The sequence below is a fragment of the Hibiscus syriacus genome, unplaced genomic scaffold (assembly GCF_006381635.1).
Source record: "Hibiscus syriacus cultivar Baekdansim isolate YM2019G1 unplaced genomic scaffold, ASM638163v2 tig00110152_pilon, whole genome shotgun sequence".
In the NCBI taxonomy this organism is placed as follows: domain Eukaryota; kingdom Viridiplantae; phylum Streptophyta; class Magnoliopsida; order Malvales; family Malvaceae; genus Hibiscus; species Hibiscus syriacus.
In genome coordinates, this window is record NW_024062604.1 from 364,879 (window position 1) to 436,967 (window position 72,089).

General features: G+C 34.8%; 2 protein-coding genes, 1 long non-coding RNA gene and 1 pseudogene across 8 annotated transcripts in view; 3 read left to right on the forward strand and 1 right to left on the reverse strand.

The window, feature by feature from the left end:
* LOC120215694 (SWR1-complex protein 4-like) overlaps positions 1–14,598 on the forward strand; it is a 16,093-nt gene extending 1,495 nt beyond the window's left edge. The window contains exons 7-17 of one of the 2 annotated variants that reach the window (XM_039213300.1): positions 129–196; positions 366–458; positions 586–633; positions 898–1,074; positions 1,384–1,494; positions 2,022–2,117; positions 13,731–13,802; positions 13,907–13,967; positions 14,056–14,090; positions 14,190–14,275; positions 14,350–14,597. In XM_039213300.1, coding sequence (XP_039069231.1) covers positions 129–196; positions 366–458; positions 586–633; positions 898–1,074; positions 1,384–1,494; positions 2,022–2,117; positions 13,731–13,802; positions 13,907–13,967; positions 14,056–14,090; positions 14,190–14,273 — 845 coding nt within the window. In that variant the 3' untranslated portion in view covers positions 14,274–14,275; positions 14,350–14,597. Of the gene's footprint in view, positions 1–128; positions 197–365; positions 459–585; positions 634–897; positions 1,075–1,383; positions 1,495–2,021; positions 2,118–13,730; positions 13,803–13,906; positions 13,968–14,046; positions 14,091–14,189 lie in introns of both variants that reach the window. The other variant, XM_039213299.1, reaches the window with a different exon arrangement.
* A 1,585-nt stretch (positions 14,599–16,183) lies between these two features.
* LOC120215693 (DUF724 domain-containing protein 7-like) lies at positions 16,184–21,706 on the forward strand. Of its 5 annotated transcripts, XM_039213298.1 has the most exons (10): positions 16,184–16,714; positions 17,256–17,672; positions 17,778–18,233; positions 18,684–18,764; positions 18,879–18,978; positions 19,064–19,272; positions 19,652–19,748; positions 20,540–20,689; positions 20,826–21,085; positions 21,157–21,316. In XM_039213298.1, exons 1-10 carry the CDS (start codon positions 16,244–16,246, stop codon positions 21,172–21,174), a joined length of 2,259 nt encoding a protein of 752 aa, XP_039069229.1. In that variant the 5' UTR covers positions 16,184–16,243; the 3' UTR covers positions 21,175–21,316. The 5 variants fall into 5 exon arrangements, with proteins under 5 accessions (XP_039069229.1, XP_039069224.1, XP_039069225.1 ...); XM_039213293.1 differs by having other exon boundaries at positions 16,189–16,714; positions 20,826–21,706; XM_039213294.1 differs by having other exon boundaries at positions 16,189–16,714; positions 20,540–20,674; positions 20,826–21,706.
* Positions 21,707–25,968: 4,262 nt separating this feature from the next.
* On the forward strand, positions 25,969–26,372 carry LOC120215690. The gene is made up of 2 exons (XR_005524990.1): positions 25,969–26,077; positions 26,154–26,372. It is a non-coding gene; the product is annotated as an uncharacterized LOC120215690 (long non-coding RNA).
* A 1,977-nt stretch (positions 26,373–28,349) lies between these two features.
* On the reverse strand, positions 28,350–46,002 carry LOC120215696 (annotated as a pseudogene).
* Between the last annotated feature and the right edge of the window lie 26,087 nt (positions 46,003–72,089).

Genomic DNA, 72,089 nt, shown 5'->3' on the forward strand with positions numbered 1-72,089 from the left:
TATTGGCAATCATCCATATACTTCCTTGATGTTCTATTTACTGTTTGGATTTGCATATAATTTTGTTTTAATCAATCTTTGAGATGTTATATGGTTCTCATGGTGATTATGGTTCTATCTTTATGTAGTGTCTCTAGCCATTCTGGTTGCTAGGGCTCCATCACTTGGCGAAGTTCCAGGGCATCCTCTTGTTAAGGTCTGATATCAATATAAGTGTAACCTTTTAAACTATTTACCTTTTTGTTTTTGTTGCAGTTTTTAGGAAGTAGGAACAAAAATAAGTTGTTATTGTATATAATGTTGCACTAGGAAATTATTTATTTTCAATTGTTATACAGTATCTCTGATATTATTCTCTGGTATAGGAACCCTACAATGTTACTCAAGAGATTGAACGCAAGCGTGCTTTATCGATGGTCCTCTCTCAAACAAAGCACCAAGAGCGGAAAGATACTGAGGTGCACATTTTTTTTTCTATGGAACCTTTTCTGCCGTTTATTATGTGATTTTCCCTTCATTTATTTGTGTGTAGGCTTGTTGGTTGAATATCTAGAGTTCTTCACTACTCTATGGTTTTATCTGCAGGTTCTTGCTGAAGCAAAAAGAATAGCCGAGTCACGTCTGGCTGCACAGGTATGTATCAGCCGAACAAGTTGCTATTGTGGTGGTTGCAATTGCCATTGTTGGACTTTAAATATGATGTCTATTAGTGCCACTTGAGTTTTCAATTGAAGTCAAAAGGCATAAGATTTTCAACTTGATTTGATAGTCACATATGTTGTACGTTAGAGAGTTGGAAACAGTTATGAATCTTATGGGGTGTGTTGTTTTTTGTGTATTTGGACCTGGATTTCTACAGTCTAGAATAATATAGCTTTCTATGTATATGCTATTCAGGCTGCCGAAGAACCTGATATTCCTGCCACTTTAGATATTGGTCCTGAAAGTGCTGAGAGGGCTGTTGGTTCTGGAGATACTATATCTCCCTCCAATGTTCAAGTTCATGCTGCAGCTGCTGCACCATCTACCTCAGTAATTGCTGATAATTCCTCAACTCTTGCTTCCTTGCGTATGGTATGTGTAGCGTTTGGTCTTCTGTTTTCTCTTCTCTCTTTCTCTCTCCATCAAAGAATAAATAAATTCAGAATGGGAAATGGCTCCTTTTATCAGTAAAAACATATTTAATTTGACTTGTACTAAATGTTCTCCCTTTTAATAATTCATTTCATTTTGCGTCCAATATTTTTATGGTCTGATTAGTACCTATGGCAATTACTTCTTGGAAGCTTGTATGGAAGAAAGGTTGTGTTTGTTTTCTAAAGTTTGTTACATGATACTTTTTGGTATTCTAGAGTTCTCTAACTGCTTTTATATTATTTTCAGCTTAGAGTATACTTGAGAACTTATGCACTGGAGCAAATGGTCCAAGCTGCCAGCTCATCTGCTGGACTTCGGACTATCAAGCGAGTTGAGCAAACCTTACAAGATCTTGGGGTTTGTCTCTGCTCCCTGAAATTTTAATTATGTGCAGATATGTTCTTTTATCAGTTATACTAAATGTATCATGACCAGACATGAAAACTCTTTCTAATGCGTTCTTGTTCTACTTGCAATTTCTATACATGAAGATTCCTGTGTCTATATGTGTGTGTGTGAGAGAGAGAGAGAAAGAGAGAGAGAGAGAGAGGGTGTTTCTCACAGGATTTCATATTATGCACCTATTAAATCTTGCTTTCTCAAATTGTAAGGTCTCTTTATGTTTTATTGGAGATGGTGTAGAGATTCAGTAAAATAGATACTTCTTTTTAACTCAAGTGTGCTAATCTGTTATTGTTGTCATTGTAAAATGACCCTGCTTTATTACTTTTAATAGTTATTGTCCATTTAGTCTAGAAATATATCCTTTGCTCCTTATTTCTAGCCATTTTCTTGTCATTCAATTCTAAATCTTACAAGCATTCTTCATTATTTTAATTTAAGATCTTCCTGAGTTGGGTTTAAATTATATTAACCTTTTACAGGTTAACTTAAAGCCAAAGGTTCCAACAAAGGCTGTTTGTGCTGAACATCTTGAATTAAGAAAAGAAATTCTAACGCTGCTAAATCTCCAGAAACAGGTATTTTGTTTTCATATCTTAAAATTATGGGTAAACTATGTCAGTAGTCCCATTCGTTTTCGGTCTGACCGACTTTGGTCACCGGTTTTTTAATTAAGTGTCCTTGGTCCCTTACGTTATCGGTCCGTCCGGTTTAAGTCCCTCGGTCGTTAATGTCCGTTAACCCATTAACGAAAGTATCACGTGGCAATTAAAAATTAAAAGAATAAAAAAAATCACCTGTAAAACAATCTACAGTCACTTCTTCTTCTTCTTCTTCGACAAATCCAGCCTTTCTGTAAATCGATAAAACCACTTTAAAAGTGAAATAATTCAGAGTGAAACCATCAGATGTTATTAGATGAAAAAGACGAATTGCGTCTTCATGAAGATCATTATATCCACGAGCCTCTATATTGGCAGTCCATGTCATAGGACCCTTAACACGGATGGCATCAAATACTAACTTTGCACTGCTGATTAATCCACAACCACTGTACATCTTAACCATATCAGCCGAAACGAAAGGAATCGACTCAGTTTTTCTTCAAGACTTCCCCCATGAATCTCCTTCCCAAGCTTTACAGCTTTAAGCTCACTGCAAATGTTGAACATCCTAGCCATTAACACCGAGTCTGACCTGTGTTTTGACAACTGCATTGACGTAAACACACCTATTGCTTCTTGAAAACACCCACTCTATGCATATGGCTTGATCATGGCTGTCCATTTTTGATAAGAATAGGGCCTCATTAAAAACCCCTTCATAACCATCAAGCTCCGAAAAACTCCATGGCCATTGGAAGGAGGAAAAGAGTGCCCAAAAATTTTATTGCTAAACATAAGGAGTACATCTAAGAACAGATCAGATAAAGTACAAAAGTTCCCTATTAAACACCCAAAACATACACTCACCTCACACTAGACTATGCCCGGTTATTTGCTTCCCCATTAATACATCTCTTAACAAGCCTAGTTATTACATTGAACTGTATCACTGTCTTAGCAATTACTCTAACCAAATTAACATAGAGAATCGGGCATGTCTCCGGATTGTTCCACTTCAACGCAATTGAGGAATCACTTTCTAAAATAAGACTCCCCTTATCCCTCCACACCAAATTCAAAAACAAATCTAAACCAACTTGAATTGCTTTAATCTTGGCAAGGATCAGGGGGCCTGGTCCGGATGCTCTTGAGAAAAACCCTAACCTCTTATTTTCAGCATCCCTGAGCACATCGCTAATACCACTGCACCTCCAGTCAAAATTAACAGCCCCATCCACATTCACTTTAAAGAATCCCAGAGGGGGGGACACCACTATGGCTTAGTCGAACCAATCTTCGAAGGAGAAGAGTGCAAATCAGCCATGTTTAAGTCTCCCGCGAGGCAATCAAGAGGGATATGGAAATTTGAGTTCTTAGCCAAGAACCATGAAGCCACCCTATACTAACCAGAAAGAAAGATTAGTCTGATCCAGCCTACCATTCTCGAACACCATATGATTTCTACAATTCCATACAGTCCACAAAACAACACCCGACACAAATTTCCAAATATTCAAATCCGAAGTAAATCCAACCAGGAGAACATAAAACCTTTGGGATTATTGGGAAAAACCGAGTATAAATTGCACAATCGTAGAAACCACACCCAAATCCCCCAAACAACTTTGCATGAAAAGAACAAGTGGATAATTTTATACAGTTTGTATAGTTGCAAGAAAATTAGTTAAAAATATGAGTGAGAGAGTCAAAAATTTAGAGAGAGGAGCGAATGGTCAGTTTGCTGTGGGGGAGAAATGGACGATTTTTGTTGATAATCTTAGCAAGAGGGTTACAAGAGGTGAATTAAGGGAAATATTTCAGCATTACGATCAAGTTGTGAGGATTTTCATTCCAAATTTTACTCAGAACCCGAAATACAAGAACTACACTTTCGCGTTTGTTCAGTTTGCAAGTGAGGAAGGGAGGAGGGCTATTCAGTGTGTTAACGGAACTTGGATCGACTGGGAAAAAAGCTTCAGTCGGGTTAGAAAAATATCAGAACAACAGAAATAGAGAAGTTACTGAAGGCAGGTCTACGAGGGATGGGCCAATCCCAATAAGGGTGGAGAAAACAAATGGTGAGAAGCACGCTGGATCTTCGAGAAACCTGAGGGATAGTAGATCATACAAGGAGGTGGTGGAAACGACCAATAGAGAGGATTGCGGAAATGTCAATAAAGAGGATGGTTAAAGGTTAAGGAAGGCTGCTAATGGGATAAGGAATGTTTGGGAGATGCATATCTCCTCGGAGGATTCGACTTGGGTGAAAAGGTCTTTAATAGGGGTAATCAAGCATTCCTTCGAGCAAGAATTTGTTCAAAAAGCTTTGGCAAGTGAAGGAATTCAGGTAAAAATAGCGAGATGGGGCTACGCATGGAATGCATGTGTTGTAACCTTTAAATCGATTGAAGACTACTCTGATATATGGGTAAGAAAATAGGAGGAGATCTGTTTTTGGTTTGATTGGCTGGAGCCATTGCTAAACGAGGAGGGAGTTCCATTGGCGTTCTGTCTCGTGGAATTAATGGGATTACCGTTATTATGCTGGAATGTAGAGTTCTTGGAGAAACTTGTTCAGAAATGGGGAAAGTTCATTGGCATCTTGGATTTTTCAAAGAATAGGTCAGATTTATCGTCGGCAAGAGTTTTGATCAGGGTCGCCAGTCCGTTTGATGTTCCCTGAAATGGTCACAATAGGGTCTTACGGCAGATCATACAAGGTCAAAGTCATACTGGGATCGGTATTTTTAAAACCGGAGGAGTTTTCCGGGGGGATTGATGGTGAAAATTCAAATTACGGGTACAGTGAAAATCATTTTCCCGAGGAAGAGTGCGGCCGCCGTCTGACTTTGGAACAAGTTGAAAATTTTAAGTCTTCTGAAGACTCTATGCTGAAGAAAGACAACTGGCATGATCAGGAACAGAGGAGTAGGTTGCAAAAGGGGGATAGGGAGCAGCTTTTACCAAAAAAGTCAAATATGGATATTTTAGATGTCGGGTTGTCAGATTTGCGGGGAAAAGGAAAATATCCTGCTGGGGAGCATGCGAGACTTGGTTTCAGGGAAGAATTGGGCCTAGACTCTCAAGCCCAAGATTGTAACAATTTGATTTCTGAATCAAGCATGAAGATTCTGTGTCCTCCAGGGCCTGCGTATAATCTGAAATGGATCGCCGAAGGGTCCAAAGGCAGATTTATTCCCCAATTAAACAGGGAATGGATCAAGTCCAATGATGAACCGATAAAGGACGTAGTGGTCTTGGACAACGAGGTTAGGAATGCAAAAGGAGTGGACGAGGAAAAGGATGATGTTTCAGCTAAAACTGTTGGAACTCAACCAATGGAATTACGTAAGGGAACGTTTTCTAATGGTCAGAGGAGCTGGGTCCGTTAGTTCATTTGTCCAGAAGTTTGGCTTTGACGAGTGTTTCGGTGGGAAGATGGAATAGAGGAACTGGTAATAGAGTATATAGAAGATCAAAAGATAGAAAATTTTGGTATGATCCGAAGATAGAAGAAGAGTTGTTGCGACCAGCTGAGGTACTGACCAAAATAGAAAAGCTTCCAATCCTTTATTGACCACCCAACCGATCCCAATTTTAGAGGAAGATGGAATAATTAGCGACGATGAGGAAGGAGGTCCCTCTAAAATTGTAGTAGGAGACTTGGACCATCATTCAGGGAGTATAGAAGTGCCTCGATCAGATTGTCAGTCTCGAGCAGTTATAGGGAAAGAGAGTAGGCGACAAAGAAGGATTTTGACTAGGGAAGCTTTGGATGTGGCTAGTTTACACAGTTTCTTCTCCCTCCTTTTCGATGTTTTTGGAAGAAGCAGTGGCTACGTGGGAGGTTAGTACGATGCTGGGGATCTCATTTAAAGAAGGCATTTTTAGATAAAATTATTGATCTTGAGGAAGGATTGGGGGTTAGTAGGAATTGTTGAAATAAGGGGATTTGTTATTGTGCTTTTTTGATTTGAGGTTTTTGGGATATTTGTTATATTTATGAGTAACATTAATATTATTTCGTGGAACATAAGGGGGTTGGGGAAGAAGGAAAAAACAAGAGCTGTAGCTAAGTTGATCAGGAAGAATAAGCCGAGCATTCTACTTATTCAAGAAACAAAGCTAGAAAACTGTTCTATGGCTCTAAGGAGAAGGATAAGGGGTTGTCTTCTCGAGGGATGTATTTTTTCACCAGCTGTTGGGTTTGCAGGGGGTTTGCTGGTAATGTGGAATGATAATGAATTTAAAGTGTCCAGTAGTTACTTAAGTAGCAGGATTATTGCAATATTTGGGAAGTTTAAGAATGTTGTTGAAGAGTGTGTGATTATGAATATTTATGGTCCCTCCATTGAATCTGAAAAGGATGAATTCTACAGGGAATTATTGGAGTTTGTTTCAGCCCAATCGAATCTACTTTGTATTGGGGGGGGGGACTTTAATACGTATCTTGATCCGGTTGAGAAGATGGGAAGGTCTCAAAACTGGCATTCTGTTGATATCTTTAGGAATTTTCTGCAGCAAACAAATTTAATTGATCTTCCGTTGGTGGGAGGAACTTTTACTTGGTGTAACAACAGGGAAGAATCAACCTGGGTTAGGCTCGACAGGTTCTTAATTTTTGGTAATTTTTTGACCTGCTTTCCGAACGTAGTTCAAAGGCTACTGCCTAGGTCCATATCAGATCATAATCCGGTGTCATTGGAGGATTCGTATGTAGACTGGGGTCCTAAACCATTCAGATTTTACAATTATTTATTAGAGGAAGAAGGCTTCGAGGAATTGGTTAAATCTTCAATGGTTGACTTGATGGAAAGGAATAATAGAAGGGGTATCTTCAGTATTTTACAGGGAACTAAAAAGTCGATTAGAAACTGGTCAAGTAGGAAATTTAATGGGATTTCAGACTCTATTGAAACTTTAGAAGGGCGAATTAATGAGTTAGAATTGAAGGCACAAGGTAGTAATCTTTCTCCGCAGGAGTGGGACCAGGTGAAGCAGTTTAGATCGAATCTCTGGAGGTTGTATAGAAATACTAGATTTTTCCACTTGTGTGCTCTAAACAGAAACAGGAGAAATGCAATTACTAGTCTGAAGATTAATGGGACTGTAATTTTAGACCCGTCTCTGATCAAGACCCACATTTCTGATTTTTTTAAGACAACTTTTAATTCCATTTCTACAATGGAAGTGGAGAATTTATTTCTGGATTTCTCTAAACTGTCAAGAGAACAGTCTACAAAAATAGAGAAGTTTTCAGAACATAAAGTTTGGCAAGCTATAGCATCCTTGGATAGTTCTAAATCTCCTGGTCCGGATGGTTTCACAATGGTTTCTTCAAGAAATGCAGGCCAGATTTAAAGGAGCAAGTACTGGAATTTTTTAACTATTTTTATTTCGGAAGGATGTGGGAGCATGGAGTAAATCACGCCTTTATTACCCTAATTCCGAAAATTTTAAATCCGGAAAGTGTTGAAGACTATCGACCAATTAGCCTTGTAGGAAGTTTGTATAAGATCATATCAAAAGTTCTATCCAAGAGACTTAGCAGCTGTGTTGGTGACATTATCAGCCCTTTCCAGTTTGCGTTTATACCAGGGAGACAATTGTTGGACTGTGCATTTGTTGCAAATGAAGAGATCGATTATTGGAGAAAACAAGGTCTACAAGGGGTTGTTTTCAAAGTTGACTTTCGCAGAGCATACGATTCTGTTGAATGGCCGATTTTGAACAGAGCAATGAAGGAGATGGGCTTTGGTATTAGATGGTGCTCGTGGATCTCACAGTGTCTCTTCTGCTTCAATTTCGGTTCTGGTGAATGGTTCCCCATCGGAAGAGTTTACTATGGCTAAAGGACTAAGACAAGGTTGTAGTCTCTCGCTGCTCCTATTTAATATTGTAGGTGAGTTGCTGCATTTGATGCTAGATAAAGCAGTTGACAAAGGACTTTTCCAAGGTTTTGTGATTGGGAATTCTGCAGATTCACTTCGGTTATCTCATCTTCAATTTGTCGACGATCTCATCATTTTTTGCCAAGCTTCACTTACTCAGATTAAAAATGTCAAAAGGGTGTTGAGGATTTTCAGTATAATGGCGGGGTTGAATCTAAACTTAAAGAAGAGTAAACTTTTTGGTGTAAATGTTGATGAGGATATTTTATCAGACTGGGCATTGGAAGTGGGTTGTTCTGTTGATCGTTTTCCCACAGATTATTTGGGTCTTCCAATCGGTGCTAAGAAGAATTTTGAAGCTTTATTGGATCCTGTCCTTAAAAATTTTAATTCAAAACTAGCTGGGTGGAAAGCTTCTTCTCTGTCCTTGGCTGGCAGGACAGTTCTATTAAAGTCAGTATTGACTTCCCTGCCAATATTTTTCCTATCTTTCTTTAAAATGCCTTGCAAAGTTGGGAATAAATTAAACTCCTTAATGGCCAGATTTTTATGGGGTGACAGTGGGATAAAAGGAAGATCCAGTTGGGGTACAGTATGCAAACCAATGAACAGTGGTGGCCTTGGGGTTCTTGACTTGAATCTTTCTAATCGGGCATTATTGAGGAAATGGGTGTGGAAGTTCGCAAATGAAAAGTAATCCATATGGAAAAGAGTGTTATGTAGTAAGCAAAATATTAGTAATACTATGTCTATTAGTAAGGTCATTTCTCCAAAATCTTCTTGGAATTTGAGAAGTATTGCTAATTATTTTTTGAAGAATGATTCGGCGGGTGAGTGTCTTAGATCATTTTCGAAGTTGCAAGTAGGCAATGGTAAGTCCATATCTTTTTGGACTGATCCATGGGTGGATGAGGTTCCTTTAAAAATTATTTTCCCTAGAATTTTTGCACACTCTACTAACAAATGGGGTAAGGTTGCTGATTTTGGAAGCTTTGAGTTGAATGGTTGACAGTGGAACATTATTACTAGGAGTAATTTGTCTGATTGGGAATTGAACAATGGTTGGATTTGATGATGAAATTAAAGGAAATAAAACTCACTGATTCGGTTGAAGATTTTCTCTCTTGGTCTGCAAGTGGTGATGGGTTATTCTCAGTAAAATCGTGCAGGAAAGCTCTTGGTAAGGAAGTTGGGGGTATTGATTTGTGGTCAAAAGGGGTGTGGTTGGGGTTGGGTTTGTCTCCGCCTCGTGTAGAAGCTTTCCTATGGCAGTTAGCTCACCAGAAAGTTACAGTTAAAATGGAGTTAGTGAAAAGAGGAATGTCCTTAGAAGAAGATATTCTCTGTCCTTTCTGCAAGGAACATGAGGAATCTGTGCAACACTTGTTCATTTCGTGTTTTGTAGTTTGGGAACTATGGAATAAATTGGCAAGCTTCTGGGACTTGTCTATTGTGCTACCATAGGACCCTCCTTCCTTACTTAATTCGTGGGGGAGTTTGAGGTTGAATTCATTGATTTGGAAGTTTATCCCGGGAGTCATTTTTTGGTCTATTTGGAAAGCAAGGAATGCGATTGTGTTTGAAGGTTTAAACCTTGATAGGCTGTCTCTCTTTTTCCTTGTGAGATTTAGGTTATCTAAATGGTTCCTAGCCAAGTATCCTAAATTCCCTATTCAGGAAGATCTGCTAATTAGGGATCCATCACTTGCTGATGGTATTTCTGTTCCTAAACCTAAGGATCATTCTGTTATTGGTTGGCTTCCTCCACCTGTTGATTTCTTAAAGATGAATGTTGATGGAGCTGTGAGGTTAAATGACTCGATTGGAGGTATTGGAGGCATTTTAAGGGACTGGAATTGCTGCACTCTTTTGACTTTTTCAGAGAATATTGGTCAAGGTCCCCCACCAGTTGCAGAGTTAAAGGCTATTAAAAGAGGCATCGAAAATTTTCTAGCTTCAAGTTGGTCTGCTGCCAGTAGATTGGTTGTTGAGAGTGATTGTAAGTCGGCAGTGGAGTGGATTCACACCCCGTCTTTGGCACCAGTTTTCATGTTGCCTCATGTTAAAGAAATTGATCCTTTCTGAAAAGGTGGTTTTAATTAGGTTAATTCTAAGGTCTTGTAATGGGGAGGCAATAGTTTAGCAAAGCAGGGGATCGGTTGATTGTATGTTTTAGTTATAGTTTATTTTTCTATGGCTGTAGGTTTTTGAAGTAGCTGAAGTTGTTAAGTCTAATGTAAAATCATCTGTTGTATTGTTAAGTCTTATGTAATTCCGGTTTGGTAATAAAATGAGGCACTCTTTTCCTCCCTCCACTACTTGATCCTTTCTGTTAGGAAAGGGTCAACTATGAGGGAGGTTTTTAACGAGGCTTCCTATTCCTATCAAAAAAAAAAAAAACAAGTGGCACACCAACTCTGGCTTCGGCTCCAAACCACAGACCGTGCAGAGAGAATCCTCGATTCCTCGAACACCCTGACTCAGTAAGACAATCTTAACAACCAACTTCTGGTGGAGCACCTGCCAAAGAAAAACCTCCACTTTTGGAGGAGCTAACCCAACCCAAACAAGCTTTGACCAGGACAAATCCGGATCGGACATGCTAGATACTAAGTTAATGCAAGATTTAACCGAATAAACACCCTCCCCGTTTCCCTTCCAAGCGTAGCAATCATCCACCTCCAATCCAAGACGGACACTATCCAACAAAAACAGCAGTTCAATCCATTGATCATATTCACTATCCAGCAAATTCCGTCTCATTTGAATGTCCCAAACCCACCTCCCATTGCTTACACATTCAAAGAATAATCTAAAATGCCACACTTTGAGTACATAATCATCAAGGAAGTGACAACAAATACATTGGGAAAGAAACAATTCTTTGCAGCAAAAGCATGAATCTCCATCCCATGATTGAGAGCCCTCAGCCTTGAGCAAACAGGAAGAATTGTTGAAACCGTAACATCAGGCTTAAACCCTTCCTGTTGCATCCGTACAACTGATCGCAAAGCATGCTTAAGCCTCCCATTTGATATGTATCCCGACATCAAAGCAGTCCAAGAAATTGCATTCCTTTCTTCAGAACAATCCAAGGCTTCCCCCTGCATCCTATTATGAGCAAAACCCACAATCCTCGAACACGCGGTGAGCGAACTTAATCTTCCTGCATTTAAAGTACAAGTCGATCAATCCCATCCTAAACATTGAACTATTAATGAAACCATATTTAAACAAAAGGGCATGAGCCTTTAAGCCTTGTCTAAGCGTTGATGCACACATGAAGCTCTTAAGAAGAGTAGAGAAGTGTACTCATTCAATTCGATCTCCAACGACCTCATTTCACAAAACATAGAAAGCACATCCAAATATCATTTTCCACCCAACACAATACTCCCTCTAAGCAAAGCATTCCAAGAATAAGAATTGTTGGTAGTACATCCATCAAACACTCTTTGGGCTTCCTCGATGGAGCCACAATTTGTGTACATGTGAGCCAGTTTGGCACGTAAAAACTCGTTGCTTTCGAGCCCATTGGTGTGAATGTGAGTGTGGATTTGTCTTGTTTTCGAGCCCATTGGTGCGAATGTGAGCGTGGATTTGTCTTCCGTCGGCTATGGAGTTCAGCACAAAGGGGCGTAGTGGTAACAACTCTGGTGAAGGAGCAAAAATTAAGAGATTCAAATTTAATAATTGGAAGGAAGGCCATACAAATGCTAGTAATGGGTACAGAAGTGGATGCTTCACGTTATTCATTGAAAACCTACCAGAGAAGATCCATTAGAAGAGACTTGGATCTTTATTTTGCACTTACAGTCATGTTATTGATGCCTTCATTCCTAACAAAAGAAATTCGAAAGGTGTTCGTTTTGGGTTCATTCGCTTTGCAACAATCGAAGAAGCAAGGAAAGCGATATCAAAGATGAATGGTGCTCATATTTACGGCAGCAAAATCAGAGTCTTTTTGGCTAAATATAAACCTCGACAGTCTTATTGGAGAAAGTCCTCGACAGTCAACGTAAGTCTGGGATGGAAGATGTTTCGAGGAATAAACACTGTGAAGTTGAGGGTTTTGTGGACGAAGATAAACTTCACGTGTTGAGTAACTGTCTTGTGGGGTGGTGCAAGAACTTTATCAAAATCGGTGATCTTGCTAACCAAATACAAGCCAAAGGACTAGCTGGTTTCACGCTAATGAGAGCTGCTGGAAATGTAGTTCTAATGGTTTTTGAAGACTCTGATTCGTTGAGAAGCGTAAAGGATGATAAATTAGAGACTCTTGCAAAATGGTTTTTCAAAGTTGAAACTTGGTCACATTGCAGTTAAGTGGGGCAAATTATTAGCAATTGACAAAAGCTGTGAGTTTCCATCGTCTTTTGATCATGCTAAAATTCAAATACTCACAAAGGATCAAGTGAGAATTGATAGAGTTGAAGGTCAGTGCTAATTTATTCAAAATCATGGTTCATGAATTTGATCTTTCATTCAAACCAAATTCTTGGGTCCCTGAAGATTGCAATATTTCATTAGAACTTGTTCCTTCATTTGGATCGTAACTGTTCTGCAGCTGTATTCAGAGGCGCTTCTTTTAGATTTTTTTGGTTGCAAGTGTTGGTTTTTATTTTGTTATGTTCTTTTGCAACTTGAGGTGTATTTTAGAAATTGGGTTACTGTCTTTGGGGCTTTTTGTTTGATGATGGGAGATTTTTAGGTGATATGGTTTTTGTAATGGTGTATATTCCCGTATGAGGTTATTCCGTGTTTTCACATGTACTTCGTGTTCTAATTAATAAATTATGAGGCACTCTTTTCTTCCTTCCAATGTTCTTCAACATACTTCTAAGTATATGGAAGAATACGAAGGGAGTTTTTAATAAGATCTCTAACTTTTATATAAAAAAAAAGGATTTGGTGCTAACACAAGCGGCAAGGAGGGAAGAGAAGGTGGTGGGATTGAAAGGGATGCCTTGTCCGTCAACATAGTCCAAAATGAAATAGTGATCGTTGACTGTTTTACACGTGGGTTTTTTATTTTTATTTTTTATTTTATTTTTTAATTGCCACGTAATACTTCCTTTAATGGGTTAACGGACATTAACGGCGGAGAGACTTAAATCGGACAGGCCGATAACATTAGGGATCAAGCGCACTTAGTTAAAAAACCGGTGACCAAAGTCGATCAGACCGGAAACAAATGGGACTATTGGCATAGTTTTCCCTAAAATTATTTGTAGAATGGTAGTCTTGTTTAAGCTCATTTTTTTTTTATAATATATAATCCTTTAATGCAGTTGGGTTGTACCATGTTGAGATCTATAGTTCAACAATTCCTGCAAAATTATTGTATAACCCCGTTAAAATAGTTCACATCTCCATTTCCACTTACTGAATTTATTATTTAAGAAAAAAATAATGAATGTAGTCATGTTATTTCTCATTTTCGTGAGTCCTGAATATTATATTTTTCCTTTCAAGTAGGCAATTCTGAAAAACTATATCATTCATTGTACTTTAACTAATTCTAGTGGGGTTTTAGATTTGGAATTAGACCTCAGTTTGGAATTATGATATCAGTTGTATACTGAAGTTAAGCCGAGGCTTTAAAAGTGCACAAATCATGATTGATTAGAATAGTGTACGGTATTGTAAGTGCTGTGCTGCTTTCACAATTTCATGAGTTTTGTCTTTATAACAGTTGCAATACAAGGAGGCAGAGGGTTCATCTTTCCGTGATGGTTCCTATGGTGATATGCCAGGTTCTTCGAAGGTTGAAAATCTGTTTCTCTGATCCCTTTTATTCTCATATAGAATTGTATGTGTGTGATTATCAATGGTTCAAATATTGAAAATTTGGGGGTCTGTCATGAGCAGCGATCACAACGTGCTGTAGATCAGGATCGTACATTTGTCCCCGACTCTATTAGTTTTGGAGGTAGTATATATCTGATCTTAATTTATTTTTATCTGAGATAGGCGAGTTTAGTGGTTTTGATTACTTTCATATTTGATAGTAATTCCAGGTGATAGAGGTGTAAAAAGAGAGCAAAAACGAAAGGTATGTCCTAATTATATTTTTAAGTGTGTAGTATTTTCTTTCCTTTGTGGATTCCTTATGTCCTAAGTGTGGAATATATGTGGTGTTATGATGTGGTAGGGACCTGGGAGAGCATCTGAGACCCCATCTTCACCAGCAGGAGCTCATAAAAGGCCAAGAAAGATGAAGGCTTCTGATCTATAATATAGGGCAAGCGACCAAATTGTTTGTTGCCTCGTACAGGCAAATGATGATGATATTGCTTTGTTCGAATCGGCGAAATTCTCACCAGCCTGGTTATGATTCCTGGCAAAGATTTCAGGGTCATTGGCAGCCCCTTTGTTAAATCTAACTAAGGTCGTTAGAAGCAGTTGCAGAAGCTCCATCTTTTATCTCCACCCACCCCTCTTTTGACTAGGCTTCGTTAGTTGGAACAAAGTCGATATATTTGTGAACGATATGCATAAAGCCTCCGAATCCAGAAAACTCATTTGCTTAGTCACTGTTAGTATTACCGCTCGTGGATATTCCATAATTTCGAGGAAAAAAGCATGTGCTTAATTACTTGATTTTGTAAATGATTAGGCTAACCTGTAGGAGGCAGGAGATGCCCTCATTGTTTTCCTCATGGTCATCTTTTTCTCCAATAAGTTCTATCATTTTTAAAGTATCTAGGTGGCTTAGGGTTTATTTTTGATCTTTTAAATCATATAACGGGTTAACCGAGTATGAAATCAATTGAGAAATGATCTTTTTAAAAGATGATAAATATTATTTTTTCCATGCCTTTTGTCATTCAATATTTTATAGTTTTTAAAAATAGGGTAAACATAAATGATCCCGACTATAGGTGGTGTTTTATTGAATCTCATGAACTATCAAAAGTTATAAAATGATTCATTGGCTAAAAGATTTTACATTGTTTAATTCTATCTACTATTAAAAGTTATAAAATAATTATTCGATTGTCTATTATGTTTTAAATTCGTCTTTTTCATTAAAAATTTGACGGTAGTTTGAGTTAGATATTTTTTTTGAAAGATTGAGTTGGATACTAAAAATTATAAAATGATCATCCGATTATCTATCAATTGACTTTAGTGATAAAAAGAATGTTGTTCTTTTTAAACATTTCGAGTTTGAATAATTGTGTATGTAGAGTATTTATATGTTGTTAATAGGTTAAGAAAATTTTGAAATTATATTATTTTATAATCACCTAAATTATTGAAAATTGATTTATATTAAATAATTAAATTATTTAAGGAAAAGGATTTGAGGTTTTTTTAAGTATTTAAGTTTACCTGAATTAACAAAATATAAAAATAAAAAGTGATGATGGTAATCGGTAAATAGTAATTGAGTTTTCGGGTAAAATCAAAGAGTTGAATTATTCATTAAAATTTGAATATAGGCGGACCAAACCACAATCCATCTCTCTTAATGCAAAAAAACAAATTATTGATCGTGCATTGTGAAGGGCCGTAAACAATTTAAGAATATTGTTGAGTTTCACTCAACTTGAAAATTTTTGAAATGGAGTTTAATTTGATTCGAAATTTTATTGGTTTAAAATTTTTAAGTTTGAGTCGAACTTGAAATCATGAATTAAAGCTCATAAAAGTAAAAAAAATTCAAAGTAAAAAAAAAATTAACTCGATTAGAACTCAAACTCGAACTTAAACATTAAATATATGAAAATTTTATATTGTATATATTTAAAAAAAACAACACACATATTAATGTTATTAATAATTTAATTTAAAAAATAAAATTTTAATTATTATATTTTTGAGTTGTTCTCGAACTTTTCAAGTTGATATTAAGTAGTTTATTTCGGCTCATTAAAAAATCGAGTTGAGCCCATTGGAGTCTATATATCAAGCTTTGACAAAATCAATTCGAATATTCATGATCTATCTCGACTCATTTACATTCCTAACTGTAATTGTATGTAGTTACATTAACAATAAAGTTCGGCCACATTACTCGTGTTAGTCGGAGAAAATATATATTTGCAAAACTCAATCCTTTAATTATTTTCTTTCTTTAAAAAAAAAAACGATGGATAAAGAGTCCAATAGCATCTAACTTTACCTGTTTGACAGCAAAAGACCAAAGGAAGACAAGCCTTCCAAACATTTTCTGCAACAAAGATTCCACGCACCAGCAGCATGGTGAATCCTTCTACTGATACTGACCCACTCCAACAGAAACCCTTCTTCACCAAGGGAGCCCCAGTGGAGGTCAGCAGTGACGACGAAGGCTTTCGAGGCGCTTGGTACTCCGCCACAATTCTCGAAAACCCTCCCAAGTTCGCTTCCAAGAAGCGCAAGAAGGCCTTGGTTAAGTACAAAACCTTGCTCTCCGATGATGGCTCCTCCCATTTGACCGAGCATGTCGACCCCGCCTATATCCGCCCTTTGCCTCCTAATGACAAGGGCACTGCTCACCTCGACGTAAACGACGTCATCGATGCCAGCTACAGAGATGGTTGGTGGACTGGGGTTGTGAGGAAGGTTTTGAAAAAGTCCAAATACAGGGTTTACTTTGGCAATCCACCCGATGTCATTGAATTCGATAGGAAAGATTTGAGGGTTCATTGGAGTTGGGTTGACGGCAAATGGGTTCGCCCTGAAAAGCAGGTATGTGCCAGCATTCCCCCCCCCCTCTTTTTTAATTTTCGGTTCTCTTTTATCTGGAATTTTGGGGTTTTATTTTGCATTTGGGAGGTTCTTTTTTTTTTTTTTGGAGGAAAAGGTTGATTTCTGAGGTTCATTTATTTTAGGAATATATAATTTTCAATATTAAAACTGCTAATGTCCCTGCATGTAGCTTTTTACAGTGAAGTTTTGCTCTTTATATTATGCTTTGATGACTGCTACTAAAGACTCGTATATGTGTTTCACTTTCTATGCTTCCTTTGTTTTAGTTCTTCTACATTCGTCATATAAATTTAGATTGATCTGCATGAAACTTCATAATTCCCTCAATAATACATGCTGTTTTTTTTTGAAGAAAAAAATGTTTCTTTCTCCGCTATGTCCGATTTTACTTATGTCAACTTTATGTTTTGGTTTTCCTCTGTATCTATTGCTTAATTCTCTGGATTTTTTTCCTCTCCAAAATGGACTACTATGCCATCTCTTATTTGTCATTTGTTTTTTATTTTTATGCGTTCTAAAGCAATCAACAAGCTCCATTTTTAGCTCAGGAACAACTGTAGAGGTAAACATCGAAAATGAAAACATAGGCAATATTTGGTACCCTGCAGTAGTCATAAAAGAAAACGAGGATAATACTTTCCTGGTGAAGTATCAGAACTCTATGAATGATGATGAGTCTGGGACAGCAAAAGTTGTTGTAGATTCCCTCCATATCAGACCCGCTCCTCCTCGATATTTGGATAGAAATTATGAATTGCTGGAAGGAGTGGATGCAACATATAATTTTGGTTGGCGAAGTGGAGTAATTACCAAAGTTCTTACAGGAAGAAGGTACAATGTCTTTTTTAAGCATGGAAATGAGGACAAAGAATTCTGTCTCTTCGATATCAGACCTAACCTTGAATGGATTGATGGCAAATGGGTTAGTAAATACAAGGTATCTCTCCTATTACATTGTGTTTGTCACATATCTTTAGTCTTATTAAAAGGCAAAGGAAATACATATTTGAAATAAGCTTAAGCAATAAGATTTTTTTTTCAGGAAGTCATAATTGTGTCTGATGAGCAAGAGCAGATAGAAATTGCTCCCTGTGGTACCCAAAAGACCAAGGTGGATGGAGAACTTGAAAGTTCCTTATCCACAAAAGAAAACACTCAAGATAAGACTCCTTTGACAAAGATGAACAAAAATGCTGTGGAGAAGTCAACTTCCACCGATGAAAACAATGCTTTGAAAACAAGCAAGAAGAAGATCAAGCTGGAAACATCAAATGGTAACACTTTTCGCTCACGGCCTTCAAAAAAGCTAACTGAAGGAAATGCAGTGGAGACACCGGTATCAGTCACAGCCGATAAGTTAAAAGGTATGCCTATTGAAAAATTGTGTAAAGATGGCACTCCAAGGACTGGTGGTAAAGGTGCTAAATTCTCAAAGAAAACCGTGATTGGTGATGAGCCTTGTGACAAGATTGAGTCCCTGACAACAGGAGCAACAACTGTGAGTTAGATTTGTTCTTTGGAGTTATATTGTTCATGCTAATACCGTCGTATCATTTTCATTTCCTCTGTTGTTTTCTTTTGGACATTTTAATACATTTCTCTTTTATGATGAGAAATGTGTAAATATCACTTTAAAATCTGGTGTACTTTACTATTGTGTGGTATCTGTATTGTGTCTTTGAGTTGCCTTTCCTTGAACCACACAGCTTCTAGAGCTTCAATGTGTTAAGAGTATGATTTGTTCTAAAATATGCTAGAAAATCATGTGTTCCTTCAACTGCAACCTTTGAAAGCCAACTTATTAACAAAAAAGTGAAAATTAGCTTGTGGCTTTGAAATCATGACTAAAAACAATCATATCTACATCGTAAAAAATTGGCCTGCTTGACGTAGTTGTTACCGCACAATGGGTTGTTTCAAGGGTTAAGCAAACTTGTTTTTCAACTAGGATATTCAATGTGCCCTACTCGCTCTGCAGCAAACTGCTTCAAATGACTGCCTTTTCTGTCAACATCACCGTTCTAACTGGGTAATGATCATTGAGTATTGTCACTTTGGTTTTGTTGGCTCCATCAGCCAGTATTCCTGATCAGCACTGTCTCCACTATCTTCATTTGACCTACATTTCCCCTTACTGATGCAGACAACTAAGAGGCAGAAAGCTGGTTCAGCTGACAGTATGACAAATAACCTTGTGACAAGGAATGTCAGAGCTATAAAGTCACCAAGTAAAGGCCCACAGGGTACAGCAGCAGCTATATATAGCCATCGGTACGCATGCTCCAGTTTGATTATTGTTTAAAAATAATGCGTATTACATATTTTCAGGCAAGGATGGAGCTACATGGATTGCTGCAGGAGCTAATCAAGGGGAGATTAAAACAAAAGAAGCTGAAATGCCCATCGTCATAGGATTAACAGCGGTCACAAAGACTTTACAGGTTGAAAATTCCCTTCAGATTCTTAGTGAGGATCCTCAGAAGCTAATGGGGGATCAAAAGAATAATGTAAATGATTCAGTCAGAAATGAGAACATGGTAGGCAAAGTATTCATATTGGTCTCTGGCTTAGAGAAAACTACCAAATTTGAAATGCCTCAAATTCTTAATGGGAACAAGTTTGTCATTAAACTATTGGACGTACTTAATATTGATATATATTTCTTTTCCATTGTCATGATCATAGGTAAAAGAGTATATCTAATGTTGTCTTATATATAATGCCTGATGAAGTGAACTTTTGGGTGTTGTCAGCTCATTTTCTTAAAATAGAAAATTTTCTTGAGCCTGCTCCCTAGCCTGCGTCTTGTATCTTAAAATGTTATCAAATATGTAATGGGAATCCTCTTTTTTGATTTGTGTTCCTATATCTATGTTCCTTTACTTGTAATTGTCACTATTGCTCTTACTTGTATAGGAAGGAAAGGAGCATAAAGTTGGAGCCAGCGATCTTAAAAGGAAGGGGGGAAGACCTACTAGATCAGTAGTTACAAGTACAAAGGCTTCTGATGCTGGTATATAAAACTTAAGCTTCAGCTTTTGATGGGTGTATGAAAATCTGTGCAATGTAAACTTTATTACGATTGGTAGTTACGGAGCAAAATAGGGCTGGAGGAATTACCGATGAAAATGCTGTAAAAGATTGTACAAGTGGTGAAGCTGGTTTGTCAAAACATAAGGGGTGGAGCTGTCTGGTACATGGGGGTCTAAGTTCTTGGTCTGCCATTGTTACTAATAAGCCTCAAGGAAAAATACAGAACTGTTGTATAAGGCTCTCTTGGTAACATTTGATTAAGCAATTCCCAATGTTTTAACCCAAGTGTACTTGTACACTATGGGGATGGTGAGAAGAGATATATTTTACATCCCAGAGGGGCTATAATTGGAGATTCCATTGTTTATGGTATAGAAGTTCCTATCAGAATGGGAAACGTCCTACCTTTGAGTGTGGTTTGAACTATTTATTTACGCAATTGAAAGTGACCAGCAGTTTTCTTTTTCTTAAATGATTTTTCCAAGTAGTAGTATGCTAATTGCTAGAATAGTAGAGTAGATGTAATGGGAGCAGTTTCCAGGGAAAAAGGATTTGGCTAGAGATTCATGTGAAAGAAGGTGATATTTTTGTTGCACGGGGGCTGGGGGAGGGGAGGGTGATGTCGAGAAGAAAGGTTATGCATGTACCAACAACATTTTCTCGTTTCTTATCCTGTCTTTTACCTGATGTCAATGTAATTATCTGTTATCTTTTGTGGCTTATGGTTGCCTTATATATTGTAAATTAACATCCCATCTGTTAATTATGTAGCCACTGAAGATTCTAGAGGAAGGACAAGTGATAATTACAAAACAAAAGAGGTCCACTTGACCACTCATGGAATTTCTGACATGGTTGATGAGGATCAACCTCTTTCAACTTGGATAGGAGGAATGAATACTTCAGGTGATGAAGAAACACGTAAGATGTGTCATCAGATTTATGTATTTCGTTTCTTTTCTCGATCCGTTCCTCTCACTTGCTTTGTGCGTACATAAATATAGACCATCACTTGGATTTTATATTTGTGACATTTTTAGCATCTTTTTTTTCCTAGGACTCCAGTCTGCTAGGCTTGTCAGTGGATGGAATGAGGAAAAAGGATTGGTTGATGTTCCAATTGAATCTCTTACGATTGATGTTATTGATAGAAGTCCATTGATTAATGATCAGAGTTTGCCTTTTGTGAAGAGATCGCCTGTATGGCGAACAATTGAATCTATGGATATCTTCCGAATTGTTCCTCAAAAACCACATTTTCTACCTTTGGCTGAAAACAAAGAGGAATTTCGTGAAGGATCAGCAATTGGTATCATGGTAACCTTTGCTAGTTTATTTGAGAAGATATCTATGTTGCATTTTGATGAACCTAGAGATACATTTGACAGCATTTTGGAAAGTCTTAGTGACTTGGAAAAGTATGGATTCGATGTTACCATGCTTAGGCACCGCTTGAATAAACTACTTTCAATCAAAGAAGGACATAATCAGCAACTAGAGGAGAGACAAAATGCTGAAAGGGAGATAGTTGAGAGTACAAAGGAGATATCTAAATTAGATGATGAGTTGGAAGAGATCGAAAAGAAGATTACTCAGTTACAAGAACAACATACGTCCATAAAATCGGAGAAGGAGACCAAGAATCTTAAGGTTGGTAATTTTAAGTCGCATGTCTGTGTTCTAAACAAACTTTGTCAGAATGCATCTCATGAGTTTAAGAAAATAGCTACTGCCTCGTGGAAGTTGTCGTAACCGACTGCTGGTGCTACTCATCGGTTTCATCTTCATACTGCCAAGATCCCTGCATCACAGGTGACAGTTTAAATATGTGGATTCAAATTGTTAGCATAAATTAGTAGATGATCTATTTTGATTCATGCATATGAATGTATCAGCTGTTTCATGTACATAAATTATGTTTGGTAAGTAGCTTGTCTTGTAAGTTACAAACTTGAACCTGCTTCCCAGACTAGAATTGGTGAAATTGTGAAGCTCTTTAATCAATATTAGTGATTCTGGTAAACATAGTCCACGTTATAAATTAATAAATAATATGATAATGGTATGGATACATATTCGAAATTATGTGGCTTATCTAAAATCTCTCGATATTTGATATTTATATTAAATACGCGATGTACGATCATGTCGAGACCACATACATTATATTTTAAAAAAAAATCTCTGTTAAAGTACATATGTGATACGTCACAATTTCAAAGAAAATTCACTTTTTAGTACTACGGCCATTGGTTGTTGGAAAGGATGAACTTATAGGACAAACCACAATCCACAATCTTCTGAGATGTGTTGCAATTAGGGTTGTAAATGTGACGAGATAGATCGTGAGCTACTTGAGATCGACTCGATCAAGGTTCGATAAATACACGGATCGAATGACTCGATTTGAGCTCGAGCTCTTAACGAGCCGAAACGAGCTATTCGATATTCGACTCGAAAAGCTCGTGAGCAGTTTAAAAAAAATGTTATATTATAATTTTAGATTTTTTAAAATTACATTATTAAAAATATATGAAAAATACACTATTGATAATTATAAAATTTTAAAAATATATTAAAAATTCTATAATACAACTACCTCAAATTTTAATTTTTTTAATTAACCAGCTCAAGTCCAATTGTTACATTGTATATTACTAAAAGAAAAATAAAAGTCCATTTAATTAAGCAAATATTAGATTACACGTGTTTGGTTGATTTTTTTTCTTTTTTTTTTTAACTTTTTACTGCACAAGTATTTGACAACGTAGAAAATAAAATAAAAAATAAGAAAGCAGGCAAACAATAGAAAAATTGAAAATGGTTAAAAATTATTTTTGAATAAATATTCTTATATTTATTTTAAATTAATAAAAAAATTATTTATTTAATCACAAATATTTAATATATTTCTAATGATAATATTTTTAATAACTAATTATTTAAATTGTTGTTATATTTTGAGGTTTTGGGTTTAAATATCATAAATATAAAGGGTTTGAGCATTTAATATCCAGATACTATATTGTGCTTACCTTATAAATCGGTACCAAGTCGAATAATTAATGTCTTTGCAATGAGCCCTAAATCCTAAACCCTAAACCCTAGACCATAAACACTAATCCATAAACTCTAAACCCTAAACCCTAAACCCTAAACTATAAACCCTAAACCCTAAATCCAATTATATAACAAGGGTTCTTATTCTAAAATAATTAACAACTAAAATAACATTTATCTCTTTAAAATATTACCTAAACTAAAATGTGCTTACACGACACATGCATGCATACGAATGAAATGCACGTAGCCACATACATTAAGATAAAACAATATAAGATTAAACCTACTATTAATAACTTAAACTCATATTTAAAAAATTCCATGAAGGACCAAAATAATAGAAAACTTAAAATAGGCATACAAAGTAGAAATTACTCATTAAATTAAACAAGCCAACAAAGAGATTACATTGTCAAATAATTAAAATTACAAGACATAATTGAAAACAAGCACAAATTGAATGAAATTACACTCGTCGTATATGAAGGATATCTAGGGTAAAAACTTTTACCCTATTCATTTCCCCTCAAACTTTCCCTGGCTAACACTTCCCCCCTCGTTCTCCTCTCAAACCTCGTCCACTCACAGCCCTAGCAGAAACCCACAGTCACCGTGGCCTAAACGCTCCCCCGAGACTCTGAAGAGAAACCTAGACCTCAAACCCTTCTCCTAAAACTAAACCTTAACCCTAAGCTTCTCAAAACAACACTCACACCCTCATTGTCGAACCATACGACCGCCGTAGGTTTCCCTTTTCGAAAGCTCCGCTGAGGAACCAAGATCCCAAATAACCCTCACTTTACATTTTCTTAGAACCCTAACCTCATAATCCCCAAACCCTAGAACAACCATAGATCCAAGGCCAAAAGAGATTACCCTTGGTGACTCAAGGCAACTTTGACTCTGGGCGACAAAGGCAAGCTCCCATCGACGGGGAAGGTAAGGTTTTACTTACTGGTTCTCTGGCCACTAATGGCTTTTGTTGCTCGAATGTTTTTTTTTCTATTTTGGTTGATACCCGTTGTTTTGGGTGCCTGATAGGTTATATGGTTGTGGTTTGATAGACTCTTTAGGGTTATATTCCTTTCTTTTTTTGTTCTCTCTGATAATTGAGATTATATCCTAAAATAGACACTCGAAAGTCGAACCAGAGAAAGCAAGCTATCTGACTTTGATCTCGAAACACGACAAACTGTAGAGAAGATGATGGTAATTAGTTCTTCTTTTCGTACGATATTTTGCTTTTGGCTGTTTACATTTTAGATCCATCATAAATCGTAGTTTGTACTTGTCACAAATTGTGTTCTTTGTTGCAGTTCGACCAAAGACAGAAGTCCATGTGCCTTCCAACCAGTGACGAACTTTAAAAGCAGGAAATTCTAAAGAAATTTATGTCCGAGGTAGTTATTCTCTTCCGAAACATGTTTATCCAACCCACTTTACTAATCCTTATATGGATGGAGCTTTGCTGATAAAATTTGCTCAATGTTTTTTGTTAGCTGTGGGAGTAAGTCTCTGTTTATTTTAACTTTCCTTTTGGGTGCAAAAATAGAAACAATGAACTTTGCTCGCTGTGGGTATTTACAAATATTTGAGACATCAGTTTTTGCATTTAGAATTAAAGCAATTGTCTGAATGTGGATGTTTGATATGACTTGAAAATTCAAAAACTTGAACTTTTAAGCCTGATTTAAAATCAAAATTTGAAACTCGACTCGAGTTTATAGAACTTTGAACTCAAAATAGTTTCAAATTTAACTTGATAAAGAAGCTTGAATTTGAACTCTTGTACGAACCTCAAGTACATTAAGATATTATCTTATATTTAAAAAAACAACATATAAATGCTAATATCATTAATAATATTATTAAAAATGTAAAAGTTTTAACATATTATTTTTTGAATTGCAAAATTGAGATTTTTTAGAATGAACTTATTTTTGACTAACACAGCCCCTTATTTTGACAGTGAGGCTCGAACGGCTAGGAGGCAAAGCGGGATGAACTACAACTAAGGTAAACGTTTAAGCTATCTCCTTTATGACTTTGACTTGGTTTAGATTCAAAACGTTTAAGCGAACCATCTTCTTGTTGCCGCGCTATGTAAATGTTACAACTCGTTTCTTTGATAAATTGGCTGAAGCTGCAATGATTGTTTTGTTGACAGGTTGTACTGGACAAATTGGTTAAACCATCAAACCCCATCACTGATTACAACACAAGGTAAATGTTATTTTAACTGTTGAAGTTGGGTCTTAATATATTTTGTTCTTAAATTGCAGATGAGAGGCTTTAATTGGATACTGATGAAGGCATTTTAATTTGCACATTTTATTTTTCCAGAGGCATGAAGATTATGTTTCTTTTATCTACAATCTCTTAGTGCCATGTTATTGGTATAAATATTAGTTGGTCAAGAGATGCTGGTTATTTTTTTTTTTGTAAAATTTTCTCATGTTTCAAATTATGTCCGAATTTGGATCAGAAATTTGATATCTTCTGTCCCAACTCGGAGATCTTTCTCCCTCTCTCTCTACACACACACCCTTTTTATTATCTCCTTTCGATAGGCCACTTCATAATTTTCTATATTGGTCACGCAGGTTTAGTGGAATAACATATGAGATGTTGAGTGGAGTTACTTCGACTCTTCAAGATGTTCAGGTTCATTGTCCTTCATTGACCATCACTAATCAATAATTTACTGCAATATTGTAATATCAATGTTTCATTAAAAGTTATTTCATATATAAATTATTGATAGTTGCTTCTCATCTTCAGACCGGACATGATAGCATCGAAGATGCAAGAGCTGCTATGGATTTGTCTCTGTTAAAGATTAGAAATGGCAAGTAATTATTTTCTATGCATTCACACATTTCAACTTCTCGAGATAAAATTTGATATTTTACTGGAGTCAAGGAATGTAGCATCTAGGAATATGTACACTATGTTCTTTTACATCAAGAACTCAAATATAACTTATAGCGGAAGGTTCATCATACGGTTATTTTTTTGTCTTGATGTATAAACTTGTATATAATTTCTTGTAATGTCTTTGCTTCTTGTGTTAGGACCTGATTTTGGTTCGCCACCATCCTTTATGCGCAGAAAGCTCCTTACTCTTTTCGCAAGACCTCCTCTTTCATTGATGATATTTCCATGGTCAAGCGATATGCTTCCGAGTCATCCCATGCAATCCCGGTTTTCTCTGATGATGAAGCACTTTTAAAGGCTAGAAAAGAGGTAAGGCTTATTGCTTTCCTGGTATACCTTTATCTATCCCGTCTGGCTTATCATCTTATATTATGTGTTCTGCTAGGTCAAGAACGATCGTGTACACTTTGTCTGGACACAGTTTTCCGAACTGAACTCCTATTTCGGAAAACAAGCCGAGGATGATTTCAGAAAACTTCAAAGCTTATATTAATTATCCTAAATTTCTTGTAATTGTATTTTTATTTTTTAGATTTTTTATAGTTCATACATTCATATTATGATGTATTGGTGATGGTTAATTAAAGGGAAAATTATTTATATAATTTAAATGTAATATAAAATTTTTGTAGGTTAAAATTCGAGTTTGAGTTTGAGCTTGAATCGAGCTCGAGTCTCGAGCTTCAGTCGAGCTCCTGAATTTTTTTGAGTTCAAGCCTTTTCGAGTTCGAGTCGAGTTTCAATATTAGCTCAGTAATACTCGAGTTCGACTCGGCTCGTTTACACCCCTAGTTGCAATGAGACAACCATAACATGCAAAATAAATAATTATATATATTACATATTTCCAAGCTATAATCTTTTATACAAATAAAAATAGCTAACTTTATTAAAAAATATTTAAAATTATTAATTAACTTTACAACCAAGAGCATAAACTAAATATGTAATTAGGACATTTCTTATAACAATTGATATAATAAATTGATCACTTGAGGTCATACAATGACCATGAAAGAAAAAGTTTGAAACTCATTCAAAAAACTTGAACAAAATATAAATGTGAACAAATATGACCGCATCGATAAACGAACCACAATAGATGATCAAACTACTGAAAGACACCAATAATAATAAATCAGAGTCAAATATCATGAGAAAAGTATCTTTGAATGTAAATTGCACATCCAACTTCAATATGAGTATCTGAGAAGTGAATATCAACAAGATAGTAAATAAGAGTCATATTTATCATCGAAGCAACATCAAATCTAATCATGAAAAAATTAAACGAAGAAAACAATCGAACGATTGATAAAGAAGACAAAACACGTATCAAAAGAAAGAGAAAAGTACCATAAAAATAGAGGAATGTGTGTCATAAAAACAAAGTTATTATAAACTTAAAAAAAACGATATAAGGTAAAAGAAAAACAATGACCAAATGATGATGAAAGAAAGGTTTAGGGAAATCTAGTACTTCCTCATAAGTGGCGCAAAAGTTAAAAATTGGTAATTTCAAGTTATAATTCTTTGTGCATAATGCTAAAATTATCCTTCACTATTTATCAAAAATGATGTTTTGGTTTATATATATTTTAGAGCATTTTGATACTTAGCGTTTTATTATAGGACAAAAAAGTCCCTATTTTAAAGCATTAACTACTTTGTAACTAATGATTTCTATTCTTAGATGTATTTTTTGCTAAAATGAAATGTTAGGACTAAAATACTCCAAATAAAAAAGAAAATAACTATTGAATCAGTTATTAGAACTGTTTTTTTTGACATTATGTCTTTTTATGATGTCCCAAACTCTCTTTTGAATATTAATAAAACATCAGGATCCAGTTATACCTAATGTAAAACTAAAAGTTTTACATCTTTTTAGGACCGTTGGATTAGGAAAATCAAACATGGAGATTAACGGTAGGAAATGAGAAGATATTCACTGGGAAAAAAATGGAGTTAATCTCGGCCTTTGATTTTCCTCATTCAATGATTCTAAAAGGTATAAAACTCTTAGTTTTACACTGGGTGTAAGAAGATCATAACTTAAATATATGAAAAACAAGTAGTCAAACTTTATAAAAGAAATAAAAAAATTCTAAACCCTAAACCCTAAACCCTAAAACACATACCTTAAATCCTAAATCATAAACCCTAAACTCTAAAGCTTAAATCTCAAACCCTAACCTTAAAATGAAAAAATATATATTTTTACTACGAGTTAAAGAAATATTTATTTATGTGTTATAAATTTTAATTAAATTTAAGTCATTTATTTATTTAAATTTAATAGCTATAAATTGGTGCAAACTTATTAGTTTTATATCGTGTAAGTGAATCTTAACCCTATGTATATATGTGTGAAAATTGTATTGTTCATGTTATTTTAATTTAAGAAAAAATGGAAAATAAAATGATTTAATAAAGGCGTAAATCAAATGTATGATATTATACAACCAAAACATTATGCTTATTTTTATGGTAAGTACAAAAAAATGTTTATGCTACAACTTACAATGAAATATAAAGTAGGTCCAAGACGAACATAGATATTAATGGTACATGGCAAGGAACAAGTTAATAAATTCCTTAGGGTTTATTAACAATTCCTTCATTACCCACCAAGATCAAGTACTTGTCTCTTCTGGTAAGCCTGGTGCAACCAAAACCAAGTGCTTTCCCAATCTCACTCTGAACATGGTTAGCCACATCAAACCTCGACCTTTCACCATCATCGTCACAAGACGTCAGGCCGGACACACCAGCTAGGACCTGTACTTTGTAGCTGGGACGTGGGTTCATGGTGAAGAACAGTGGGTCCAAACATTTCAAGCCACCAGCTGTCGTGCCGTAGAACATGCTAACGTGGCTGTCCATGGCATCCGGGATTATATAATCGCTCATCTCAGCAAACAAAGGGCTGAACCTCAAGAGATAAGGCTCCCTACACGTGGTTCCTTCGGGGCACACAACTAGGTCCCCTTGCTTTAATAGCTTTCTCAACATCTTACCATCTCGATCACGATCCCTGCTTAGTCTCACGGTTTTGATCGGCGCTAACAGCTCCGACACCCTGCTTAAACTGTAAGTAACGGTGGTGAGATCCTTCTGTAATGAAAACGAAAGGCAGAGTGGATCCAGCAGTGTTCTGTGGTTGCAAACGTAGAGCCCACCGCCTTTGGTTTCCGATTGATGTTTAAGTTTTCGCACGACGAATCGGAAGAAAAGGAGAGGCGGAACACGGTGAAGGCTAATATAGGGACGGAGAGCCTATGAGGGAGCATTAAGGCAGTAATGACTCGGACGATTGAAAGGGTGAAGCCAAAGGGGAGCCACATGAACATGGCAAGTGTGGCTAATGGTGTTGGGCTGAAAGCCAGTTTCCATCGTTGAAAATGAGAGGTTTCATGAATTACTCTCTCGGTACGTGTTGCAATTTTTAGTGGACACATATGTATTAATAATAAAAAATTTTCATATGAGACATACACAAATAAAGTTTTAGTGGATACATTCAATAAAATAAATAATTAATATAAAGAAATTTAAATTTAAGAGTGAACACATTCGATAAAATGAACAACTAATATAAAGAAATTAGGATTCAAAAGTGTACACGTGCACAGCCTGAAATATACATGCATCCGCCGGTGGTTGCCTGCTTCTCTTGTGGGCTCTTCTTTCCAGGTAAATTTCCTGTTGCACCAAATGCATTAAACTAGCAACGGTTAACCGAAAATGTACAAGAATGTCAAAAGATCGTACTTAGTACTTACATTGAGAAGACAAATGATATTGAAGTGATTCCTTAAAGCTACTGATGCCAACCAGATCTGACCATGGCTTCTAGTCATCGTCTCCAAAGCATCATTGCTTTTTTTCTTGTCTTCCATGACGCCCAAGAAGTATCCACCAAACACCTTCATTGCTCTACCGACCACACAATCAATCCCCAGATAATCCTTCAAGAAACTCTCGATCACCACTATATAGAGAGAGTTCTACACGGTTGCGACTCGCTATAGAAATTCGAGCTACGAAGATTGAATAAGGACCAAATATCTATATGCCATGGATCAACAGCTCTTTTTTTTTAATATAAGAGAGGCTCAGATCATGAGTTTTATAGGCAATAGTCATCCTATAGGGACAAAGGTGTCATTTTCAACAAGATTATGAACTAGCAAAGGATCATGGGAACGTCATTATAAAAAATCAACTGAAATTTGTCGAGATCAATCATGTTATCATGCCATCTGTTTACATTAACTTCACGATAAATCCATTTAATTTATGTTGTTCTGCTTTTTGTTCGTAGTTGAAAAATTGCTCGAATTAAAGATAAACTATTTTCTGTTTGAGTTCAATCGGTTTGAATTTGGAAAAATTTGAAGTCATAGGACCTTGATGTGGTTTGAATTTGTTCGTACTTATTTCAGATTAATCTAAAAATCAATTAGAACCAACCACATGACAACTGTGGAACGAGTAATCAGGATGAATGATATCATAATTCCATACTAAAGTCTAGCCCAGAGCACTATAAATAATCATGTAGGAGAGAAAATGATAATGACTTCAATTATTATCCTCCATGGCTGTTTGTATTTTGTTAGTCAACAATGTGTTTCCACAGCTTCCAAATCAAAGAAGAGAATAGGAATTTCTATCAAACTAAATACACAAAGCAAGACTGTTGCATAACCAGTCATCAACATGAGAAGAAAAGGAATCTTAATAAGGTAGTTGGGCAGAAGACTTTCCAATAGACGTTTTGCGGCTGGATACTCTTAACCCTTATGCTAACAAAAGGGGTTAATTTCTAACTTAACCCATAAACACTGGTTAAAATATGAATTTAGTATTTTGTTTTACAAAATTTTAACAATAATTATTAAAAAAACTATTTTTTTAAATTATTGAAAAAGTTATTTAAAAACGAAAATAGATATATAAATTTCTTTTAAAATATGTAAACAATCCTCTAAAGTATATAGAATTATAAAAAATAAGGAATTAGGGGTATATTTTACCCATGAAATAATAAAAATAAGGGATTAAGGGTATATTTTACCCCTGAAATAAACCGAAATCAACAGTTTCACCTCTGGGTTTTAATTGCATCAACTATTCCATTAAAGTCATTTAATTTTACCCGATCTTATTATTAACTAGCATTGATTGTTATAGTATTGACATGATAGTTAACAACGTTGATGTGAAAATCTATCATGCTAATATGATAGTCTATTATGCTGACATGAAGTTAACAATACTAATGTGACGATCTACTATGTTAATGTGGTGGTACTATGTACTAATATGATATTTCATGTGTAAATGATGACATAGTAGAGTTATTGAATTAATATTTTAGCTGAGGGTATGATTGACTTTTGTCTGATTTTAAAGATATATTGATTTTAATTGAAAGTTTGATGATTTATTTAATCTTTTAACTAAAAAATAAATTATTAAAATATTCATAAAAATATTAAAAACACTAAAAATAAGTGAATTATAAAATTGAAAAAAAATCAAAAGTTATAAAATAATAAATTATAAATATAAAAAACTAAAATTTTAAAAATTATTTATAAGTATTAAAATTTTTGAACATTTTCGTTGAAAAAGTCTTCGATTGTCTCTCATTAACATTAGTCTATTACGATTTCTTGAACATATTTACAGTGAAATTAACATTGTATTAGAGTATGGGTGCTTATTGAGCGAGTCAATCGTGAGTTGGGAAGTGTACGACTAGTGCTCATTAAAAAGTTTTGTTATTCGACTTGAAACGTTTCTCGTTAAGCTCGTTAAAATTTTGCTCCACTCGTGTTCATTAACAAAAACTTATTGCTCAACTCGTTGCTCGTTAAGTTCACTGAAATTTTTACCTTATTTTTTTAACTATAAGTAAAATCTAATAATACTATATAGAGTTTAATATAAACATAAAATAATATATTTATCCAGAAAATTATTAAAAGAGTGTATGAAGTAAGTTTAAACTCCAAAGTAACAAATAACAATATATAAATACATTAAAATAATAATTAGAGTTTGAGTTTTAGGTGCAGTAATAATAATTATTAATTGATAATTTAGTAATTTTATTATTTATTATAAAATTCATAAATTAGTAATTATTAATTTTTATTATCTATTAGTAAATTAATAAGCAGCTCGCAAACTTATCGAGTCGAGTTGGACTTTGCTCAACTCAACTCGTTAAGGTCTCGAATCGAGATCAAGTTAAAGTTGAGTCAACCCGAATTAAACTTTTATCGAATTTTAATCGAGTTGAGTTTGAATTGCTGACAAACTGTTCAACTCATTAAACACCCCTATATTAGATATTAGAGTAACTATAAAATTTAATTTTCTTTTCATATTTTACAACACATAATAATGAGCACACTACAAGCTTAATTATATTTTTTATTTTTTACTTTTTATAATATAAAAATTTATGTGAGAATTAAATTTACATGTAATGAACTAAAATATATAGTCTTGAAACAAGCGATTTTGATGGTAAAGAAATTGTTGTTATTTCTTAAGGTCTCGGCTTCGAGCACAAAAAATACTAGGGGTATGAGCGTTCAATGTCAAAATAGTTGAGAGCGTTCTTTGAACAAATATTACCTTGTACATATCATAGATTAACCAATATATATATATATACACTCGTTTTGTCCGGGTTTTAGTATTATTATTATTATTATTATTATTTTACATGACTTTTCAACAGACCCGAATCCAATTACAAGCAACCCAACCGTCCCAGTACCCGAAGCCCAACTGGTCCAAGCACAAACCCGGCCCCGCCGTCGCTTCTGTCGTTGTTCCGGCCACCTGACAACCTCCGTTTCAACTGTTAATGTCATCATCTCTCTGGCATGATTCACCAAACACATAATAAGACAAAAAACATAAAGATAAACCACAAAATAACAAAAAGAAATCATTTTCCTTACCTGTCAACCCTCACCCGTGATTCAACCGAATTCGTAATGATAGCTTCTACAAGACCTCCCCAAGAACGTAAAAAGGCGATAAAAAAGGAGACCGGTTAGAGAAAAAAAGAGGATCTAAAGAGGGGAGTATTCGGGGTTTTTGAAAAAAAGAAATATACAGTGGGGGTTTTCGATTTTGAAAAAGAGAGAAAATCAGAAAGAAAAAATGGAAGAAAAAATAGAAAAAGAGGAAAACATTTTGATTTTGGGGGAAGAAAAAAAAACAACATAGGAAAGAAAAAAAAGTGAGAGGAAGGAAGAATACTCACCGAAGAAAGGTCAGCGAAAAACGAGGAAACCAAAAGAGTTTCCTTAAATCTACGTCATTCTGGTCATTTTGGGGGTAATCGGACCCTGGATTCATACTCGGGACGTTAAGACAAAGCAACCCATAACTTTTGGGTTCAAAAAGCCGCTAGAGGATGGTGGCACACGGTGGCTGGAGGTGGCACACGGTGGCTGGTGAGGGTCCTCGTCAGATTCCTTAGAGAGAGGTGAGAGTTTCTCTCTCAAAGGGAGAAAAGGAGAGAAAAAAAAAAAAGAAGAAAAAAGGGTTGAAAAGGGGGTTACATAGATGACCCAAAATGATGTCGTTTCAATGGGAGGGGGTTTCTGATTTCAACGCATGGGATAATTGTACATCAGGCCACCCAATGTTTGTAATATCTTCATTTTAGTCACTAAATACAAGTTTTATTTTTCGATTCCAGGCTTTAAATTTCACGCGGGTTACATTTCAGTCACTATTTTAATATTGTATGTTTTGGTGTATTTACGCATTTAGTCATCACTCTAGTTTTTATTTTTCTGATTTCACCTTATTATTTTATGCATGTTTCATTTTAGTCATGAATGTTGGTTTGCTTCTGTTTTATGTATTTTATACGTTGGATGCATGCTATTTTAAATATTTTCATTTTAGTATTGCCTAATATTTATGGATTAATTACATTTCCAGTACCTGTATTTTCTGATATATGTGTTTGTTGTCAGGAACCTTGTTGTTTTTGTTGTTTAGCCTCCAAAGTTACCATTCTTATTATTTTCATTTGTATATTTCATTTAAGTTTCTATCATTTATAATTTGGCCTGCCATTTTTTATTACATTCAAGTTCTTCACTTTTGTCTCATGAAGCATATATATATACAAGCATAAAGTCACGCATACCTATGTAGGTATTTTAGTTAATAATGTCCCATACGTGTACTATTTATCCATTATTTATTCATTATATGTTTCATTAAGATAATTATGTATATGTATATTTTCTTTGCCATATTTAGATATTGTTAGTTCTTTGACATGTTTATAAATTACATGTAATTCACTCGTACATATAAATTTAGGTATATGCCATCTTTTAATTAATGTGGTATCCTCATAAGCATTTCTCAATTCGATCGAAGTAATTTGACTAAGGGTAGTATTCATTCATTTTAAGATTGTCGCAAAGTGACTGTCTTAACGTATAAGAAAGTTACTTTTGGTAATTTTAAAATAAAAGTCTATCCCATTAAGTGACACAAATTAAATTGAATCCAGCTTAAAATTTGGGACCGAGAAAAAGATCATGTTCTTTTAATTAAGTTCATCGAGAAAATACTGTTAGATCGAATCTAAGGTCTCGTCTCGATGTATTTAAATAATTGAACATCCTCATTCTCATTAAAGGTTGGTAAAATAAATAATTAATTGTACTTACTTGATGTATGCTTTTAGTTTGTCTTATTTTTGCATGTGTTTTTCAATGGGTTTTCAAAATAGTAACACTCGAATTGATATTGAAAATAGTAATATCTTTTCATTGTGGTTGGAGTAATAAATGAATGCTTTAAGGCATGAGAGATCAATTATTCTCGATTGGAAATCATTAGATTTTATCATTTTTCTCTTGAATAAGTATTGATTTTTAAGACGAAATGGTAATATATTTTCATTTCGGTTGGAGTAATAAATGGTTGCTTTAAGGCATGAGAGGTCATTTATTCTTGATTGGAAATCATTAGATATTATCGTTTTCTCTCAAATCAGTATTGATTTGTAAGACGAAATACTGATATCTCCTCATTTCGGTTGGAGTAATAAATTACTGTTTTAACGCAAGAGAGGTCATTTATTCTTGATTGGAAATAATTAGATATTATCGTTTTCTCTCTTAGAATTATTTTGTGTTGTTATTTTGAATCAATAATGAACTTTAGAATGGAATTGTAATATTTCTTTATTTCGATTGGAGTAAGAATCAACTAGTTTAAGGTATGAGCGGTCGATTCTTCTCGATAGGAAATAATTAAATATTATTATGTTTTTTCCTAAAATTCAAAGAATATTATGAGTATGAGATATTAAATTAAACTATACTCAAATTCTTAAGTTTCATTGCAGAGAAAACTAATTAATTGACTAGTACCAATTTAAATCCTTCCTTACACGTAACCGACTCCCGAACTCAAATTTTGGTAATGCAGATCAAAAATTTGTTGTTTTAATTAAGATTAATATTTTTATTAAAATGACAAATACTTTTTGGGTGCCCAATCACACCCTAATCAAAGATTGGTGGAACTCATTGAATCACGTTTTATCGTTAACAGGTAACTAAATCATTCGAAACAAGGCCATTTCAAAAATCATTTCGACAGCTTGGCAACTCCGCTGGGAGTTTTTTTAGAGAGTCATGACGATAGTCAATTAATTATTTGTATTCGCAAATGAAAATTACAAGTTTGTTCTAATTTGATTTTTGATCCCTTGTTTGTTGTAAATAAATTTTATGTTTATAATTTGTTCAACCACTAAATAGTTGTACTAATTTGTTTGTTAGTATTTTCAGATTAAATAAATGTTCAAGATTTTGAGATTTCTGTTTCGTTTTGTTCTCGCTTTTCCACACACATTGCACAGTTTCATTTACATAACATTTTCAAAACCCCGCTCCGTCTCTTTTAAGTAAGAGTGAGAAACTACTCCCTCGTGTGGTTTTCACCTCTATACGAGATAGTAGATCTCTCCTGGGGCTCACACCTTATGGTCCTCATGATGGTTTTCACCTCCGTATGGACATAAGGAGGTGTGTCCCCTCTAATTGAACTCGATCCGAAATCCTGTGATGGGCCAGGATTGAGGGTTTGATAGCCCAATGGGGAACCAACAAGGACAATTCGATAACCTCTTACTTTAGAACTGAACCCAACATATAATGAACCTAGAATCTAGATAGAGCCTTACCCAGACCTTAAGAGTCTCGTAAGAAGAATACACAAGGAAAAGCCTTCTTGAGCATTTTATTTTTTGTAGCGTAATTTTAATTTCTGAATAAATGTATGCAAACTAGAGATCATGCGGTTAGGTTCATTTTTTTCAAACAAGCATGCAAACTAGAAGGCATGGTGTTAGGATATATATGTTGAACAACGCCTGGGGATAGAAAACATGTCTTGGTAGAACAATTATAAAAGCATGTCAGGGTAGATACCATGTTGGGTAGGATCTTTTCTTTTCATAAAATTTTTTCTTCTTTTTTTGGCTAAGTGGTACTAACAATTTCTTTTGTTTTATATTATTTTTATTTGTCTTATATTTTCATTTGCCTTATATTTTCATTTGCATTTTCACATCGTAACCAAACAAGGTGTTAATTCAAAAGTGATTGACCAAATTAGAAGGTATTCATATCGATACAAGAGTTCCATAACTAGGTAGTCAAATCCGTAAGGGCGGTGACTTACAAACAAAGTTGATCGACAGGGGAAGATCTCAAAGTTGATCAGAGGCTCCTATTAAACGAACGAAGATCGAGATGGTATTAAATAGTCAGATGCTAGTTGAGTCAAGAGTGAGAAAATCCTTCATGAGATATCAAGGCCACTTTCCTCTTGGCAAATCCCATGAAAATGGAGGTCTAGAGATCCAACAATCACAATAGGTGAATTAAAACAAAGATAAGAGGATCAACACTTCAAGAAGTCCAACAATGACTATGAAGACAATATTTGATCATGAGAAAGGCCTAGATCAATGAAGCAAATGAAGCTCGTCTGTCTAGCATAAGGAGAACTTATGGTATGATGAAGATTGTTCTATGGTGGTCGCTTTTGGAATTAACAACTTATGTATTTGCATTCTTATTTTGCATTAGCTTATTAATTTATCTATTTTTCTGTTATTGCTATCTTATTTGTACTAACTTGCTCTTATGTTGCTTTTCTTTTTTCTTGCATCTCATGATCATGACATAATAAAAATGTGTTGATTTGTGAGTGGTTATCATAGTAAAAGGTTTTCATGATGGACAAAGGGTTTCATGATCAAGTAGACTATAACACATTTAGGGATTGGAATCTTGAGAAAGATCCAAGAATAGTGGAGAGCTATGCACCCAAAGATTGTATGTCCGACGAAGACAAAAAGGAGATAAGAGATATTAAATAGCAAATGTCCAAGATGATGGATATAATAGATGCTTTGGCCAAAAGAAAAGAGACTACTTTAGAACAAGCTGATCCTAGCCAATCTGAGAAATCATGCACAATCACCATTTGTATCAACAAGTTGTCATGAGACCCCAAGGAAATGGTGACAACTGTAGAAGTGCAGAAAGCCATGCAATTAGAATTTGTGGGTATTTGAGAGTATACTCCCAACATCAGGGGAAATAAACCTGAAGACTCCAGTTCAATCCAAGCCGAGAGGTGTCTCTCATTTTGATTCTATCCCTATATTATATAAGGAGTTGTATAATTTTTTAGAAGCACGAGAGGTGGCCTCGCATTATGTGAAACCTTTGCAACCTCCATATGCAAATTGGTATAACGTCAATGTTCGCTGTGAATATCATGCCGGAGCTCAAGGACATTCCATTGAAAATTGCACTGCCATCAAGAATCGAGTCCAACATATTTTGGTTCATGGCATATTGGAGTTCGAGATAAAAGGTTGACCTAGTCTGGTAACTTATTGTCCTATTAGGATGGAGCCAAAAGTGTCCATAGGTAAGGGTATCAGTGGCGCATCCAAGAGAAAGATTGTTTACTAAAGTACGAAGTTCAAGTTTTTTATTTGAGGATTGAAAATGATAAATTGAATAGAGAGATTGAGGCCATGCGTGATGGTTTTCAAAGGATTAGTCAAGCCTTTAAGAATGTTGGTATAGGAAATACCCTAGAGGAGAGAGTAATAGGGTTCACTAAACTGAAAAATGATGTTGAACAATGGAGAAAGAATTGCAAGGTGCATGAAGGTCAAGTAAAGAAGTTCTCATATGATTTACAGATTGCAAAAAAAAAAAAGGCACAATACAATTGTTAATGATTAGGGAAGATATCAAGCTGAAAATCAGATGTTTAATATGTCCATATCCAATTTGGAAGTTTCATATCAACGCCACAAGAATGAGAATGATGATGAGCTAGAAGCCACTAGAACAAAGAACAAGATATTAATGAGGCTTATAGATGAATACGTAGATATTGCACGAGAACTTTATAACCATAAAGACTTTCTTACAAGGAAAAATGAACAGTAATGTCTACTGCTATGAGAATTGACACATAAGATTGAGGGAAAAGACAACGTCATGAAAGAAGCTATTACCCAAGCAAGTGACGTGGCTCATAAATTGGTTGATTTAGCTAGTTTTGCAAGAGATTTGAAGCAGATTGACAACTTAACACCCGAACATGAGTGTAAGTTAACTTGGATTTTGAGAGAAATAGAAAAGTTAGGAGTTAAAGCTATCACTTATATGTAAAGTTTGTTTGATGTACCAAAACCTTTGTGTTCAATGAAAGTTGTTTTAAGATGGTCATTCTGGAATGCCACCTTTTTCATACATGCATTTGCATTGCATTTGTTTATTTTAAGCATTTTACATGGATTAGTTATGAAAATATGGAAATAATTTATTGAGGGTTATGCGACAGTAATACCAAGATCATTCATTTATACTATTTCCTCATCATCATGAACAAACAAATAGAAACAATGGAGCATCTCATGAAGGATAGCAAGATCGGTTGCAAGAGCAGTTGACTGGGTTACAACAAGATATGAGGAATCAAGCATCGAGTTCTCTACAAGATGTATCAAACCAAATGATACAGGTAATGGAAACCAAGGCTGCTGATAAAGATAAAATAACTGATAAAGGATATCAGTGTTATCAGACTAATACGTTAAGAATGATAACCTACCCTGGAGCGTCCAACTCAAACCTAGGGAAGAGCCTCATTAATCATGAACAATTTGAAGACAAATTCAAGCGATTGAAGGAAGCAATTGGAGCAATGAAAATTATTAATGTCTCTTACAAAGAACTAGAAGCTAGAGAACTTAGCTTGGTCCCAGATTTGGTCATCCCACATGAATTTAGGGTGCCTAATTTTGAGAAATATGATGACACCAGTTGTCCCCTAATCCATTTGAAAATGTTTTGCAGAAAGATGAAAGGGTACATAAATGATGATAATATACTAATTCATTATTTCCATGATAGTCTTGTTAGGCCAGATGTAGTATGTTATAACCATTTGAACAGAGAGTAGATCAAGAGGTGGGTTGATCTAGTTGATGTTTTTTTGGGACAATATCAATATGTTAAAGGCTTATCCCTAAAACATCAAGATCTTCAAAGAATAAGGATGAAAGCTACTCAAAGCTTTAAATAATATCCCCTAAGATTTAAGGGGTGGCACACAAGTTTAACTTCCCATGTTAGAAGAAAAAAATATCATATACGTTTCATGATTCTCTCACAGCTCCTTTCTCCGGGTTAATGCTGACAAACTCAGCAAAGGACTTTTTAGGATCTTGTGACAGATGGGGAGTTAATTGAAAATGCAATCAGCAAAGGAAACTTAAAAGTCACTTCCAAAAGCCTAACTGACCAAGAAATGAAAGCTGATAATGTAAATGAATGTCATGTTCAGAGCCCCCACAACCGTAAAAGAAAAAGAGAAGCTAGTCGTTCAAACGACCAAAGAAAGCCCCACGATCAAGAAATATTTTGAAGGTGTTCCAAACCTCTATCTCAGATATGTGCCCCAATTTGATTAAAGGTCAATAACTCACACCGAGGCCAATGAAAGTGCCACCAAACTCTTCTGCCCATAGGTATGGTTAAGATAATGTATTTGATTTCCATATGTGGGCATCTAGGTATTCTATGAGGAATTGTAGGTCACTGTTAAAGGAGATAGAAATGCTTGTTGAAAATGGAATGTTAACACAAGAATTGGTGGAACAGTAGATGACGAACTTGAGTAGGGCATCAAAGCATAATATGTAGCATCCGATCGAGTTAAGTGCCATTGCATTGATGATTAATGGGGCATCCTAATTAGGAAGAAATCATTTTATCCATCATGAAACTTTATTCCATTTGCAGCATCTTGTTTGAATATTTTTGTCATTTCTCAGTTTTTTGTAAGGATATTTAAATGAACTTATGCTACTTTAAAGATGATGTGCATTAAATCAAATTTGTAATATTGCAGTTCTTTGAATATCAACTGAATTGAAAACTCTTTAAATGGTTAAAATTATGGATCTTTGAAAAATTGACAAGATTGGAAATTGATAAAACAAGGACCCTTGACCTTACCCTAAAAGATACATCCGAACACCATACCTTTCTCTTGCATGGACCAATATAGCCTTCTCCTCTCATGAGGAAATAATCAAGAGGCTTGATATTCAGGTATGCTCAGGAGCAGATAACATAGGGCATCTCTTGTGTATGACATTGTAAAAATGACTAGACTACACTTCTGTTGAGGACGTTCAGTGATGATCCTAATCTTCAAAGATACAATGGTAGAGTGGATGAATTTAGTATAGGCCATTTTTTGGGAACTAAACTCTAAATATGGTATTTTCTGACCATTAAGGGCAAATAGACTATAACAGGTTCTTCTCGATGAGCTTAAAAAATTCTAAATCTGAATACTCAAAAGGTTAATAAATTATTATTATTATAGATTATACAGTAAAGCTGATCTATTCCACTAAAGCAATTGGTTATAGAGGAAACTCAAAAGCCCTATCTTTATGAATAAATTGGAATAAAACCATGACATTAGTCGGTTACTTGGCAGTTCAATGTTTGCTCCACTGTGATTGTAAAGTTGAAGACTTTGTGATAAGATAAACATTTCAGCTAGCCTAATAAAGGTGATTGTAATATATATATATATATATATATATACAATAAAGCTGAATTTAGCTAGCCAAACAATGACAAATTAAATCAAATTTATATAATAATGTTTCAGTAAAATGGACTAAGGGAGTTAAGGAACACCTGTTATAGTCGACCTCACACAAGCACTCATGAATTTTATATTTAGATTGATGTCCCTACACTACCTCTGCTATAGATGTCTATGAATCTTGAACAAATGAAAGATTTTAGAGAATAGAAATATAAGTGTTCTATAAAGTCTAGTAATTGATTATGCTAGTTGCGCTATTTTGTCCGCATCTGATTAAAATACCAAGCCAAGAAAGAGGGGCATGTTATAATGTTCACAAAGACTGAGAAAGAAAAGACATCTTTGATGAATGAAACCTTATAAAATAGGAATCCAACCTGAAGTTAACCCATCAATTTTGAAACTTGTTAGAGAGCTATAACTTTGAAAATATTAAAAGAGTTATTGATCTTTTGATATTTTGTGAACCCATATTTATGTTTTGATTCAATTGTGAGCCTGAATTAAGGGGTAATACTTTACAAATTTTTTTGTTCTTTGACTTCTAAAATAAAAGAAAGGAAAAAACATTTTCAAATAGGACAATCTAAAATGCAAAAAGTCCTTGAAGCTGGTGAGGCCTATTCTACCTCTATTGGAGAAAGAGAATAAGCGATGCCAGAATAATGAAACATTCCACAATCTTGAAGCAAATAGACTGAGAGATCAGAAAGATTGAAGGATAGAACTTATACACTTCCTTGTGACATTGTCGGTAACTTGTAAAAAAGTAGATGATCACCATATTTGAAAGGGGCACATATCCCAGCTCATAGCAGAAACACAAGAGTGAGACCAATCAAGGATGAAATTTTGGCACCCAAATAATGATGAGTCATGAAAATACCCACTTTGGGGCATGACCAAAAACCCAGATCATGTTGAGATAACAAAGTTCAAACCAAGAAGACATTGAGAATGAGTCTCACAACTTTAAGTGTCAGGGGCAGACCATGAATTTGAGCAGATCTTACAATGTAAAGGAAATTAATTGAGCATCAACTAACGGTAGATTCTTGGAAAAACAACTCTGACAGCGTAATTGATCCAAGGATTGAAAAGGGCATCAATATCATATTTCCGACCGTAGCAAGAATTCAAGAAATGAGACATTTCTTCTAAGACTTTAATTCATATGAGAGGCAAAGAAGACGCAAAGACATAAGATGATCCGATGGCTCTTCAAAATTACCAGCTTAAAATTATGAGTTGCTACACCAATATCTGGGTAAACATTAGAGAAGAGTGATTAAGTGGAAGAATACCTATTTCCCCACTTTGGAGTCAAAGGAAAATTGAATCAACATTTATGCATGAATGAGAACATCATTTGGATAAAAGAAAATGCATTGCATTGCATTCACATTTTACGCATAAACGTTGGATTTTACATATCTTTCAATGAAAAGAGAAGATACATTATATCAAAATCCCAACAAGTGGAAGCTAGAATTCAAATCTCAAATACAGGGAATCATATTTAGGGAGGCAGAACCTGAAGACAGAGTGAGCCCATTTCACAGAGGAAACATTACTTTGAAGTAGGGCATGTTATCCGGCCATTAAATTGTTTTTATAAGTTAAAAAGTATGAAAATGATTTCCAAAGTTTCTTACTTAGTCATTCGGGCCATCAATAAGTCTTTCGAGCATGGTGATTAAATTCTTCGGGTCATCTACAAGCCTTTCAAGCAAGATGATAAGTCCTTCGGGCCATCTGTAAAACCTTCAGGTAGGATGTTTTCACATGGTTTTCGAAAAATGATAAAACAATTTCTAAAGTTTCTCATTTAAAATTGAAAATTGAAATATTTTAAAAGTAAGAAAATGATTTCCAAAGTTTCTTACCTAGTAAACTATTTCTAAATTGGTAAGTCCTTCGGCTCATCAGTAAGTCTTTTAGCATGATGATTGAATCCTTCGGGTAATCTATAAGCCTTTCGAGCAAGATGATAAGTTCTTTGGGCCATCCGTAAGACCTTCGGGCAAGATGTTTTTATATGATTTTCAAAAAAATGAGAAAACAATTTCTAAAGTTTCTAAATGAAATATGAAAATTGAAATTTTTGAAAAATAAGAAAACGATTTCCAAAGTTTTTACCTAGTAAGCTATTTCTAAAATTGTAAGTCTTTCGGGCCATCGGTAAGTCTTTTGAGCATGGTGATTAAATCTTTCGGGTCATCTATAAGTATTTTGAGTAAGATGATAAGTCCTTCAGGCCATTCATAAGACCTTGGGGCAGGATGTTTTCACTTGTTTGTTGAAAAATGAGAAAACAATTTGCAAAGTTTGTCATTGAAATCTGAATATTGAAATTTTTTAAAAGTAAGAAAATGATTTCCAAAGTTTCTTACATAGTAAGATATTCCAAAATTGGTAAGTTCTTTGGGCCATCAGCAAGTCTTTCGAGCATGTTGATTAAATCATTCTGGTCATCTATAAGCCTTTCGAGTAAGATGATAAGTCATTCGGGCCATTCATAAGACCATCAGGCAGAACGTTTTCACATGTTTTTCGAAAAATGAGAAAACGATTTCCAATGTTTCTCATTGAAATCTAAAAATTGAATTTTTTGGAAAGTAGGAAAATGATTTCCAAAGTTTCTTACCTAGTAAACTATTTCAAAAATTGGTAAGTCCTTCGGGCCATCAGTAAGTTTTTCAAGCATGATGATTAAATCCTTCGGGTCATCTATAAGCCTTTTCAAGAATGATGTTTTCATATTTTTTTGAAAAGTAAGAAAGTGATTTCCAAAGTTTCTTACTTAGTAAATCCTTCGGGCCATCAATAATCTTTCAAGCATGATGATTAAACCCTTCGGGTCATCTGTCAGTTTCACTTAAGACATCAAGATGGAACTGGAAAAAACGCGTTGTCTTTTTATCTTTTCCCTATTCTTGTTAACATAAGCATGGGCAGAGAGGGGCAGCTGTAGACACCTGTTTTGCCCAGGTTTTAGTATTATTTCAATTATTATTATTACAATTATTATTTTATTCTATTTCTTTTATAGGCCTTTACAGATTCAAAATGCAGTTGTTAACATAAGCATAGGCAGTTTCCGGAGGTGGCGTACAGTGGCCAGTGAGGGTCTTCGTCAGTTTCCTTAGAGAGATGTAATACACAAAACATCAGGTCAGTGATTAAAGTGTAAGAATTCAAAATTTAATGGTTTGATTTTGATAAATTGAAATGTTCATGGATTGATTTGGAAATTTTTCTTTAGGATATATTATTTAAGATTGAATGATGGAAGGGAAAATTGGTCTTTTGGCATGAAATAAATTTAAAATTCATTTTTAATGTTATATATCATGTGAGAAAAAAAGAAAAGAAGAAAATAAAGTAAAAGAAAGGCCTAGAGAATTCTATTTATCTTCTATTCTCCACTTCTACCGTGAACTTCCATTGCTAAGGTGCGTGTCCGCAAATTATGACTACTAAATATGGTCGCGAAATATGTGCAAGTATACACAATCGAACAAGTAATACAATGATGAGTGAGTATCGTATCCACAGGGATTGGAGGAAATTTATAAATTCAGTCAAAGCAATTTACTATTTCACCTAAGTATTATTTGTAATGGTATGTACAAATAAGAATGTTGTGGCAAAATGAAATAAATGTTGGTGGGAATGGAACGACAGTGTGATGTCGAAGGAAATGGAGATATCGTGGAAAAATGGATGGAAATGTCGTGACAAATTAAGTTATGTTTAGTGCAATAAAATGAAAATGTAAAGGTAAAACAAAAATTAAATACTGGACTTGAATAAAATTACTTGATAATTCTCATACAACAAGCTACTATGGGAATGAATGATAGGAGTCACTTAGGAAACTTAAGTCTAACTTCTCAGGATGGTCATACTTCTATGCCTTATTTTCCTGAAAGATTTTACTAATGGTGCCCTACGCTATCTCTAATCAAGTAACTCGACACGTTCAAGATTCCATGCAAACCTATTGGCATTAGCAAGTGCAGGGATCATATAGGTTCAGATAACAAGATATGTCACGACAATACCTTTTAGTGGTAGCACTAACATCTAATCTCTCGATCAAGCACTTCTCCTTTTAGTTGATTGAAATTCCAGCCTTATGTCTAAGGTTGGATTAAGCCTAGTTACTACCTAGAACCCCTTTTTTATGTGGATCCTCCCTAGTTTCTCTCAAACACTAACGACATGCTACTTAGTCATTCTCTCAAACACTAAGCAATCTCATAAGGAATTGCTACTCTCATTGCTCCTACAACCTTAAGGCATTAAACATCATAAACAAAACAGATAGCAATATAAAAAAAAACCATCCATTAAACTAAAACTTAAATATCCATAAGGAACTCCCACCAAATAAGACTAGTTCATGGTGGGGTTCGAATATTCCAAGCAACAAGGCATGAAATTAATTCGTTCCATATAGCCCAAATAAGTTAAATGAAAGTAAACAATAAAGGAACAAAGGAAAAGACTTCGACGCGCGCTACCGTAGCTCCCCTCGATAACTACGAACTTCCTTAGCTCGTTAACTCTCTCGGACGCCTAGCTCACCACTCCCTCTAGATTTCTAATGGAGGAATGCCACGTCAAAAGTGATTGATGGAAAAAGAAGAAACCTTTTTCTTCTAGCCGTCTCTTTACCCTTTTCTCAAAAATCAAGTCTATTAATCTAGTGGCTTCATCTCCTATTTATAGTGGTGAATAAACCTAGGGTTTTATGTTAAAATTCATAGGATACCCCTAAGATGGTTTCTTTCACGTGAGGGGTGAGCAACTGTGGCGGTGGTCCCTTCCAGGACAGCTGGGCTTGGACTAGACAGGAACAGCTTGCAGCTGGGCATTGTCTCGACATAATCAGACGACCCAGGTGGTAGATGTCTCATCTCGGGTGACTGGTGGTTGAGGGCATGTGAAGACAAGGACAACTGGCTCTTGAAAATACCATCTTTCATATTTTTGCTTCCAAAATGCCTTCCGATTTGGCATTTGCATTATGCTCAACAGTCTCATCATGTCACGACAATTTCCTTTTGCTTATCCTTGCTCCCAAATCTTGCACATCATCAAACAAAGCACCTTCCCCATAACGCAACATCGTTTACAAAATAAAATACCGTGACAAAATATATTTCCACCACGTGCAACTATACGCTCCTAAATACATCTATATGATCGTATATAAGCTCTTAGACAGTCAATAACTTAAGTAAAAAGGCCATAAATATGAAATTTGTAGGAGTTATCATACCCCCAAACTTAAGCTATTTCTTTTCCTCAAGCAATTGATATTATTAAGCAAAACAAAAATACCATGGCAAGTTCAGTTTCAAGCTAGTCATATTGGATAGAATTTCATCCCTTACACAGTTGGCTTCAACATGCTATACTAGTTTGAGAAATCAAGTACTCTCCCCTAGGGCAAGATCCTTTATGTGAGTGTATGTGTGTGATTGTATCAAATCCATGCTTAACAAATCTAGAAAATTTCTAAGCAAGCTATCTTATTTTGCCATGACATTTACAAGTTTACTCCCACATTGTTTTTTTACTGCTATGAGGGGAGTCAGCCCATTACACCTACCATCCCACACTCTAGGTGAAAGGGAGCATAACTTCCACCCTCAAGCTAGTCAGGTAGAGTCATCTCGTGAGTACTTTCATTCACTCATATGTTGTGGCTGCCATTTATTTAAATGTAGTTCCCAAGAAATGCCATGGCATATCGGAGTGTCCCTCTATAGATATACTGAAGCATTTATTCGTAATTTCATTCTTTTTTTATTTCACGTGGGGTTTTCATCATTCATTGTCAAAGTTTATGCCAAGGCATGCAAGAGTTCTCTTATAAAAAAATTTTAAGTTGGGCAAAGAAGCAAGTCCTAGAGTTGGTTTTATCATCATCAACAGTCATGTACATTCAATTATAGCGATAAAGAGTTCATCATCATTGGGCATCATTAATTTATTTAAAAAAACTAACTTGAACACTTACTAATGTCATGGCATATTCATTCTACTAATACTATCATGCGATGACTTGGGAACCCTACCTCCCCCCAAACTTGAGAGAAGCATTGTCCTCAATGCTAAATAAAAACTAAGGTAAAACTAGACTACATGCTATGCAATGTAACGCAAGGTACCTTGACTATTTATGGTGGTGGTGTTATGGCTGCTGTGCGACGCAGACGCTTACGTAATGGTGTGGGGCTGGAATGTTCAGAATCTGATATTGGTGTAGTAGGGGGTCCTAAGGTCTTTTGGGATCGAGGTGAATTGAGGTTCCTCACATTCAGACTCATTCCTCAAATGGCATCGACTCCTGTGTAAATGGAACTACTGCAACATTTTTAATTATGTTGCATCATGTGGCTTCGTGGATTACGATAGTGCTATAAGAGTTGTAGTTAGGGCTTAGTATTTTTTCGCTCAGTTGCAGGCATTGTGTGGATTGGGTCAACATCTCCCGACTCATCCTCATCATCTAGCTGTTGAGAATCTTCTGATGTCGTGGCATTCACAGATGTTCGTAAAAGTGTATCAGTGAAGATTGGAAGATCAAGAGCTACATGCGGAAGGAGCTCCATGAAGTTTATTGCCACATCCTCATCCCATCGCTTTATATAGACAGAGAAGCTCATCAGGTTGCTGGTCAGATTTGCCACTTGGTCTTGGGTCTGCTTAGCCAGAAATGTTTCAATTTACTGTGGCATTTGTGAAGATGGGTGGACATCATCAGAAATGTCAACATTTGTGCCAACACCAATTGAGTATTCTTTCTAAGTGGGTGTAGCTACTGTAGGGGCTTTACCCTTTTCTGCATGTTTGGGAGTCTGTGCTTTTCGAAACATCTTAAATTGTTATGGCAGTTTTGTCTCGTTCGATCAGAGCACCAATGTAGACCAAAATGCCCCACACATATAACAGTTCCACCTTCAAAATATTTTACCTTGGCATTTCGTGTCATTCACATATGGATTTTAGGACCTTTGCAGTAGTTATCTCTCCTTCAAAGTGCTCTCTGGATGAAGCTGAATGGTAGGGGAATGAGATCTCTTTTCGCTCCTTTTTGCTGTGGCAACTTGTAATCATTTGGGCTGTAAATTCTTTGAAGAAGTTGGGGTCATCCCTATGACAGTAGCCACCATCGTGTATGACCTTGTTCTTTCTTATTCTATTCAAGTAAGGAAGCAAAACAATACTAACGAGAAAAATTACAATGTCAGCATACCACAAAATTGTCTCGGTATATAATAATTTCTCATTAGGGAATTTTTCCTTAATCTCTATTTCATTCCTTAATTCTTTTATAAATTATAGCATAGACAGATGAGCAGTCACTTAGTTTAGGATGAGTAAATTCAATAAAATTCAAAGGTTAAAATTTAATACCTGATCTAGCTATGAGTAAGCTAGACTGACTCATATCCTTTGAAATATCCTCGAGCTCCTCTTTGTCATCTTTATCGTGCTTCAAATGTTTATCAGTGCATAAAAATTTGTTGCGGCAAAATTTTGCAACTTTCCTTTGGTCATCAACTCCTGCTGATGGGTTTTTTTTATTGTGGAAAACATTTTATTGTCTTCATTGGATGCACTCTTTGAAATCTCATCCTTGTTTTCCAGCGAATGTAAAACTTCTTGCACATTCGGATCTTCGTGTACAATCTTATGACCGGGCTCTGTGAATGTCTCCCCCAAACTTAGCATCTTTATAGATTTTGATGCCATTTCTTAAGGTGAATGTACTACAATACTCTATGTTTTGAGCCATAGTGACTTTAGTATCACTAGGTAGGCTGCCCTGTGGGAAAGAATGTAATGCCGTGGCAATATGGCCAACTTGACCCTGTAAGGCCCTCAAAGATGAGCTGTGACTTTGAAGCGAAGCTCCTTGATTTTTTATGGAGGTAGCATGGTCTTCGTGGTTGCCATAAAATCTTGAATTATGGCCTCCAAAGAACTTGTGTTGGATGAATTTGGTACTCCCTCGTTAGAATTATGCCATGACATATTCTTTTGAAAACCTTGGGAGTCATAGAAGTTCTGTTGCTTAGTGGGCTAACTAGCATTACTGGTTCCTTGATTTCACCAAGAGAAGTTTGAACAGTGACACCATCCAAGATTATAAGTATTAGAATAGGGGTTGTTATTGCCTCGACTGTATTGCTCTACATAGTTGATGGACTCCTGATTGGTCGGACACTCGCCCTCATTGTGACTGCCATGACATAATAGACATGCTGAGTTGCCTGCCTTTACTTTTTCACCTCACTTGATTGTTGCAAATTCTTCAACATATTGGAGATGGTAGAAAGTTGGCTGGACACGGAATCTGTAGTATCCAACTCGAATGTCCCAGGCGCTTTTCGCCCGACTCTAAGTCTTGAAATGAAAACTGATAATCATTGTTGGCAATTCTATCAAGAATTTTGAAGCATTTGCAGATGATTTATCAAGCAATGTACGATTTTTCGAGGCATCTATCATCATCCTCGTGAGTACATTGACTCCATTGTAGAACACCACAACTTGAGTTTAGTCGTGGAATCCATGATTGGGGTACTTACGGAGCAAACTTTTGTATCGGTCCCAACACTCATACATAGACTCTTCATCACCTTGGTGAAAAGATGCTATGACATTCCTAATATGATTGTACATATTCGGTGGATTATGCCATAGCAAAATGTTTTTGCACAAGTCTACCCATGACCTTATCGAGCCAGAAGGTACTCCATTAAGCCATGCCCTTGCGTGATCTTTCAAAGAATATGAAAATAACTTTAATTTCAGCAAATCTTCATGCACACCTTGTTGTCTAAAGGAGTCACAGACCTCCAAAAATGCCCAAACATGTTGCATTACATCCTCATGAGGAGCACCACCAAACTGTCCAATCAAGTCCAACATGTCGAACATAATCAGTTTGAGCTCGAAGTGGGATGCCTAAATCTTTGGTGCCATAATTCTAAGATATAGGTCATCCAGGATATGGTTTAAGTGATCTCGAATAGTACGAGGCCTATCTTCATTCCCAGTATTCGAAATAGCCTCGACATTCTAATCTTCATCTTGACCAATTCCTTGATTTTTGATCTGATACATGTTTGCTTGAACACGCTGAGTACGCAAAATAAAAAACTGAAAAAGACAAGGAAAATAATAAGTAAAACTATACAAAAAAATGAACAAGTAAAATAAAAAAGCTATGACAAAACTAATTAACTTCCAGTTGCCAATCCCTAGCAACAACGCTAAAAACTTGTCTGTGAATTGTGACTACTAAATATGGTCGCGAAATATGTACAAGTATACACAATCGGACAAGTAATACAATGATGAATGAGTATCATATCCACAGGGATTGGAGGAAATTTATATATTCATCCAAAGCAATTTACTATTTCACCTAAGTATAGTTAGTAATGGTATGCACAAATGAGAATGCTGTGGCAAAATGAAATTGATGTTGGTAGGAATGCAACGATAATGTGATGTGGAAGAAAATGGATATGTCGTTGCAAAATGGATGGAAATGTCGTGACAAATTAAATTGTGTTTAGTGTAATCAAATAAAAAAGTAAAGGCAAAACAAAATGTAAATACTAGACTTGAATAAAATGACTTGACAATCCTCACACAACAAGATATTCTAATCAAGGGACTCGACAGGTTCAAGATGCCATGGAAAACCTATTGGCGTTAGCAAGTACAATGATCCTATAGGTTCAGATAACATGATATGTCATTACAATACCTTTTAGTGGCAATACTAACATCTAACCTCTCGATCAAGCACTCCTTCTTTTAGATGATTGAGATCCTAGCCTTATGTCTAAGGTTGGAGTAAGCCTAGTTACTATCTAGAACCCCTTGCTTATATGGATTCTCCCTAGTTTCTCTCGAACACTAAGGACATGCTACTTAGTCATTCTCTCGAACACTAAGCAACCTCCTAAGGAATTGCTACTCTCATAGCTCCTACAACCTTAAGGCATTAAACATCATAAACAAAACAAATAACATCATACAAAAACAACCATCCATTAAACTAAAACTGAAATATCCATAAGGAACTCCCACCAAATAAGACTAGTTCATGGTGGGGTTCGAATATTCCAATCAACAATGCATGAAATTAATCCGTTTCATACAACTAAAATAAGATAAATGAAAGTAAATAACAGAGGGATGGAGGAAATGTCTTCGACACGCGCTACCCGAGCTCTCTTCAGCCACCACGAACTGCCTTAGCTCGCTAGCTCCTCTCGGATGCCTAGCTAGTTACTCCCTCGAGCTTGCTAATGGATGAATGCCACGACAAAAACGATTGATGGAAAAAGGAGGAACCTTTTTGTTCCAGCTGCCTCTTCACTCTTTTCTCAAAAATCAAGTCTCTTAATCTGGTGGCTTCATCTCCTATTTATAGTGGTGAATAAACCTTGGGTTTTGTGTTAAAATTCCTAGAATAACCTTAAGTTGGTTTCTTTCACGTGAGGGGTGAACAATTGTAGCAGTGGTCCCATCCAGGGTAGCTGAGCGTGGACAAGACAGGATCAGCTTGCATTTGGGCATGGTCCCGACAAATCAGATGACCCAGGTGGTAGATGTCTCATCTCGGGTGACTGGCGGTTGAGGGCACGTAAAGAAAATGACAATTGGCTCTTGAAAATATCATCTTTCATCTTTTTCGCTTCCAAAATGTCGTCTGATTTGGCATTTACATTCTGTTCATCAGTCTCATCATGTCACGATAATTCTCTTTTGCTTATCCTTACTCCTAAATCTTGCACATCATCAAACAAAACACCTTCCCCATAACGCAACACCGTTTACAAAATAAAATGCCACGAAAAATATATTTCCACCACATGCAACTATATGCTCCTAAATGAATCTATATGATCCTATACGAGCTCTTGGACAGTCAATAGCTTAAGTGCAAAGACCCTAAATATGGACTTTTTACGGAGTTATCAGTGATTAAAATTTAAGTTGTTTGTTCTTGCATTTTTTGAATTTGTTTTGAGTTCTTGGGTGGTATAAAAGCTTAAAAAACTTAAACATGATTATAAGCTAAGAGGTTGATGAGTTAATGGTGATTTGGTAAAATGGGTTTTTAAGAGAGTTGATGAAATTTAATTAGTATTTAGAATTTAAAGAGATTTTTAACTTGTCAAAGGTCTAAATAAAGTGTTTGAGGTATTAGAAAGGATTGGAAACATGTTTGAATAATGATGTGATTTTTAGGTTTAAGTGTTCTATGAAGAATTTTAGATGTTAAAGGGAATTTAATTGATGTAAGTTGTTTTGGATAAGTGTTAATGAGTTTAAGGGCATGAATGGAGTTATAAATATGATATTTAGGTTAATTTTGGGTCAAATTCGAAGTGAAATAAGTGAATTCTGGGCAAGGGTATCGATATTGGAAGAACATTATCAGTACTGTATGAATCGAATGAACAAAATTGATACTGAAGGGGTAGTATTGATACTGGTGATATCGATACCAATTGTAAGTTATCGATACTATAATTGAAATGGAAATTCTAGAATGCAATTTGGGTATCGATCGGATACAATATTATTTCATGAATTATCTCTATAATGTTTTACTTAGATTGTATTTCAGAAGCACTGTTTTGATTTCATTACTATGAGTATATGTTCTATGTGAATAAATGATCATGTGAATAATGCTATGTGAATACTTGTATAATTAAAGCCAAAAGTATGTGTTATGAGAATTAGAGGTATAATTGGCATGCCAAGAGTCGATGGTTCTACGTAGTTCTTCAGGATATTTCTATATGGTCCTTCGGGACAATTATATGTGGTCATTCGGGACAATTCTACGCGGTCCTTCGGGACAAATCTATGTGGCACTTTGGTGCATATTCTACGTGGCACTTCGGTGAAAATTCTACGTGACAGTTTCGACTGCAATTACAGTGCACAACCTTAAAGTACTCACATACATTGAGTTCTCAATGATATGCATTGGGCTATTTAAACAAGTTATATAAATTGAACAATGCATAACAGTGTATGCTATTTATATGAAATATATCTTATTTTCCGTATTCAATGTTTCTCTTGAAATGTTTAAGCAAGTGCTTTAATGTTTATTATGCTCATTTATGCCTCACTAATCAAAGACTTAGCGTGTGAGTGTTTTCACACGTAGGTTCAAGGAAGTTAGTCAATAGAATAAAGCTAGGGCAGGACATCATATCTTTGAAGAAGATCAGATCAGACCGATTTGAAAACTAGGTGATTTTTTTATTTTGAAATTTTGTTGGCATGTATTATAAATGTACTAAAAATGTTTAAATTGCAAATGCTCTGATTTGTTTTATAACTATATTAATTAAGGTTTTTGTAAATATATTAAATATTTGTTTTCATTGTTAATATTAATTTTGATATTAACTCCGATTATTAAGGGATTCGTCACTAAAATAAATATAAAAAGTTAAATTTTAATCGGATTTTCAAAGAGTCAAAGCGTTGAAAAGTCAATATTACACCTCAGATTCATATCCGGGTCGGTACGGGTTAGGGGTGTGATATGTTTTGGTATCAAAGCTATGGTTTAACTAATTTTAGGTTCAAAATGAAGTAATTTATATTTTAAAAAGTGTACATGCAAAAAATTTAAAAAATATCTAATCTGATAGTGTAATGAGTATGTTGTCCTTGCTAATATAGTTTAGTGATTATGACTTAATAGATGTCAGACTACAAGGGCTCCTGAAGTGAAGTAGGAGATGGAGTTAATGAGGGTAGTAGCAATTCACCTGCCCCAACTAGACAAGGTGAAGAACAAATGCCTCATAGAGTACCGGTGCAGGATCAAGGAGTATTTTTCTGGATATTTGACGTGATTTGGATGTGTTTCTAACCGTCTACTCCCCCGACTCCTAGGATGAATGTTGCTAAGGAACTAAAAGTTTAGAAGCACCCGAGTTTAAGGGAGAAGCCGAGGAAGGTCCCGTTTCTGTAGATCTTTGGCTAAATAACGTGAAAAATTATTCTTGATGGTATCCATTGTTCTGAAATGGAAAGTTGGATGGAGTAGTCTCATTGCTACGAGGTCAAGCATAAATATGGTGGGAAAATGTGACGATGAGAGTGCCTAGAGTTCAAGTGATGTGGCCGTTCTTTCTTGATGGATTTAAGAACAAACATATCGGTGATCAGTTCATTAGACAAATAAAGCACTAGTTCATGAATTTGAAGCAAGGGAGTTGCACTTTGTATGAGTGCGAGTTTAATAAATTGAATAGATTTGCAGTTGAGCTGATCTCGGTTGAGAAAGATTCATGTGGTTGGTTCGTGGAGGGTTTGCGCCCCAAATTGAAGGAGCTGCTAATAGAGTTAAATCTTACTACGTTTCAAGAGGTGGTGAATCGAGCTAAAGCCTTAGAACGAGCGCAGAATGAAAGATTGGGGAGCAAAAGACCCAGTGGACTAATAGAGCGGGTGCCTCATCGAGTGTAAAATAATCGAAGAGAATTTGAGGTTTGGGTTTTCGACCTCAAACTAGATTGAAGTCAGGTGCATCCTCAGGAAGATGATCAAATAATGTGATATTTAAGCATGCACAATCAACTGAATCAGGAGTAGAAGGTCAAGTCAATGTCAACATTGTGGAAAAAATATTATGGCGTATACTGAGTGGTCTCCAAAGCATGTTTTAGATGTGGGGACACTAGACATTTTATCCAGGATTATCTGTTAATGGATGGAGATCCTGCACAATCAGAGAGATCTGCTATTGTATCTCAAAGATGTAGAGGACGAGGCAGGGGAAGGAATCGTCTGAATCAACCACTCAACCTGAAATGCGAGCAACTGCTCGGGTATACAACCTTAAGACTAATGAAGATCGTGATTATCTAGAGATCATCATAGGTACTTTTAATTCATTGATAAACCTGTTTTGGTATCGATTGACCCAGGATCAACTTATTCTAATATCAGTAGTCAACTGGTGAGAGATTTGGTAATCCAATTAGAAGCTATAAGTAGTGAAGTGATTGTGACTAACCTGCTATGGCATAGTGCTCGGGTGAACCAGATTTGTCGAGGGAGTTCTATAAGGATTTAGGGAATTGAATTCCCTGCTAATCTGATTGAATTACCCTTTGACAAGTTTGAGGTTATATTGGGAATGGATTGGTTGTATCGTTACCATGCTAATGTTTACTATTGATTGAAGCGAGTAATTTTAAGAAGTTCTGATGGATTAGAGATAGTTATGGTTAGCGAGAGAATTAATCTATTACCTAATGTGATATCGATAATGTTAGCTAAGAAGCTAATGTTGCAAGGATGTCAAGCCTTTATCGCTAATGTGATTGATACTTAAGCCCCAGAGATTAGATTAGAGGATATTCTGACAGTCAGAGAATTCCAGATGTATTTCCAGATGAATTACCGGGATTACCTCCTAATAGAGAGATTGAATTTTAAATTGAAGTAATGCCTGGAATGGAACCAATTTCGATGGCTCCTTATAGAATGACCCTGAATGAATTAAAGGAGTTAAAGGATCAGTTGCAAGAGTTATTGGATAAAGGATTCATTAACCCAGTGTATCACCTTGGGGTGTGCCAATGCTATTTGTAAAGAAGAAAGATGGTTCAATACGTCTATGTATTGATTATTGACAGCTCAACAAAGCGAAATAAAGAATAAGTATATTCTCTTGAGAATTGAAGATTTATTTGATCAACTCAAGGGAGCTTCAATATTCTCCAAAATTGATTTACGCTATGGCTATCACCAGCTGAAGATACAAGAATATGATATTCCAAAAACAACTTTTAAGACCCGATATGGCCATTATGAGTTTGTGGTAATGTCGTTTGGATTAACTAATGCACTGGTAGCATTTATGGATCTTATGAATAGGGTATTCCAACTGTACTTTGATCAGTTCCTTGCCGTATTCATTGATAATATCTTGGTTTATTCAAAGACGAATGAAGAACATGACGCCCATCTTCGAGTGATTTTTTAGACACTTCGAGATAAGAAGCTTTATGCTAAGTTGTCTAAGTCTGAGTTTTGGTCACTTGAAGTTGCATTCCTAGGACATGTAGTTTCTGCAGAGGGGATTCAGGTGGATCCTCAGAGGATTAAAGCTATTATAGATTGGGAAGTTCCAAGAAATGTTTCTAAAGTATATAGTTTCTTGGGGTTAGTTGAATATTATCGAAGGTTTGTAAGAGACTTTTCGATGATTTCCTCCCTATTGACAAAGCTATTGAGAAAAGATGTACCATTCATTTGGATGGATAAATTCCAAGAGAGTTTTGAATCTTTAAAGAAGGTTCTAACGAGCACTCTAGTGCTAGTACAACTTGAATCTAGCAAGGACTATACAATTTATAGTGATGCTTCTCACAATGGTCTGAGATGTGTTTTGATGCAAGATGGAAAGGTGGTAGCCTATGCTTTGAGGCAGTTTAATCCACATGAAAGGAATTATCCGACGCATGATCTTGAGTTAGCAGCAGTGGTGTTTTCACTGAAGATTTGGTGCCACTATTTATATGGTGAGCGATGTTATATTTACACTGATCAAAAAAGTTTAAAGTATTTACTAACTCAAAAGAGCTAAGTTTGAGGCAAAGGAGATGGATCGAGTTACTTAAATATTATGATACAATCATAGACTATTACCCAGGGAAGGCTAATATTGTAGCTAATGCACTTAGCCAAATTTTTTTTCAACTTTATGCATGTTAGATGCCGATTATTGTTAAAAGACAGCGGTACTCTGGTGGCTGAATTAAAGCTAAAGCCTTTATTGTTGGAGCGAATAAAGAAGTTGTAAAGGAAAGATGAAAAGTGTTTAGCAAGAATGGAACAAATGAAAAAAGGTAAAATCAAAAACTTTGAAGTAAAATCAGATGTATGTTTATATTATAGAGACTGAGTTTTTGTTCCAAGTGATTACGAGTTGAAGAAAGATATACTTTTTGAAGCGCATTGTAGTCCATTGACTATACATCCAGGATGAAATAAGATGTATCAAGATTTAAAAGGGCGATACTGGTGGCCAGGTATGAAAAGAGCTATCACAGAGTTTGTTACAAAGTGCTTAACCTGCCAACAAGTAAAAACTGAGTATCAGGTACCATCAGGACTTTTACAACCGATCTCTATTCCTCATTGAAAATGAGAGAAAGTTACGATGGATTTTGTAGCAGGGCTACCATTAACACCGAATCAAAAGGATTCTATTTGGGTGATAGTTGATAGATTGACGAAGACAACACATTTTTTTCCTGTTCGAATTGATTATTCGATGAATAAATATATTGAATTATATATCAAGGAGATTGTTAGACTTTATGGAGTGTTGAGTTCAATAGTATCTGACAGAGATCCAAGGTTTGCGTCAAGGTTTTGGAAGTCTTTACATGAAGCCTTGGGTACTCAATTGAACTTTAGCATATCCTTTCACCCACAAACAAATGGTCAATCTGAGCGGACTATCCATATTTTTGAAGATATGCTAAGGGCGTGTGTGATTGATTTTTGTAGATATTGGGAGAAGTATATGCCGACCGCAGAGTTTGCGTACAATAATAGTATTAATCGAGCATTAAAATGGCACCATATAAAGCGTTGTATGGAAGAAAATATAGAACGTCACATAATTGGTACGAATTAAAAGATTGGGACGTTCTTGGTCTTAACTTGATTAAAGAAGTAGAAGAAAAAGTCCAGGTGATCCAACATAACCTTAAAGTGGCAACAGATAGACAAAAGTCCTACGCGGATTTGAAAAGAAAGGAGATTGAGTATCAAGTAGGAGATAAAGTGTTTTTGAAAGTCTCTCCTTGAAAGAAGTGCTTTGTTTTGGTCGAAAGGGAAAGCCCAAACCTAGATTTATTGGTCCGTATGAGATTATAAAAGGAGTGGGACCAGTGGCATATTAGTTAGCATTGCCACCAGAAATGTAGAACATCCATAATTTTTCATGGTTCAATGCTCAGAAGATATCGATCAGGTCCTTCTCATATCATAACACTGGAAGTGATAGAAGTCCAACCTAACCTGAACTATGAGGAAGAACCAGTGCAGATTTTAGAACATGAAGTCAAACAACTAAGGAACAAGACGATTCAGTTAGTTAAAGTTCTTTGGAGAAATCACAAAGTGGAAGAGGCAAAATGGGAGCGTGAAGAGGACATGAGAAAACAATTTTCTCATCTCTTTGTACAGTGAAAATTCGAGGACAAATTTTCTTAAGGGGGAGAATTACAATACCCCAAACATCAAGTCAGTGACTAAAGTGTATGAATTCAAAGTTTAGTGGTTTGATATTGATAAATTGAAATGTTCAAGGATTGATTTAGAAATTTTTTTTAGGATATATTATTAAAGATTGAAGGATGGAGGGGAAAATTGGTCTTTTGGCATGAAATCCATTTAAAATTCATTTTTATTGTTATATACATGTGAGGAAAAAGGAAAATAAGAAAAGAAAGTAAAAGAAAGGCCTAGATATTTCTCCTCATCTACTCTTCTTCATTTCTACCGTGAACTTCCATTGCTAAGTTGAGTAAAATAAGTTGGATGTTCTTGCATTTGTTTGAATTTGTTTTGAGTTCTTAGGCGGTATAGAAGCTTAAGAAAGCTTAAACATTATTAGAAGCTACGAGATTAATGAGTTAATGGTGATTTGGTAAAATGGGTTTTTTAAGAGAGTTGGTGAAATTTAATTAGTATTTGGATTCTAAAGATATATTTTACTTGTAAAAGGTCTAAATAAGGTGTTTGAGGTATTAGAAAGGATTGGGAACATGTTTTAAGAATGGGTGTGATTTTTAGTTTTAAGTCTTATATGGAGAATTTTAGATATTAAAGGGAATTTAATTGATGTAAGTTGGTTCAGATAAGTGTTAATGAGTTTAAGGGCATGAATGAGTTAGAAGTATGAGATTTAGGTGAATTTTGGGTCAAATTCGAAGTTAAATAAGTGAATTATTGGCAAGGGCATCGGTACTAGAAGAACAATATCAATACTTGTATGAATCGGATGAACATAATCGATACTGAATGGGTAGTATCGATACTGGGGGTATCGATACCAATAGTAAGGTACCGATACAGTAATTGAAAAGGAAATTCCAAAATGAAATTTGGGTATCGATACTGAGGTAGGTACCGTTACCATAGAACGAAAGTATCGGTACTGGTGTAGAGTAGTGATACTGTTCAACTTAAAATTGTGAAATATGTGTTTATTTAGTTGATGTAAATACTAATTGGTTAACAATTAATTTAGATCCGGTATTCATTTTGGTCATATTAATGTGTAGATTTCGATAGAAAGCAAGTACCGAACGAATCGACGTAGTAAAGAGATTGAATGAAAGTGAAAAGGATTTTACTTAGGGCTTAAGTGAGGCAAAGGTGAGTGCAACTTACTTATTTTATAGTAGATATGAGGACGTCTTGCGATGAGCCAAACTCAAAGGTTTTCGGTCGAAAACAATTTGAATTATTTTATGAATTATCTCTATAATGTTTTACTTAGATTGTATTTCAGAAGCACTGTTTTGATTTCATTACTACGAGTATATGTTCTATGTGAATAAATGATCATGTGAATAATGCTATTTGAATACTTATATGATTAAAGCCCAAAGTATGTGTTATGAGAATTAGAGGTATAATTGGCATATCGAGAGTCGAGGGTTCCTAGCGGTCCTTTAGGACAATTCTATGTGGTCCTTTGGGACAATTCTATGCGGTCCTTTAGGAAAAATTTATGTGGCACTTCGGTGCATATTCTACGTGGCACTTCGGTGAAAATTATACGCTGCAATTTCAACTACAATTACAGTACACAACCTCAAAGTACTTACATATCTTGAGTTCTCAGTGATAGACATTGGGCTATTTAAGCAAGTTATATGAATTGAACAGTGCATAACAATATATGTTATTTATATGAAATGTATCTTATTTTATGTATTCAATGTTTCTCTTGAAATGTTTAAGTAAGTTCTTTAAATGTTTTATTATGCTCATTTATGTCTCACTAAGTCAAAGACTTAGCATGTGAGTGTTTTCACACGTAGGTTCAAAGAAGTCAATAAAGTAAAGATAAGGCAGGACATCATATCTTTGACGAAGATTAGATCAGACCGATTTTAAAAGTAGGTGATTTTTTTTTATTTTGAAATTTTGCTGGCATGTATTATAAATGTGCTAAAAAAATTTAAATCGCAAAGTCTCTGATCTGATTTGTAACTATATTAGTTAAGGTTTATGTAAATATATTAATATTTGTTTTCATTGTTAATATTAATTTCGATATTAACTCCTGTTTTTAAGGACTTCACCACTTAAATAAAGATAAAAAGTCAAATTTTAATAAGATTTTCAAAGAGTCAAAGCGATGAAAAGTCAATGTTACACCTCAGATTCGTATCCGGGTCGGGGGTGTGACAAGAGAGGTGAGAGTTTCTCTCTCTAAGAGAGAAAATGAGAGAGAAAAAATAAGAAAAAAAGGGTTAAAAAGGGGGTTGTATAGATTACTCAAAACGACGTTGTTTCAAGTGGAAAGGGTTTTTGATTTCAGCGCATGGGATAACTGTACAACAGGCCACCCAATGTTTGTAATCTCTTCATTTTAGTCACTAAATGCAAGTTTTATTTTTCAATTCCAGGCTTTAAATTTCACGTGGGTTACATTTCAGTCACTATTTTAATATTGTATGTTTGGTCCTCACTCGAGTTTATTATTTTCTGATTTTGCCTTCTTATTTTATGCATGATTCATTTTAGTCATGAATGTTGGTTTGATTCTATTTTATGTATTTTATGTATTTTATACATTAGATGCATGTTATTTTAAATATTTTCATTTTAGTCTTGCCAAATATTTATGGATTAGTTATATTTCAGTACTTGTATTGTTTGATATCTGCGTTTGTTGCCAGGAACCTTGTTGGTTTTGTTATTTAGCCTCCAAAGTTACCATTCTTATTATTTTCATTTGTATATTTCATTTAAGTTTCTATCATTTATAATTTGGTCTGCCATGTTTTTTTTACTACATTCAAGTTCTTCACTTTAATCTCATGAAGCATGTATTTACATGCAAGAATAATGTCACCCATACCTATGTAGGTATTTTAGTTAAAATGTCCCATACGTGTACTATTTATCCATTATGTATTCATCATATGATTTATTAAGATATTTATGTATATGTATGTTTTCTTTGACATATTTAGATATTATTAGTTTTTTGACATGTATATAAATTACATGTATAGTTGTATTCACTTGTACATATAAATTTAGGTACATGACATCTTTTAATTAATGTGGTATTCACATAAGCATTTCTCAATTCGATCGAAATAATTTGACTAAGGGTAGTATTCATTCATTTTAAGATTGTTGCAAAGTGATTCTCATAACGTATAAGAAAGTTACTTTTGGTAATTTTAAAATGAAAATCTATCTCATTAAGTGACCCAAATTAAATTAAATCCAGCTTAAAATTTGGGAAAGACAAAAGATCATGTTCTTTTAATTAAGTTCATTGAGAACATACTGTTAGATTGAATCTAACGTCTCGTCTCGATGTATTTAAATAATTGAACATCCTTATTCTCATTAAAGGTTGGTAAAATAAATAATTAATTATACTTGCTTGATGTATGCTTTTAATTTGCTTTATTTTTGTATGTGTTTTTCAATAGGTTTTCAAAATAGTAACACTCGAATTGATATTGAAAATAGTAATATCTTTTCATTTCGGTTGGAGTAATAAATGGCTGCTTTAAGGTATGAGAGGTCATTTATTCTCGATTGAAAATCATTAGATATTTTTGTTTTTCTCTCGAATCAATATTGATTTTTAAGACGAAATGGTAATATATTTTCATTTCGGTTGGAGTAATAAATGACTGCTTTAAGGCATGAGACGTTATTTATTATCGATTGAAAATCATTAGATATTATCGTTTTCTCTCGAATCATTATTGATTTGTAAGGCGAAATAGTGATATATCCTTATTTCGGTTGGAGTAATAAATGACTACTTTAAGGCATGAAATAATTAGATATTATCATTTTCTCTCTTATAATTTAATTTTGTGTTGGTATTTTAAATCAATAATGAACTTTAGATTGAAATTGTAATATTTCTTTATTTCGATTGGAGTAAGAATCAAATGCTTTAAGGTATGAGATGTTGATTCTTCTCGAAATGCTTTAAGGTATGAGAGGTTGATTATTCTATGAAATAATTAAATATTATTACATTTTGTCCTAAAATTCAAATAATATTATGAGTATGGGATCTTAAATTAAATTATACTCGATAAGTTTCATTGCAAAGACAACTAATTAATCGACTAGGCACCGATTTAGCGCGCTATGTGGGCGCTAATCCTTCACCACATGCAACCGACTCTCGAACTCAAATTTTGGTAACGCAAACCGCAAATTTGTTGTTTTAATTAAGATTAATATTTTTATTAAAATGAAAAATACTTTTTGGGTGCCCAATCATGCCCTAATCAAAGATTGTGACGACTCCTCGAATCACGTTTTATCGTTAACAAGTCACTAAATCATTCGAAATGAGGCCATTTCAAAAATCATTTCGAATATATATATATATTAAACTTGTAATAAAAATATGTAATTAGGGATTAGCAAATCGTGAATAAATTCGAAAAACATTATTCTTATTTAAGATGTAAGTTTATTTAATCTAATTATTTGATTTTAATTTTTTAAAAGTAGCATTTTATCGAATTTTCTAGAATTTTGTAATCTAAAAATTTACTTATAGACCGAGATGTATTCAAAATATTCTCTGGTTTCCATTGCATGTTCGTGGTCTTCCATCGCTCAGTACCTTTGATATGTTTTTTTATTCTCTCTTTTCAAATTAGTCTCAATATATCTTACTTCCAACTTTAATTAAAATCTGAAAAGTCTCTCTCTCCATTTTTTTGTGTGGTACCGGTGATAGGTTGGCATGAAAAAAATGGCGTTAATATTTTGATAACTAATCATATGATTTACTCTAATTTTTAATAATAAAATTTTGTACTTATTTTAATTTTTATGTCAAGGAGGTTTGAATAATTTAATATTATTTACTAATAATATTTAAATATCACTATTTTTCATATCACATTTTTAAAATTGGTTTGATCGTAACTTAGATGATAAGAAGGTTATGCAATATTTTTTTCTTTCTTAGAAAATGATTTATATTATATATAAACTACTGGGTATCCGTCAACTTTATACCTATAAAAATCTAAACTGCTGTCAGGATAATTAAAATCTCAGGCTCATTAGATTCCATGATTCCCGAGGGACCAGAAAACGTCGCACCAATCACACAAATACTGGCCTTTATGATAAAAAGGATTAAATCCTAAATGAGTGCCCAAACTATGTTTTTTTTGCCAAAATAGTGCTTACAATTTTTTTGACCCATCCAGGTGCTTAGCGTTACAAACGTTACCCTTTTAGGTGTCCAAGTCTTCAACGCCGTTAGTTTCCCGTTAAATACCACATGTCAACACTTGGTAATTTTGAAATTTATGTTTTATAAAAAAATATTAAAAATATTATTATGTTTATAAAAAAATCCTAACTTTTCTTATATTATAAAACGACCCCAAAATACTAAATCCTAAACTTAATATTCCTTTGGCGCCTTCTCTGGCCACCATCGCTATTGCCGACGTCTTGACATCATCCTAGTTATATGCCATCGTAGTTGTCGCCGAATAACTGTCGAAATCGCGTGGGATCATAATTTTTTCTTAGGGTTCGTGAGATTTAAAATGTAATTTGTGGTTGATGATCATCATTCATGATTTCATAGGGGTTGGTCGTTGGGGGGAGGGGAGGCCGGGTGGAGCTTATTCGACAGTAAAGGGCGGCGATCGACGTGGGTTTAAGGTTGAAATGAAAGTTTTCAAAGTTTAGGGGTTATTTCAAAATTTTCAAATATATATAATTTTTTTTAAATTTTATATAAAATTTTAAAATTAATAGGTGTTGACATTTGTCACTTAAGGGGAAAACTAACGGCGTTGATGACTTGGACACCTAAAAGGGTAGCGTTTGTAACATTAGACACTCGGATAGGCCAAAAGACCGTAGGCACATATTTGACAAAAAAGGGATAGTTTGGGCGCTTATTTGGGAATTAAACCTTATAATAATAATATAATATAATATATATTATATATAAGGTTGCACTGAGCATTAAATAACATCCTTTTTCGTCTCTATATATACCTTTTCAAAATAAAAAGACTTAAATGCATTATTGTTCTCTAAAATATATTATTTGTATTGAGTTGTCCTCTAAAATATTTTTGAGAAAGTTTTTCCCCCTGAAGTTTAAATCGTTATCCCGTTTATCTCAAATCGTTAACTCCGTTAAAATAAAAAAATTAGTGACCAATCAGAACACACCACATATCCCCTTAGTTTTAATTTTTATTATCCAAATAAATGAAATTTTATAAAATAAATAAATAAATGACAAATATACCCATTTCCCCACATCCATCGTAGCACTACCCTCCCTTTTCCTAATCCAACTCTCTTTTTCCCCTTTGAACAAACTCAGTTGTGTTCTTGCTTTTCTATTGCCACTGTGTTTTCTGTCGTCTCTGCGGCTGAAGCCATCTCATGACAGAGTCTCTGTTGTCGTTCTAAAAGGTTTATTTCTCATTAATCTGTTTCCAGCAACAAAACCAGTTTTTTTATAAAGAAAATGACCTCATTAAAACCTCTTCTAATACCTAAAAGGGGAAAAGAGTGCCCACGAAATATATTAACCAAGATCATTATCATGAGTTATAAAAGAGACAATAACCTTGGGACAAACCGAGAAAAAAAAACAATGCATTCCCTCATATAAGTGCCCAGGAGGACTCATGGGACACCTAATTGCAAATACGCGGGAAAAAAACAAATTTGAAAGATACATTGGTCTGCAAAATGGACCGAGCTTCAGGCAGATGAAATCCTAAAGTGGACAAATCTACCACATCACGTGACAATTTATTGGCCACCATTGTTGAATCAGTCTCAAAACAACTTGGTGCCGATGGTTCTCTTTAGCAAACTTTAAACCATTAATCATAATATTGATTTTTTTAGACCTACTTCGATGTAAATGGATGGCGATAAAGCCAGACCACCCAACGGTAAACCTGGAAAGTCTCGAGCTATACACCAATGAAAGCCAATCATGAACTAAAACTTATTTGGTGTGGATTATTATGGATGATTAAGTGTTTGTTTTAATGAAAATTTAAGTTTTTATGTTTAATATTTTTTTCTCTCATTGTATTTATTTACTTAGGATTGTAAGAGCTATGAGAGTAGCCATTTCTTAGGTACAATACTTAGTGTTAAAGAGAAGCTAAGTGAAAGATCTTAGTGTTTGAGAGAAACTAAGGGAGGATCAACATGAGCAATGGGTTTTAGCTGCTAAATAAGACCTAATCTATCTTAGAGATAAAGATAGGATTTGAACGACTAAAAGGATTAGTTATTTTTCTATAGATCTATGTTATTGTTCGCGCCTAGAGGCATTACCCTGACATTTTTAATCTATCAGCTTCCATGACTAGAGATAGTGTAGGAACACTCTTAGTAAACTCTATCGAGCAAATAGATCATAGAAGCTTGAAACATTCTGAAGGTAAGGCTTAGGATTCCTTAGTATCCCCACCATTCATTCCCATTGTTGCTTGTTTGTGTGAGATTATTAAGTCTGCTTATTTATTTTCGAATTCTCATCTCATTTTTCCTTGACATTTTCAATTGTTTACATTTCAAATACATTCTATTTTTCCACAACATTTTCACTTGTACATATGACCACACTAACTATACTTAGATAATTTAGTATTTATGGTTTAGTGTAACTTGCAATTTCCTTCAATCCCCGTGGAAACGATACTCACTCATCACTTTATTACTTTTTCAATTGTTTATAGTTGTATATTCGCGTAAATTTATAGTGCTCACAAAGTGCATACAAGTTTTTTACGCCGTTACCGAGGATTGTCAATTGGAAATTTAATAGTTTTGTTATAGCTTTTTTATTTTACTTTTTTACTTTTTTGTATAGTTTTATTTGTTATTTTATTTGTTTTCCTTTTTCAGGATTCCCTATTTCATGACCCGAAGGTCTATTGAAGAACCAATTTATCCTATAGTTCCTGAGATTGAAAACTTTTTATGACGTGTGCAGCGTACTAACAGAGTCATGAACACCGATCAAAACCAAGGTGTTCAGAGAGTTCAAGATCCTGCATCCAAATACACATCATTTTGGAATGATGGACTTGTACCTCAACCAAGAGCTATTAGATATCACTTAGCTCCAATTTGGGATGATCTCAACCCTGACATTGTAGCATCCGAGATCTAGAAAGCCCATTTTGAGCTCAAACTAGTCATGTTCAACATGTTGAACTCAATAGGACAATTTGGTGGCATGCCTCATGAAGATGCCAGGTAACACATTCGTGCTTTCTTGGAAGTTTGTGACTCATTTAGACAACAAGGAGTGGATGAAGATGTGTTAAAACTAAAACTGTTTCCTTATTCTTTACGTGATTGAGCGAGAGATTGGTTGAGTGGAGTTCCATTCGGATTTATAGAGTCATGGGCTGATCTATGCCAAAGTTTTTTGCTGCGGTATAATCCGCCCAATATGCACACTCAACTCATATATGACATAACATCTTTCCATCAAGCTGATAACGAGTCTGTGTATGAGTGTTGGGATCAATATAAAGGATTACTTTGTAAATGTACTAATCATGGATTTCAAGATTGGACTCAAGTAGTGATGTTTTACAATGGTGTCAATGCACCCACCAGGATGATGTTGGATGCCTCAGTAAATGGCACTTTGCTAGACAAATGACATGAAGAGGCTTTTGACATTCTTGACAGGATATAAAAAAATGATTCACAGTTTCCCTTTTTGAGGGTTGGAACAGGAAAAAAGGCACCATGGATATTTGAGCTAGATGCTAAGGATTAAGTCTCCACCCAACTCTCTGCTATTACAAATATGTTGAAGAACTTGCAACGTTCTAATGAGGTGAAAGAAGTGAAGATGGCCAGCTCAGCATGTTTCTTATGCCGTGATAATCACCATGAGAGTGAATACCCTAGAAATCAAGAATCCATCAACTATATATGGAATTTCAATCGAGGCAGCAACAACAACCCTTACTCCAATATGTATAACCCAAGATGGCATCGACATCTTAATTTTTTATTGGGAAAACAATGAGGTACTAATGCTAATCACTCCACTCGACAATAGAATGTATACGAGCCCCTAGGTTTTCAAACGAATATATCGTGGCAAAACTCTAACAAGGGGGTTGTGTCTTCATCTGATATTAGTTCGCTGGAGGCTACCATGCAAGAATTTATAGCAAGCACAAGGACTATGTTGCAAGAACATTCTATAACTATCAGGAATCAATGAATTTTACTACAAAGTCAAGGAACATTGTTGCAAAGCCATAGCTCATCTCTGAGAGCTTTGGAGAGTCAGTAGGATAATTGTCGTAACATTACAAGAAAGTCAACCAGGTCGTTTTCCCAGTGACACTAAAGTCACTAAAACTCATGTCAAAGAGAAATGTAGTGCACTTAAACCAAGGAGTGGCACCCAAATCAACCTACAAGATAAGTTTGGCTGAAGAAAGACTGAAGATTCCAACCCTATTATTGAGCAAGAAGAACTTGAGTTGCATGAAGAGATACTGGTGAAGAAGGACAAGGATGAGGACTGACGGGTGTCATTTTGTATGTCAAATACGTCTAAATAAATTCTTCTTCTCGAATAAAATAAAGGAATCTAAATAAAGTATAGGAAAAGTAAGGGTCAATCCCATAAAGACTAAGGAAGCCATGAAATTCTTGGCTTTTGATTATGACAATTGGCGTGAATTTAAGTAAAATTAATAAAATGTGGGGTTTTGGTTGAAGAGAAATGATAAGAAAAATTGATTTAAAGAAAAATAAAAAAAGGTAGAATCTTGAGAATTCAACGGATTAAATCAGCCTTAGGCATTCACTTTGACTCACATTCTTCAGATCATCGAAATAGATTTACCCTTCGGGATTCACGTCTGTTACTTTTTCTACAAGGACATATCCTTGCGACTAACTTGTATACCAAATACCCAAGTGCAACTCTTAGATCTTGGATTTGGAAATTGATTATTCAACATTAAATGTTATAGATCAAGAATCGCTTAAGCACATAAAAACTGATTCAGATAGTTGTTTCCATACAACCATTTTTTATCTCAATTCTTACTTTAGCAACAATTTGCTAGTTATGTTCCCAGGAAGTTCATTTGCTATCAATTAGCCAATCCTTCCTCCCACATGTTTACCTGCAATAACATTATGACCATCGACTATCTTGGGTTTTGAAAAATTATTTTGATTCAAAATAAGTGCAAAAGAAATTGAGAAATGTATTCGAAGTTACTTAGGTGGTTTTCAATTTTTACATTAGAATTGAGTCATCGCTTAGCCCTCGGCTCAGAAGAAAGCTAACTAAGCATGACCAAAGTCATACTTAGTATTTTAATAACAAAGCTTAAAAGAAAATAATAAAGAAAGAATTTTATTAAAAAAAGTAAAGAAAGAATTTTTTATTATTCGAGATATGAAAAATGGCTTACTCGAGGTGAGTATTTATAGCCTCCTAAAAACCTAGAAATAAAAGATAATCAAAAATAAATTACAAAAGATAATTCATAAAAATAATTTGAATTTAATTCTAAAAGATAAATCCTAAATCTTAAATTTGAAATTGCTTTAAATGCTCAGTTATCCGCTTATCTTTTAGAAGTCTACTGATTGGACGCTGACTAGATGTGAATTGGGCGCTTCTAGAAGCTATTGAATCATTGCCACGTTAGCATTTCATGCCCACTATTTCAGTCGTGATTACAAAACACAAAATGCAATTTTCGGCCCTTTTAAGCATTCCAAAAGGCATTTCCTGCACAGAAAGCACATAAAAACGTCTAATTTAGTAATAAACATGAATAATCAAAGAACATTTAAGCACAAAATGTAGCACAAAATAAACACTAGCCAAATTCCCCCTCACTTATCTAATACTGGTCCTAAAGCATTTCTCAATCAACATACTAAATCCATGGGTTGACATTCCTTAACTGATATCATAATTTAATTTCCCATATAAACCACAATTAAGCAAAGAATTAAAACTTCTAAAGCAATCAATCAAATTTCAAAGCTAGGAAAAAATCGAAACAAGACATTCCAATGGCTAGTAATCTCATAATTCTTAACTTGATTACCTCACAAAGGATTTGATTATTCACTCAAAGTGTTTAAGGACAAGAAACGCTCAAGACAAAGCAAGTCAATGCATAACCATAAGCTTTTAATGTGATCTAATCTCCACCACTTAAAAATAAATTCAATGGAAGAGTCAAGAGGTCTTTAATCGGGTTGTACCATAGCTAAGGTTTGGTTAAGGAAATAGGCCAAAAAAAAAGGTTTAAATTGCCAAAGCAAGATATCAAAATAATTAGAACAATCCACCAACTAACATGAAGCACAATGAAAATTGAAACAATAAAAAAGAATAGATAAAAGGCAGTTGAAACAATCGATTTTCCTTCTACTTGTTTCATTCAAACAAAAGGGTTGTTTTTCTACTATTTGAAACAATGCATTGTTCATTATTTTTTATTTTCAAAACTTTTTTCATTGAACATGATTTCCCAACAGTGATTTTTTTAGTGTTCGATTGTTGATTTTCGAAATGAATCCTTCTTTTTTTGTGGAACAAAAAAGATGATCTCAAGTCTCAGTAAGGAAAAGAAAAAGAGGGAAGATGAAAGAAAATGCTTCGGGTTTAATTCGATGAGGTGAAAATCAAAGAAAGTGGAAAATTGACTCAAACGGGATTCAGTAAGGATAATTAAAGGGCATGCTTTTTGATTGGGGTAAAGAAAATGGTTAATCCTGATATCTTTATCATCCAAAAGCATCAGATTCATTATGCATGTAGCCTAAAAAAATCAAACCACAAGTTCTAGGATGCAAAAACAATGCTCGAACACATAAAGAAACAATGAGCAAGATTAAAACAAAGAATTCATGCCATTAGGCTCAAGCCTCACCAAAAATATATTTAATATATCAAGTAAATGCACCAATTAACCAATAATCCATGAAATGTCAAACAATTTGAGAAATTAACTAGCTAAAACAATGAACCATCATGCATTCAGTGTCAATTCAAAGAAAAATTAGATATTTATTAGAAAACAATAAATTACTCAACAAATCAAGAGAATGGGCATCCATTTGATCAAGCGTATCAATATCAAAATATTCAATTTCAAACATGCAAAAAACGAGGAAAAATCTAACTATCCTTCCCCACTTAGTTCGTTTTGTCCCAAAATGTAATTCAAAATAAAGATGCAAAGGAGAGGTAAAAGAAATACTCCTCGATTTAATAATGGCCACACATTGTTGAAAACTGAAAGAGAGACGAGGAATAACGGAGCAGTGGTGACGTGGGTGCTCGACAAGGAATAATCGATCAATGCAGTGTAGTGAAATTACGTGGGGTAGGTAGCAAAGTAAAGTGAAATTGGGAATTGGGCTTAGCTAGGTGCTCAAAACCCGATAATTCATTACTTTCGTTCCTTTATGCTCAATTGGTTGCTCCAAATCAGAAAAATTAGTTGCTGTCACACGCATTCTTCATGCCTCAAGGTTCAATTTCTTGTTATTTTTTGCTACCAGTTCGGATGACTCTAAATTTTCTCTCGATTAAAATTCAAGATTAAACAATGTGGCACCTAAAAAAACCAAAAACCAAAAATTAAAAGCGAACAAAATTAAATGCAAAAATAAATAAAAAAATTGAAATAAAAAAATTGAAATAAATAAAAATGAAATATGGGTTGCCTCCCATAAAGCGCTATTTTTAACGTTATTAGCTTGATGACCTGTTTCAAACTGTAGATTCTGCGACAAACAGTTCCATTTCGTTTGTTTCCTCCAACTAAGAAATTCCTTATGAGAAATTTGAATGTTCTCATAAAGATCTCTTAGAATCGTTTTTGGAATAATGGTCGCCAATGTACCTCCTTTACCAAATATTGGTTTTTTCAAAAGATTCCAAAATGGTTTTGACTTTATCTTCTATACCTAAAAAAGGGAAAGTAAAACCTTAGATTTAGACGAAATTAGGCTCGAATCAGATTCTTTAGAAAAAACATATTTAGCTCCCTGAGTTTTTTCTTTTTATCTTCTGATTCCATGCATAAATTATTGGAAAAATTAATTCCCATGAATTCATAAATTGTGGGTTTAATAGCATCGATAAAATTTAGATCAGCGACATTGTCAGAAGATTGTATCACTTTGTAGACGTCGAATTCTACGATATTGCCATCAAATTCCAATATCAACATATCACTTCTCGCATCGATCTTCGTATTTAGGTGCTTATGAAGAATTAGCCTAATAGAACTTCGGAACAAGTATTCATTCTTTCATTTTCCATGTCGGTTATATAAAAATCGATAGGAAAAATAAGAATGTCAACTCTCACCAATATGTTTTTGAGCACTCCCACTAGGTGAATGTCTAAGCGATCCGCCTACTGTATAGTCACTTGTGATTCCTTCAAAGTCTTGTTAGTAATCATCTTATAAATAAAAAACAACATTACATTAATTAAAGCCCCTAAATCACACATTGCACGCTTAATTAAAAATGACATATTTTACAAGGTATGGCGATCATACCTTGATCCTTTATTTTTTTGTGGTACAAAGCTCCTTCAAAAATCAAGTATACATCGGCACTTGTAAGATTACATCAAGGAGAAGAATATTAACTTGCAAATTCTGAAAAATCTCTATAATTTCCTTCTCGTCGGCTCTCTTTTCATGCCTCA

Excerpts from the sequence above, each read along its gene's own strand:
- LOC120215693 (XM_039213293.1), top strand. The coding sequence starts at position 16,244 with ATGGTGAATCCTTCTACTGATACTGACCCACTCCAACAGAAACCCTTC. Across the intron at positions 16,715-17,255 it reads GGGTTCGCCCTGAAAAGCAG|CAATCAACAAGCTCCATTTT; the intron begins GTATGTGCCAGC and ends TGCGTTCTAAAG. Across the intron at positions 18,234-18,683 it reads TGACAACAGGAGCAACAACT|GATATTCAATGTGCCCTACT; the intron begins GTGAGTTAGATT and ends TTTTTCAACTAG.